Below are 72089 nucleotides of genomic sequence, written 5' to 3' on the forward strand. Positions count from 1 at the left end.
AGACATATCTCTCATATTTTAAAATATGTAATTGAGATAATACAGTGTAGACTTTTCTTCAGCAATATAACTTTCTGGTATTTTCGAATAGACAAAGTTATAATTCTTCTCTGGTAGAGCTTGAATTATTATACAATAATTCCTCCACCCCCAAAGTAAGCACCATCTCAAGGATCTCTAAATTAGATGGTAAGATACAAGGACAACTGATACATAGTTCCTTAATATCTAACATATAGATCACTTTCATAAATCTTTCTTGAAGATCTTCTAATGTTCCCTATTTGATTACATCTCAGATAGCTCCCACTCAATAGCAGATGTCTGGTTAAATAATACTTTTAACCTCTGATTGTTTGGAGAGTTATCTAGTTGTGACTTTTGTATTAGTCTGAATCATTAAGTTAAGACTAAGTCATCAACATAGCAGACTAGTACTTGAAGTGAAAAATACATGCCAGAGATAAAGTAATCAAAATTAAGATACCATAAAATTTTATGAGGATTAAGAATTCTGGGTTCAAGTCATTCGAATGGACTGAACTAGAGTTCTTTATCTTATTCTCATAATTCTGATAAGTTATTCCTATCCATGTGAATGGATAGATTTGCTTTTCAGTAGTGTTCTTAAGTACCTATCACAAGTATCAACCTAATGAAGATGGGTATAGAACTTTAAAATTCTCCCACTCAATTAAAGTAGTGTGAAACTTTAACAAAGAACTTTCAAAGGCATCAAACTTTTACTTACAATAGTAAAATCGAAGTGGAACATACAATCAAGATCAAGCATTTATATTGACAATAGCTGACTCATTATATTATTTCCATGTTTAAAGAAAATATGTGTCACATAGGGAATAGTGGAATAGACTCCACCCCTAAGAATATACATATAGGGTACTTGTGGATAACCTCCACCCCTAAGTATATAGAGATTATGATCCACCCCTAAAGGTTGTAAAGATCATGATTTTCTTAGTATGATAGAGTTTATGTGGAGTTGAATACTATCCAGAGTTCATTAGATATAAAAGATCGTTGAACTGCATAGTTTTCTTAACTTTTCTCCACCCCTATCAGATCAAAAGATCCTTTTATTAAACAAATTCTTAATAATTGTATTAGAATTAACAATTATTAATAAACATAGAAATAATTTCTAGTGTTTATTTAATATAACTCTATGAAGAGTTGTAAATATTATAGAATTTGCATCAATAATAAAAATACTTACACATACAAACATATAAATATAATGTGGTAATAGTTGATGAAGATAAAATAAATGAAGCTCAATCTCAAAAATTGCAATGGTGAATTTCGAAAAATAAAGAAACTTTATTAATAAAATAAAAATAAAAAATGTATTGCAACAATATGTGAAAAATAGGGATAAATATCCCTAACTAAAATTTGAAATCCAAATTGTCTTTAAAGTAAAACAATTAATTCAAAAATAAATTGAAGAGCTTCATCTTCATCTGGACGATTTCACCCTTGGTCCAGCTTTCTGATCCAACTCATCTGAGTTCAAGTAGCTTGGCCTATAAGAAGAAGAAAACAAATAAACAAAGTTAGTCCAGAATCATAAATCGAGTTGGATAATAATTCACTAAAACTCTTAAAAAGTTTATAAATAGAAATACCTTGTTTCTTTGCAAGAAGTTTAGGACACTGGGGTTTCCAATGACCTTTTTCATTGCAGTAGAAACACTTCCTTTAAGTGTAGCATCACCAGAAGGAACAACCTTTTTATTCTTCATGGCTTTTGTTCGCTTCTTGGTGTTCTTCCACTTCTTCTTCGATTTGGGCTTCGAAGCAGAGGCAACATTTGCTTCAGGTTTCATCGTCCCATTACCATTCCCAGGATTATGAGGTTTACTCCCTTTCTTCTTGGGTCCTCCAATCAAATTTTCATAAGTTTGAAGGTCATTGACTAATTCATGAAAGTCAATTTGCTTCTTATTCATGACATAATTTGAAGTGTATGGTAGAAATGTTGGATTCAGGCTATTCAAGATAAGACTTACTTGAGTAGCACTGTCCATTTCAGCACCATGATCCTGGGCTTCTTGGAAATAACTTGACATTAGGAGAACATGGTCACGCACATTTTGATGAGGTTCCATCCGTGCATTAATGTACTTCTTAGTCGCGTCAAAGCGTGACTGAAGTGATGCCTTACCGAATAGCTCATTTAACTTCGTCATAACTTCAGCAGCCTTTTCGGTTTTAGAAAACCGAGTTTTGAGGGTGTCAACCATGCTAGAAAGCATAAAATATAGAGCTTTGTCATTTGCTTTCTGCCAACGCTCATACTTTTCTTTCACAGCTTTGGATGCATTGTCCCCAGGCACTTCAGGTGACGGCTCAGTTAAAACAAACAAGACACTTTCTCCTATGAGAGCAATATTAATGTTCTCATTCCACTTATTAAAGTTAGATCCATTCACCTAATTTTCAGTCAACAGTGACAACATGGGATTAATTTTGATAATACAGGATACTACAAAATAATAGAAATCAGCAATGGTTTAACACAAAATCAATTCAAAAATTATAAGCACATAGCAAGTAGGAATGATATGAGAAAATACTTAAAAATTCAATCCTAAATAATTTCCAAGGTTTTCAATAAACTGATATCAGTGTCCCGTTTAAGCGAGAGTCAAAGTTAACATCTATTGAATAGAGTTGTCAGCTCATCTAAAATGTTAAACATTCTAGCAACCTTTTATTCGATCAAGATTGGAATCAAGCGTTGTCCCCTTTAGGCGAGAGTCAAGGCTATTCTATCTTATGAGCTACTACCATTGTTTCACAATTTGCAAGTCAAATATGGTCGCCACCATTAGGGTGATCTATACCATATAAAACACTTACAAACTACTTATCATTCGAGATTAAACGATGCGAAATTGCTAATGAACGTTCCTCCATTAGGGAGGATTACTCACTAAAACAAACGCGGTGTAAAACCCACAATGGAGATCGAATATCTTAATAATAATAAAGCTCATTCTTTAAAAATGTATTTTCTTTATTATTCTAATAAATAAATTCTCATTAAATTCGAATTTTAGAATTTAAATTCAAAATAAGAATTTAATATAATATTTATAAAATTATACTTAGATGGTGATTGAAATAAAATTAATTATTTCCATCTTAGTAATAATCTTAAATATAAATATTAAGGAAATTAATTTAAGTTGAATTAAATTATATTAATTAGCAACTTAAAAATTTCCTTTGAGAATATATTTATTGAATTCAAAAATTAAAGTATAAAAATTATACAATTTTCAAAAAAATAATAAAAATAGAAAAGAAATACTTCAAGCAAAAATATCACCTATCTAGATTTTCTTTTGACTAATTAATTCAATTTCTAATAATATATATTTTAAATTTCTTTTATTATAAATTAATCAATATATGAAAAAATCATTGATTTAAAATTAAAATAAATAATTAATTTACAACTCAATCTATTTTTCAAGAAAAAATAAATTCGAAAAATATTGCATAATTAAAATGCAAATTTCGAAATTGATTAAGAAAATAAAGGAAAAATATATGTTGAAAATTATTTAAATTTAAGTTGAAAAATTAAATTTCAACCTAAAAATAATTTTCTATTTAATTAAGTGTCATGAAAAATAAATAAATATTAAGTATCATGATGAAAATCAGCTTAAATATTTAAATTTTTCAAGTTAATTAAATGTAATAAATTCAAGAAATAAATAATTAAGTGTAGTGAAGGCTTAATTATTAATTTCTAGTTTAATACTAGGAAAAATATACTTAATTAAAATTGTACCAAAATTAATTATTTAAATAATTAATTTCACAAAGTATAATATTTTCCTATTAAATATTAGTAATAATAAGTAGTCTAGAAATTACTATCTAGAAAATATCTTATTTGACTAAGTATCTTTTCAACAAAAATTTGAAAAATATCTAATTTAAGTTATATAGAAAAAATCTAAAACTTAAATAATTTCAAATTTAGATTTAATTAAATATCAAAAATTAAGTTATAACCACTTAATTTGTAGATATCTTTTAAGTTAATATTCGAAAAGATATTAACCTAAAAAATATCTAAAATATTCCATTTTAAGTTAATATTCGAAAAGATATTAACTTAAAAAATATTTAAGAATCTTTAATAACTAATGCCTAGGATTCCTCAACTTAATTTAAAATTTAAATCAAATATTCAAATTTAAGTTAGATAAGAAAAATCAGTTGATACAACTAATTTATAACTTAAATAGAAATATTTAATTAAATAAGCTCCAGAAAGAATCTAGTTAGTTAAAATTCTATATTTAATTAAATACAAGAAAAATACAAATAGTTTGTCTAGAAATAATATCTAAAACTAAAAGTGTTTTTCTTAAAAATTAACTTAAAAATATTAAAATGAAAATAAATTTCATATATTTTAAAAGTTAATTATGTTGCTAATTCAATTTTATTAGGTCAAACTAATATAATTAACCTAGTACAGTTATTCAAATCAGGCAAATGGGCCTTCACAATTGGGGTAGTTCATGTGAGGGGGTGCTGGGTTCAGTATGTCGTACCCACTTCTATGGCTCCCAACTCTCACACAAGGCCCAAAAGAGATGAATTTAACCTTAAAATAAATAACTGTTATTAATTGAATAGGTCCAATAACTAAATGAACCTAAATAAAATCTATCATAATGTGACATTTTATTTAGCAACAACCTATATGCATCTATATAATAAAATAAACACATAGGCTCACATAGGTACACACTTGGATGGATCCTATCATGTTGCTAGGTCATACACAGATGAAAGAAGATTGTAAATTTTACCTGTTACAAATTATTAACTTGACCAAGGGAGCCATCATACCATTAGATCTGGCAAAAAGTAACCATGGCTATTTGCAATCAATTTTGAAAACTTACAAACAAGCTAAAACCACATACTCCTGCAACAAGGTTAGCTAGATAGTTGGAAGTAGGATTTATTTAATTTTAAATAAATAAATTTCGAATTAAATTAAATAAATAAATATTTAATTTTGAAAAATAAAATAAATAATAATATTAATTTATTTTTCGAAAAAAATAAAATAAAATTAAAAATTAAAAAAAATTATTTAAATTTCGAAACTATAAAAAAAAAATTAAAATTAAACCTACAATTTTGAAAAATTAGGTTTCAACTAACCTAAATATCATTTGCTAACTACTTTTAAAAATTAAATGTTATTTTATAATAAAATTAAATAAAAATTAGAAAAGATAAATAAAATATCTTTTTCAGATTTTAAAATTAATTTAAATAAATAAAAAAACAAAATTTAAAAGTTAGCAAAATATCTTACATCTATTTAAAATTACATGATTATAGTTATTTATTTTAAATTTAAATAAGGTCAAAATATTTTAAAAAAGATTTAATTTAAAAAAGTTTAATATCTGACCTTAAATTTAAAAATAAGATAAGATATAATCAAATTTAAAAATAAGATAATTAAGCAAAAAGATAGATATTTACTAATTTCAAATTCAAATTATACTAATATCATGAATTAAATTAAAAAATATTAAATTAATTCATTATGATAATTAGAGTTGAATTAGGAATAGTAAATCTATAAATACAAAACTACACAAAAAATCGAAAGTTAATTCCATGAAAAAGCATGAAAAAACGAAGAAAAACGAAAAAATTGCGAGTTGTACGGACAGTTTTCGCGCGCGCATGAAAATTTCAGCACAACTCGGATTTTTTCGAATCTTCAAAAAATCATAACTAATTCAAATTAAATCGAAATTGAGTTCTGTAAAAAAGTAACTTGCTTAATTTTTTTCATACTATCCAATAAAAATAATTCCAGAAACAGATATTCAATTATTTTTAACGAAAATTCAGAAACACCAATCAATCATCAAATAATACTCAATACAACATGATACCATCTAAAAACAAACAAACAATCGTTTTAAAGTCCAAAATTTCTTGCAAGTAAATCAATTACCATGGCTCTGAGGCCAGTTGTTGGAATTTATTTTACCAGGATCTTAGATCTACTCACAAGTATGTTGTTTAAACACCCTAAATATGAACTTTCTAAAACGATAAATTAAACACATATAAAGTTAAGAAAACCTTACATTGATGCAGCGGAATTAATGTCTCCTTCCGCTCAGATCTCTAACCCTTGTATCCTTTCGTAGAAACAGTATAATCAAGATCTGAGCCCGAATGTCCTTCTTCTTCAAGTTTGATCCTTCACAGTCTTCCAATCTATGATTGAGTTACTGCTTGCTGTGTGTGGGCACTTACTCTCTCACTAGGGTTCGAAATTGATGAAGGGAAAAAGAGATGAGGGATTTCGGCGAGGTATAGAAAGTGGGGAAGGCTCAGTTTTTCAGAAGAGAGAAATTTCTGTCAGAAAGGCTTGTGAAAACTTGTGATTTGACTGAGCCATCACTTTCTATTTATAGGCAACTACTAGGTTTAGGTTAAGAATTATTTGGCATTAAAATAATGAAAAAAATCAATTTGAAAAACCTCATTAAGTGGCCGGCCAAGGTGTAGTAGTGGGCCCCACTTGATTTTGCAGTTTTATCAAATTTAATTCTCTATTTTCTCAAAAATGCCAATTTTCCAATTCTAACATTTTAAATGCCAAAACTAATTATTTAATAACTAAAATAGATTATTAAATAATATTGTCATTTAATTTAATTATTAATTAGACATATAAAGTCCATTAATAAATAAATAAACCTAGAAACTCTTTTCTTTACAATTTCACCCCTGCTTAGTGAAAATTCATAAAATTAGACATAGTTTAACTTTAGAATTATAATTGATCAATTACGAATCAATTAATGAGTCTTACAAGCAGAATATTCTCAACTAGAATGGGGACCATGGATCTATATGCTGAGCTTCCAATAAGTGAACCAAATTTACCAAGTAAATTTCTACTTATTAATTCTTTGTTGAATCCACTCTTAGAACTTAGAATTGCACTCTCAGACTTATATAGAGCATATTATATGTTTCACGATATCAATATGCTATATAGATGATCTACATCGAGATGGGATTTCTTTACCGTTCTCACCCCTCAATGTATTTTGCCCCTTAAAACACTTAGCTACCTGTAAATGGTGTTTAGTGATCTAATAATTAGTCAGTTAAACAAGAGCTCATCAATTTACTTCTACTTGCTAAGCTCGAAGGGAATCATCACTTGACTTCTATACACTAGTAGAAGCTATAGATTCCATATTTATGTTCAGCACTCCCACTCAATCATACTATCATGTTCCCAAAATATACGTATCACCCTGACCTAAAAGTAGGCTTAACTAATAAATCAAAGAACATGAATAGCACTCCTGAGTTGAGCCTAAGCATATCAGGATTTAGATTCTTTTAATCTTAAGATCAACTACTGATATTGACTTGGAAAGATATATATGACGGTAAGTTTGTAATATCTTAACTTAGTTGCAATATCGGTCCAGTCCAATGTATACTCCATACATTCGAAACTAGTATACTTTACTAATGTCCTGGAAAGAACATAACACTTACTCCAAGTGTAAGTACATATCTTCGCTGATTATCACATTAGTGTAAACCCAATAACACTGATGAAACAGGGACCAAGTCTTTTGATTCATATGATCACAATCACATTCCACTGTGCTGACGATACTATAATTGTGAATAAACATATGATCTGGATTTAACTGATTTTGTGTGTAAACATAATAAACATATTAAACCATTAGCATGTAGAATTCATGCAAACATCAATCACTTCAAATTTTTTATATTGATAACTAATCAGATTGTAAAGAGTTTTATTTAGGACATAAAACCCAACAAAAACAACATTTAAAAAACAACTCCAATATGCTCATCCTAAAAGATGAGCAACTTCAAAGCAATATATTAACAACAATATGCAGAAAATGAAATTAAAATAGTAATTGTCAACTAAGAAATTAAATTAAACAACCTAAAAATAACTGAAAACAAACAGTTAAGCAAATGTTCATAACAAGGCCATAAGGTACTGAAAAGCTAATAATGCTATAAACTGTTTAATAGCAGCAAAAAAAACCAAAAAACACAAAAGAACAATACAAAAACAACATCAACAAAAAACACATAAAAGAAATACAAAAAAAAAAAATGAGACAAAACATAAAATCGTCATTATAAACAGGTAAAACATTGACAAAAAGAAAACAAAAGGTGATTAAAAATTTTAAACTTAAGAAAATGAGAAAATTCAAGGTAACAATACCTTGGATTTAACTTTAGGCTTCACTTCCCCATCATGGACTTCATCCTCAAAATCAAAATAAGATATAACCTAAAACAAGAAGGGGGAAAATTTAAAACACAAAATATCATATGAAAAAACACAACAACCAGAAAAAAACTAAACAAAAATTGAAAAACAACATAACCCAACTTACATCCTTGGCAGATTTCGAAGATTTTGCTCTCTTTGTCTTACGAGACTCAATCTTATTTGGAATAGGTCTTTTCTTAGAACCAGATGGCTCTGCAACATCACTCATTACTTTCTTCACAATGCGCTTCAAACTCATCTTAGGATCTGTTGGGTTTTATGCCCTAAATAAAACTCATTTCAATATAATCAGATTTACTTATTAATATAGATCAGAAATAACATTTAATGTTGCATGGTTCACATGATTTATTTCATGATTATATGTACATAATGTATAAATTCATCTGAAACCCTTTTCACATACTTGATCCTGTTTATTGTGCCGTCAACACATTGGAAAGTAAACATGACTATGTGAATAAAGTTTCCTAGATTTATCAGACATAGGGTTTTACTGATATGATAATCTACAACAGAGTTTACTTGCATTTGGAGAAGTGCTATGTTCTTTCCAGAGCATTGGTTAAAGTACAGCTCAGGTTGGATGCATGGAGTATGCATCGGAAGGGACCGATATTGAACTTTGACTTAGATTTATTAAACTTACCGTAATATCTATTCAAGTCAATATCGCCTAGTTGATCCTAGATCAAATGATCTTAATCCTGTTATGATTAGGCTCAATCTCAGGAGGCTATTCGTGTTCTTTGATTTGTTAGTTAAGCCTACTTTTAGGTCAGGGTGATACGTACATTTTGGGAACACGGTAGTGCAATTGAGTGGGAGCGCTAGCATAAACATGGAATCTATAGCTTCTATCTGGCGAATAGTAAGCAAAGGATGATCTCCTTCGAGCTTGACCAAACGAACCTAAATGGTGGGGTACTCATTTCACATAAGCTGAAATATCATTTATACGGGGTCAAGTGTTTTAAGGAATAAATACATTGTAGGGTGTAACGATAATTTAATCCCTTTACAGTGTAGATCATTCATATAGAGGATCATTGATCACATTAAGATTATAACAATGGATAACTAATGATGTGTCTATATGGTGGAACATATAGAGCATTCTATATACTGAGAGTGCAATTCTAAGTTCTATGCGTGGATTCAACGAAGAATTAATAAGTCAGTGAATTTTAGTGCTAAATTCTTGATCTACTTATTGGAAGCTCGGTTATATAGACCCATGGTCCCCCCACTAGTTGAGATAATATTGCTTGTAAGACTCATATAATCGGTTTTGATTAATCAATTATAATTCTCAAATTAGACTATGTCTATTTGTGAATTTTTCACTAAGTAAGGGCGAAATTGTAAAGAAAGAGTTTTAGGGGCATATTTGTTAATTATGATACTTTGTATGGTTCAATTAATAAATATGATAAATGACAATATTATTTAATAATTATTTATAGTTATTAAATAGTTAGAATTGACATTTAAATGGTTGAATTAGAAAATTGGCGTTTTTGAGAAAATCAGATGCAGAAAAGGTAAAACTGCAAAATTGCAAAAAGTGAGGCCCAAATCCACTAGTATAGGGCCAGCCACTTTTGTAGGAAATTTAAACTGATATTTTTATTATTTTAATGCCAAATAATTCAAACCTAACCCTAGTGGAATGCTATAAATAGATAGTGAAGGCTTCAGGAAAATAACACTTAAATTTTCTATTTTTCCTTCAGAGAAAAACCTGAGCCTTCTCTCTCCCTATCTTTGGCTGAACCCACTCTCTCTCTCTTCCTCATTGAGATTTCGAAATTCTTAGTGTAAGAGTAGTGCCCACACACAGCAAGTGATACCTCAATCATAGTGAGGAAGATCGTGAAGAAAGACTTTCAGCAAGAAGGAGGTTTCAGCATCAAAGATTCAGAGAAAGAGATCCAGGTTCAGATATTGATAATGCTCTGCTACAGAAAGGAATCAAGGGCTAGATATCTGAACGGAAGGAGTCATATTATTCCGCTGCACCCAATGTAAGGTTTCCTAAACTTTATATGTGTTTATTTCATCGTTTTAGAAAGTTCATATTTAGGGTGTTAATAAACATACTTGTGAGTAGATCTAAGGTCCTGGTAAAATAATTTCCAACAGGATCAACTTTAGATGAATTTGTAGAAGTTTCTTAGAAATTTTAGAAATTTTTTTAGCTGGGGAAGGTGACTTCGAACTCGACCTAGTGTGGCCATTTATAGAAGAAGAGAAGACAATGTGGGAGGAACAACTTACAGAGCTTATGGAAGATAATGGAGATGGTGACATAGATGGGAGGTTGAAAAATCGTGGGTTAGGGCTTTGGACGGGATGATCGTGGGTTGTGGTAATGAAGAACCAAGGAAAGAGAAACAAAAAATAAAAAAAAAAAGAAAGGAGGAGTTATGGAAGTGGTGGAGTGTAAGAAGAGAGAAAACCATGACATAAGCATGGGGATAGGTATATTTGTAATTATGAAACTTTTGAAAATATAAAATTGAAAAATAAAACTTGTATAAAAGTTTAAATAACCCAGTATTGACAAAAAAGTAAAAAAAAAAAGATAAAAAAGGACACCAAGTGTAAAAATCTCTACATTTATTGGGTTAAAATTAAGGCTAATTAGTAATTTTTCCTCCTGAACTTTGACATGTACTAAATTGTGCCCCCTGAACTTTTTTGGCCGTTAAAAATTCCCCTCAAACTATTGAGATTGTTAAATTTAAGGACTTTTGTCTAATTTTAGTAAAAAATTCTAACATGGATGAAAATTCAAGGGGCGTGATTTAGTACATATCAAAGTTTGAGGGGCATGATTTGGTAGATATCAAAGTCTGGGTAGCATGATTTAGTACATAAACAATTACTGAAACAGTAAAATTAAATGAAATTAGACAAAAGTCCTTAAATTTAACAATCTCAATAGTTCGAGGGGAATTTTTAACGGCCAAAAAAGTTCAGGGGGCACGATTTAATACATGTCAAAGTTCAGGGGGAAAAATTACTAATTAGCCTAAAATTAATTTCCTAAACCTAAATATATCTAAAGTGGTAGAGTAGGTTAATATTTTATAAAACCCAATACTACCCCTTCTATAACAACTCCCGACCCTCTCTCTTTCTCCCTTCTCTCTCGCTCTCTGAATAGACCCAACGACAACAACAACTCAGCTTCTCCATCAGCAATGTCGTCAAAGGTAAGAATCCTTTTCCCACTGTCTATTCATTTAAATATACCATTTTTTTTTAATGATTTTAAGGTTAAATGTATGAAATTATTAATATCTTTATTTATATATAGAGTTAAACATCTGTGATTTTTGAGTTTGGAATAGATTTAGGGTTGGAATAGTCGGATATGTGTTTTGGAGAAGAACCTGGGTTTTTGTCCTGCCTCGATGCAAGCCCGGCATATTTTGTTGTTGGAAAGAGCTAAAGGTTGAAGGTGATAGCTCGATGTAGGTTCGATGTAGGGGCCCGATATTGTGTTTAAGTTATATGCTTTTTGTAAGGCCTGATAAAAATAATGTATGGTTTGATGTGGGTCCGATAGTGTGTATTATAAATTCCTACAACACAAACTCAACACAGACAAACATGCATAACAATTGCATATAACCCAGATATCAAACTAAGATCAAAACCAGACAAGTAAAAGGCATAATTAAAGCATAAAAACAGAGAAAAATTAAAAGCGTGAGACAAGGAATTTATCCTGGTTCGGATCTCAATGCGAGTCCTACTCCAGCTCTCCCCCAAGGAGTTTCTTCACTATGAAATATTGTTTACACACACCAATTGAGAGTTGTCGAGACACACACCAAGAGATATAAGCTCTCAAACCACCGTGATCGAGCAGCTTAAGACACCATTAGTACCATGATTCTTCACCTTCAAGAGTTTCATACTTTGACTCTCATTCACTCAATTCTTTCTCTCGCTCTCTTGAACTCTCTTGATCTTAAAATAAGATTACAATGGTTTTAATATAGGCTAGTTATCTGCTCACAAAACCGAGCTACTAACCACTAGGAGAAGTCTAACTAACTTTAACAATAATAACTAACTTCCTAACCAGCTTGCCAAGAATAGAAAGTTAGTTTTAAAAGCTGGTTTTCTGTGAATTACTGATCACAAACTCCACCTTAATTCATAGAAAATTAGTGAAAACATAAGCTTCGGGGAGTGAACCTAAAAGTCTAAACAAGTCCAAGATTGAGCAAGTCCATGAAATAACTGAACTTACTCACTGGCAACACCTTTGTTCCTGCATCAGCAGGATTCTCATCTGAGGGTACCTTCTCCAATTCAATCTCTCTAAATTCTATCTTGTCCCTAATCCAAAACATTCTTATATCAATGTGTTTGGATCTTTCATGATATACAAGGTTCTTGCTCAAATGTATTGCTGATTGACTATCTGAAAATACAGAGACCTTTCCCTTCAACATGCTGATTTCTTATAGAATACCTTTGATCCATGTTGCTTCTTAGAAAGCTTCTGTGATGGCCATGAACTCAACTTATGTAGAGGATAAAGCAACCACATGTTGTAGCTGTGATTTCTAGTTTATGCAGCAGGAATTCAATTGGAAGCAATAGCTAGTAATCGATTTTCTGGTGTCCTTGTTGGATGCGTAATCAACATCAACAAAACCTTCCAACTTCAGTGTGTTGCCAGTTTTTTCAAACTTCAGACCATAGTTTGAGGTTATCTTTAGGTACCTTAGAAGCCATTTTAATCCTGTCCAATGATCTTCACGAGGATTGGGCATAAATCTGCTCAAAGTGCTGACAGTATAGGTAATGTATGGCCTTGTGCTTATCATTGCATACATAACACTTCCAATGGCTTTTGCATAAGGAATTTCTTCCATCTTTTTCTTTGATTTGTTATCTTTTGGGGATTGATCAATTGTGAACACAAAATGACCAGCTAAAGGAACTTGAGTCTCTTTTCCATCCTCCATATTGAACCTCTTAATAACCTTTTCAATGTATGACTGTTGTGTAAGTAGCAGCTTCTTCTCTTTTTTGTCTCTCTTAATTTCAGTACCTAGCATTTTCCTAGCAACTCCCATGTATTTCATCTCAAACTCATTGTTTAGGACATACTTTAGTTTTCTTATTTGGTTCTGATCTTTTCCCATAATAAGCAAGTCATCAAAATAGATCAGTAGGAAAGTTGCTACTTGTGAATTTAGATTTGTGAAGTACAAACATGTGTCAAATTTAGATCTGATGTAACCAACATTAGTAACCACTGAATCTATCTTCTTGTACCATTGCCTTGGAGATTGCTTCAGACCATATAGCGACCTTTTTAGTAGAAAACCAATTCTCCTTCTTTAAATTCCACCTTGAACCCTTCAGGCTGCTCCATGTATATAGTTTCTTCAAGCTTTCCATTTAAAAATGTTGTTTTTACATCCATTTGTTGTATGTCCCAGTCAAGTTGAATAGCTATAGCAATAATCATTCTTATTGTCTTCATTTTAACAACTTGAGAGAAAATTTCTAGGTAGTCTACTCCTTCAACTTGTGTGAATCATTTTGTAACTAATCTGGCCTTGTGTACCTTAGGTTTATCATCCATCTTTCACTCTAAAAATCCATTTGCATCCTATAACTTTCTATCCTTCTAGTTTCAATACTACTATCCAGGTTTTATTCTTCTTCAGAGAAGTGATTTCTCCATTCATTGTTGAATTCCATCTCTTGGGGTGTTTGTTGTTGATAGCTTCTTGATAGTTCTTAGGCACAACTTCCTTTGATTCTTTAGCTACTGCAAGGGCATAAGCAATGATGTCTGCTTCTCCATATCTGGCAGGGGGTCTTATTTCTCTTCTTGTCCTGTCTCTAGCCAGTTGGTAATTCTCAAGATCATCATATTGGCTATCTTCCTCAATGTCCTGACCAATTCCACCTTGATTTTGTAAGTCTAGACTTGCATGCTGTAGTGGCTCCACCTCAATTTGTACTTTAGGTTGAGAGATGTCACCTGAAACATCAGATAGAGTACCTTTCTCATTTCTTTTAAATGGAAAGTCATTCTCATTAAAAATAACATCACCACTAATCAAAATTTTGTTAGTTTCAATTGATAGTAGTCTATAACCCTTGACACCAATTTGGTAGCCAAGAAAGACACATTTAATGGACCTCTTACCTAGCTTGTCTTCCACTGTGTGTGCATATGCAACACAACCAAAAGTTCTCAAATGCATTAGAAAAGGAGGCTTACCATTCCATAATTCTTCTGGAGTTTTGAGGTCAATAGCTCTACTAGGACTTCTATTTATTAATTAAAATGAAGTGTACAAAGTTTCTCCCCAATATTTTTTGGACAAACCAGAATCAAGCAGTACGCATCTTACTTTATTTAGAAGTGTTCTATTCATCCTTTCAGTAACCCCATTCTGTTGAGGGTTTTTGACAATAGTCCTAGGCCTTCTAATGCCTATTTCTACACATAGCTCATCAAACTCATCATTAATAAACTCAAGTCCATTATCAGCTCTTACAGATTTTACCCTTTTGTCAGTTTGGTTTTCAACAAATATTTTCCAACTTCTAAACATATTAAGACAATCAGTTTTTTTGTTTCAATAGAAAAACCCATACCTTTATGTTATAATCATCTACAACAAATAGAAAATATTGATTACAACCAGGTGTCTTGACCCTACTTGCACCCCAAAGATCAGCATGTAGGTAGTCCAGCACCTGTTTTGCTCTATAATTGCTCCTTGAAAACTTGATCTTTTGTTGTTTTCTCTGCACACAGATCTCACAGAAAGGTAAGTTTGCAGGAGTATAGTTCAAAAGTAAACCTTATTTAGACAGCTCCACTAATCCTTGCTCACTGATGTGGCCCAATCTAGCATGCCAGAGCTTGGAATCAATTTTGCGCTTGGTGACTGTTGTAGCTTGTGCAGGGTCATTGTTTTTCCATCCAGAAAGTATAAGCCATGTTTCTTAATGGCTCACATGACTAGTAATGAATCCTTAGTGATCCCCATAGTTCCCTTACCAATTTTGTAATCCTTCATCATCAAGAGTGCCAAGAGATGTCAAATTTCTCTTTAAGTCAAGAATGTGTCTAACATTCCTGAGAGTTTTGATAGTGCCATCATAGCTTCTGATGGAAATGGTGCCAATACCAACAACTTGGCACTTGTGATCATTTCCCATCACGACATTTCCACCATCAATCTTGGAGTAGTTAATAAACCAATCCTTGTATGGACTCATGTGGTAAGTACAACAACTGTCAAGAATCCATTCATCGTGATCTTTGTGATCTGAACTAGTACATGCATCCCCTGACTTTGAAGATTCATCTTGAGCCTTGATTATTACGAAAACATCTCCATCTGAAGTGTAATGATCATCAACTGCAGCATTTGAATCACTGCATTTCTCCTCTTCATCTTTGTTTTGCTTTTGCTTTTTCTTATCTCTAAGTTCCTAACAATTTCTGATCAAATGACCTATCTTGCCACAGTGATGGCATTTTCTGGTTTCTTTTGGTCTTAATTTTGATCTTGTCTTCCCCCTTGGTCTTGAATTGTTCCTGAACTTAGACTGATCTCTGAACCTTTAATTTCTTCTCCCTGGTTGTCTTCCTCGAATTATTAGGGCTTCATCAGTTTTGGTTTCTTGTTTTGCAACCTTCTGCCAGTTGAGTTTTGCATCCCTTGATCTAAGAGTGATTATTACATCTTTAAGAGTGAGATTGTCCCTGCTGTACATTATAACATTTCTCATTTCTTTGAACTAATCTATCAAAGCATTCAATATGATTACAGACCTTCATCTTTAATTGTTTCTCCCATGTTAGTTAGAGACAAAACAATCTTATTAAGATCATCCAGGTTTTGCTCCAATGGAACAGTAGCATTCATCTTAAAGCCATAGAATTTTCCCTTCAAGAAAATCTTGGTAGCTGTTGATATTACCATATACAATTGCTCCAGTCTTTTCCAAATTCCCAAGGCTATATTCTCCCCTATAACTTGTCTCAAAACATTATCAGCAAGATTCATTATGATTGCGGATCGAGCTTGTTTCATTATGGTTTCAGCTTCACCCTTCCTTATTGCATCTCTTTCCTTTTCAAATTTTTCGACCCTTTCTTCTAGTGCAGAATCCAATTTCTGGTAGATCAAGATTGCTATCATCTTCTCTTTCGAAAGACTGAAGTCCACTGATCCATCAAATCTCTCTAGATCAAATCTGGTTGATGAAGAAGCCATTGATCAACCTTTCTTGATTCTTGGCAGCTTCAATATTGAGTCTTGGATCCTCCAAGAATCGTGCTCTGATATCACTCTTGTAAATTCCTACAACACAAAATCAACACACACAAACATGCATAACAATTTCATACAAACCAGATATCAAACTAAGTTTAAAACCAGACAAGTAATAGGCACAATTAAAGCATAAAAACAGAGGAAAATTAAAAGCATGAGACAAGGAATTTATCTTGGTTCGGATCTCAATGTGAGTCCTACTCTAGCTCTCCCCCAATGAGTTTCTTCACTATGAAATATTGTTTACACACACCAATTGAAAGATGTACAAGTTGAGACACACACAATAATATATAAACTCTCAAACCACCTTGATCGAGCAGCTTAAGACACCATCATTTAAAAAGTACCTTTTATTAAAAAAAGAACTTTTTAAGGGGTAATTGTTATACCTAAAATTCGGCTACACTTCAGAGTGTGACACGTGTCAATTAAGTGGAATATAAACTACTCGATAAAATAACGATTATATCATTTACTGCAAAAAGGAATAACTTATTAAATACATAATTAATAGAGTGTATTCATAACTCGCTGTATAGTCTTAGGCGAGACAAGGATACAAGATTATTAATGTCTGTATTGACGAGACATCAACCTACTTTGGAATACGCAATCTCGAGAACAAGATTCATTTATAAGTAAAGTCATTCGAATCAAACACAGACAATGTATAGCGAGACATCTATCTCGCTATAAAATAGAGAATATTGACGAAGCGAATCGGTTGTTAAACACTTAGCGTATTTTTCACATTATAATAACTAAAGTGTATTAACTTGGAAATATGTAGGACATGATTGTCCAGTTTGTGAGGCCATATGGTCAAAGAGCAGTTCTTAAGTTTTCTTAGTACACTGGTGCTCATGCTATTATACTGGAAGGCATGTGATTAGCCAAGTCATCATTGATCATCTATAGCCAAGGCGAGATGCCACTACCCACGTCAGCGTCAACCGCCTTGAAGATAAGAATGATAAGTGGTTATGCAGTTCTCAATTGTTATCTACACGTGTTTAAATGAAATGTGATCAAATCCCACGTTTCATGAAACGGTTATGTAGTTCAAATTTAAATGTAAATAACTGTCAACCTATACTCCTATAAATAGGGGCAGATTCTACAGAAAAAGAGATGGCAAATCTTTGAGAGAAAAAGATCACTAATTGTAATATTGTATCAAATACTCAGAAATATCTTGAATAAGATAGACTCGTGGAGTATACAGATCTAACTACAAAACCACATAAAATATTTGGTGTTATTATAATTATTATACCTATTAATTTTCCTACATATATCTGTGTTAAATTTATTACGAAAAAGGCTCATTATTAGTTAACGAAAATCTGCGTTAACAGTTAGTATAGTATACATATATGTATATCGGTAATATATATTTTTATTATTATTATTATTGTTAGTATATATATTTTGGTGAATAGTATATGTATTTTTTGTTATACGCCATATCATTTTTTAAAGGGTAAATACCATTTTGGACCCTCTGTTTTACAAAAGTTACCAATTGGACCCTGTGTTTTGTTAAATGACAAAATGGACCCTGTATTTTCTAAAATAGTACAAATAGGACCCTGAATTGATTTTTTGTCAAAATAAAGTTTAATTATAATCCGATCTAAAAGTGCTATATGACAAAACTGTTTACATTTTTTGTATCTGTTCGTATTAAGCATTGTCTTCAAGTTAGTTGTATTAAAAAAAAGTTATCAAAAATTAAGCTCAGGGTCCTATTTTTACTATTTTAGAAAATACAGGGTCCATTTTGTCATTTAACAAAACACAGGGTCCAATCTGTAACTTTTGCAAAATACAGGGTCCAAAATGGTATTTACCCTTTTTTAAAATGATATTTAAGTTCTATTTTCTATTATATTTTTCTTGACATGGTATATAATTTTATGATCATCCTATATATATATATTTATTTTTATTTGTTGTTATTCTATATATATATATATGGAATACCTTTCAATGGATATTACCCATTAATGGGTACTAAATAAATTTAACTATAAATATTAATTTTAAAAATATTAAACCATTAAATTTTAATAAGGTATATATTTTTTGTTATATGGTATATAAGTTTTATTGTATAGTATATCATTTTATTTTAGCTTATGAATGTTTAATTTTTATTTTATTATATATAAAGGTGATATATAATTTTGTAAATATGGTGTGATTATTTTATAGTTGTATATAATTTTATTAATATGGTAGATACAATTTTTTTAATAATATTATATTATTTTTTTATTTTTAATTGTAGGTATATATATTTTTATGTATGGTATATAGTTTTTGTTCTCTATTGTATATCATTTATTTAAGATGATATTTAGTTTTTATTTTATTATATATAAATCTTTTGGTATGTATACATATTTTAATAGTGGTATATATAATTTTATTAGCATGATATATATTTTTTGAGTATAAATTTAGTATTGTTATAATTTTTTTGTGTTATAATTTTATTAGTATGATATATCAATTTTCAGTGATACGATATGTCAAATAATATTATTTATATTTAATGATCTAATATATTTATTCGTTTTTGTTGCAATATAATAATATGCAATACTAAAAAATTATGTAACTTAATTTAATTATAATATATATTTTTTTAAAAAAAAAAGTATGTAGTTAATGTATTTTTGATTAATTTTTATTAGCTAATTTATTATATTTTTCTTAATTTTTTTTTAAAAAAATTATTTACTAACTTAGTTTTGGGTCATTTAGTAGAGTGCGATTATGATGGGCTCGACTATGAGACCAGCCCAAGTAATATTGCTGGACCTCAAGGGGTGATAAAAAGTGCAGTTATGAGCTCTGAAGCAACATGACAAGGCTGTAAGGGTGTGAGGCCCAAACATGACCTTAGTCGACCGTTTTAGTTGAAAAACTACTAAATGTTCATTTTCAACGCCCCAATGGGCTTTTTTTTTGTAAGATGTCGTAATGGTAAGTGATAGAGAAAATAATCAAAGGTAATGAATATTTGAACATACGACATGTAAATAACTAAATATATCAATCTCTACATAATACAAATTATGAAATTAATGAAATCTTCGCGAGCGGTTGTCTAAATTATTTGTCACAAAAATTAATAAAAATTTAACAAAAACAAAAATTAAAATTGACAATATACATAAATAATAAATTTTAAGTTAATAAATATATATTTAATATTATAACTTTATATTATACACATATTATAATACTGTTAATTAAACTGATTTTATTAATTTTTTTTTCTTCATAATTTAGATATTTCAATTTCAATATTCATTATATTTTTTGAGTTATTTAATTATTAATTTATAAAATATAAAATTAAAAAATAGATTTTAAACTTTAAAATGTCTAATTTACTAACAATATTAATTAAAGTTGGATACAAATTGGTATTACGAAATTAGAATGTATCAATCATTTAAATTCAAATATATTTTAAGTGTGTATAAATTATTTTGATATTTTTAATTAATATTTATTATAAAATTCAAATTGTATATCATAGATATTATCTATTAAATTTATTTAACTCAAATAAAGTTATTTTTCTTACGTTAATATTTACTGTATTACACTTGTAGTTATATTTAAAATATTTGTTATTACTATATCTTATTTGTAGTCACCATTAATATTTAAATTCATTATTATTATGATATCTCCACTACTACAAATATTAAAATTCGCGACGATCCTAAAAATGATTTTTTTAGGATCGTCGCTAAAAAAATTAAGTAACTATTTTAAACCGTTGGAAAAAATTTAGTATTCCCGACAGTTTGAAATTGTAGTAAACAAAATAGGCGACATTTTTTTAATAAAATACAATTATTTAGGAGAGCCCTATTCCTGGCGGTTTAAAACTGTCACCTACTTCTCACCACATTTCCCACGTGCCCACACCTACTTCTTTTCTATTTCCGACATGCCCACATATTTCTTCTCTATTTCCTACACCTTAAAACGAAAATCTTAATAACTCTCCAAAACCCCACCCACGCCTCCGCACCATCGCCCACCTCTCTCGCCGTCTTCCTCCCTCTCTCGATCTCCCTTTCTTCTCGTTTCTCTCATCCATCGATCTCCACCCACCCTAATTGTTCCCTGTCAAGTCACATATATTTTCCTCACTTGATCGCTTAATCTCTTGTTTTGTAATTATGATATATATATATATATATAACTAGCAAAAAATTATGTGCGAGGCACGTATATTAAATTTTATGCTAATTTTTTTCTATGTTATTTGAAAGTGATACAATTAAAAATTAAAGAAAAAATATTATTAGTTATTAGGTGAGATAATTATTATGTGTATCTAAATATTATAATTTATAATGTTTTCAATTAAAAGGGAACACCGAATGCAATATATTAGTGTTTAAGAAAGCATGACAATAGTGTAGTTTTTGTATTTTGCATTTTTCATTCTAGCCGAGTGCGCATATATCTGGATTGTCAATTTTTTCATTGATAAATTGAATATGGTAGTATCGACAAAGCGGCGGTGTTCCTGCAAACAGTGATGTATTTTCATTTAAGATGATTACACATGGTGTGCATAGCTTATTTAATTAAAAAAATCAACTTATGAAAGGCATGTAAAACTATTTTATTTTTTTAAAACTACACCTCTGCAGTATCTGCGAACATAAAATATTTTTTTCCAAAAACTACACCTCTGCAATATCTGCGAACATAAAATATTTTTTTCACAATATTTGCGAACATAAAATGTGGATATATAACAGAATTCTTGGTTGATGAGAAATTATTGGGTGACTTTTTTTTTAAGTTTTCTATTCAAAAATAATCTATACGTTAAATTTCCGTTTAGTTATATGATTAATTTTTTATAAATAATAAAATAACAAAATTGCTTCTATTCGCTTCTCTTGTTAGCAGATCTGGATCTCGTTAACAAAATTGTCGTATCACACTTTAAACGTTCAGAATCGTAGCCATTTGTCTTTCCCAGTTCACCACTCATAAAACTATTTCGACTTCATTTCCTCTGTGGAAACGATGTTGTTTTCCGAAGCTCTTGCTGATTGGTTGGGATTGAGTTTTGACTCTGGGTGTGATTTTAAACGGGTCTCTGAGTGTTTCGCTATCTTTGTTTGAAATTTAATATGTATAATAGCGTTAAACTTTTAGACATTTATATGTATAAACTGAAATATATGTATGTATATATAAAATGCGGAATAAACAAATATATACACTATATAACTTAAGGATCGAAATACCTCCAGCCACTGAATCTTGAGCTAATAACCCACATAAGCTTTGATCTGCAAAGGAAATTGACTACCATGGGTAATCGGGCTTCCTCGCTCTCTCAACTCTCTTTAGATGGAATTTGCTGTTATGAACAGAATGAGTGAGGAGCTCGGGGACCGAGACCCTATATTTATAGGTGAGATACTCCATCAGTATCTGTGCCACATTAATTGTCAGAATATTTTGACAATTAATTCAGGAAATCAAATCAGGTAATGAATATAGAAATCTGACCATATATAGAATATTACGTAATTGATTCTGTCCAGATTCAATGAATATAAAATATTTATTTATCAGAATCAATAATATTATTTTATTTCCTTAATTAGAAATATTCTAATATTCTCCCACTTGGTCAGCATTTAAACTAAAACATTCAAACCCAAACGTTCCTCATTATATAATAAACATACGAATCATAGCGACATGTCCTCATTATAAGTCGAGTATTATCTTCCATGTATTACGATATATTAATTATATAACAATGTACTTTATGTGGCAATGTACTTAAGTGAATAAACCCTAACCCTTATGTTTATTCAGGTCCTCTTACAATAATTTTCTCAGATGAAATTAAGGTGCACATAAATATGAGAAAATATCGAAATTAGAGTTTCATTAAATAATTTTTGGTTGTACAAATAAAAAAAAAAAACTGCATATGGGTTAACTGAATCTCATATTTACTTTATGATCCTTGAATTTGTGTTGCGGCATGCCTTTAGTCAAGGATCTATGCGATCACCCAATTCAGTTTGCGTGATTAATGACCACTTATCACGCATTTTTATGGCTAAATACTTAATGTCGATATGCTAGCTTCGACTAGTACTCTTATAGTTATTAGCCATAAATATTGTAGCTGAATTTATCGCAAAATTTTCTTAATGGCCTAATGAAACTGTAATTCTGAACTCTAGGCCTACTATGAAACTCTATAATACATCAAACGAGATGTATCCTCAAAACAATAACAATCAAGATTCTCTACAATATAACTTACTGGTAATCTTAAGGTTGTAATAAAATATTGATTTACTTGGATCAATACAACCAGTGAAGTACGTTAGAATCTGATTGGTTAACTATATTTCCAGATGGTCAATTCATCTTAACAAAATATGTATGAATATAATTTTTAGTATCTTTAAGACACATCATCACTTTGTATGAAGAATAAAGTGGTCTTAACTTTAGTTATTCTGATACTACTTAACGATCCTGAAAGAAATGTAATGCAAAGTCTTATTCAGACTCTTAGGCATACATTAGGCTTGTAAAATAGAAGCAAATGAATGTTCTTAATTTATTCTCACTCCAGATCATTTTTCAGATGCTGGTTCGAGTTGAATTTATCACACTTAAAGATAAAAGTTATATCAAATGAATAATACATAATTTTATTTAATCAGAGATGCTGTGGCTACTCTCTAATTAATTAAAATTATACATGTTATTTATATTCATTATCTCAAAATAATAATTTGAGATATGAATTATTTCACCTCATATAGAAAACTTTTATCATCATTTGCAAGTAACATATTGTGTACGTATAAAACAAATATTACTCCCACTAACCTTCTGGTATATAATTATTTCCATAATTCTCTTTTCAAGTCTAAATGAAAAGATGATATAATACCAATTTGTGAGATGTTTGTTTTAATCTATAGGTAGACACCTTAAGCTTGCATATGTTCACCACTATTAGAGGAAAATCTTTATGGCAATCTGTATATTCTCCTCTAGTTCACTGTTTGGAACTGATTAATGAATTGAAACGAGCAACAAATGCCGAGGTCTATAATAGAATCATTTATAAAAACAAGTGAGAATGTAAATCTCTTTTGTTATTGATTCTTAGTTCAAAATGAACTTCTTAGCAATGAATATTTTTTTATATCTTTATGTTTCTCAATGTTGTCTAATGAATATTATTGGTGAAAAAACTTATGCTTTATTAATGTTCTCCACCCCATTAGGCAACTTTACTAAAGATAAACTTTATTGCTCTTTAAGATATTCATTTCTTCATTCATGGCATGTTGTACTACAACTTCAATTCTTTATCATTCTATAATTTAATTTGTGTCTCAAATTAATATTGTAGTTGAACTCTTATTGTACAAAATGTAATCACTAGAAAACATTGATCTTACTGTTCTAATAAGTCATCTTAAGGATGGACCAACAAACTCTTAAAAGAGCAAATGGTTCAATAACATGTTATTTTAGAAATTGTAAGCAATTACTAAATAACATAACTTATTAGAATTTTACCAATGACTTGTATATTATTAATGATTAGTTATGAATTCTCAATAACCATTAATCTTAAGGGTTGTTGTGAATCATAATTAATCTAACACTTGAGGTGGAAGTTGAGAAAATATGAATGATCTTTCTCGGAAACTAGGTTCCTAGATTGATCACTCCCACTGATCAAGTCAATTCTTAATTCCACAATTCTAGTGTTGTGAGATGGATAATAAAATATGGAACCCTTAAACCTTATAGCTTTTACGATGAAATGCTTATTTATGGTATTTGGGCCCAGATCTTTTCTTTGACAATTGTACTCTAACTGTATATGGGTATTTATAAAAATGTGTACATGTCATCAAGTCGGTTTTCAACCTTATCACAACTCAAAATATGTTTGAGAAACAACTTTAGTTAGAACACGATTCGATATGTACACCCCATTGAAGAGTATCAATAGAGAAAGATTTAGGAAAGTTCGGAGTTTGCTATGTAGGCTCCACCCCATGTCCAAAAAAAATGGTTAGTTTCTTAAATCTGTTACACACTATAATTTAGGTGTACCAAGCATATGTATCGGGCAATGAACCCATGCTTTTAAAGAAACTTTGCAAATAGACTGGGAGTTTATCCATACTCACGAATTTTAATGTAGTATTCTCCATTTTATATTTGATCTCACTATCTTAATATGCAAAATGCACAATTTCTCTACTTAAGATTTAAATGTCTTTGAAACATATAAATCTATACTTTTGTAGAAAAATTATTTATGTGAGTAATCGTTAAAAAAGAGATGCAAAATTTGAGTCCATGTCTTCAAAATTAATTGACTTGTATGATTTCTAATATGATAGAATTCTAATGTGCACCGATTTTGACTTGTTGGAATACATATTCTTAATAAAATTCACACAAGTTCTAAATAAAGTTAGTAAAATAAAGTGTAATGAATATCCCCACCATTTACTAACATTTATTCTATTCATGGATATAAGTTCCATAATTTTTGGTGCTATAATGTAGAAGAATTCTTATTAATAACACATTTCTTATTGTCAGATTGAACTTGCATATCTTTATGAGTGACATCATTTTTGTAGTAAAGACCTCTAAATGTGTCTAAATCAAGTTTCAATAGAATCTTGGAACATAAAGATCTTTGCTAATTTTAAAACAAAGTCACTACTATATTGCTTGTTCCTTAAACTTCTAAATGTGAGAACTTATCTTGTCTGTGGATAAGATTTGCTCACAGTTACTGACTTTTTTAGGTTTATTCGTAAACCTTGGAAGAAATTATGAATGTGGAATAACAATCTAAAATAATCCACTATGTGTTAATAATCACATTAACTATATTAGAATGAATTCATACACAATAAATTAAAATTTATTGGTGATAATAAAGTGTGATTTATTTTTCTTAATTATACAGTAAAAATTGTACATTTTAGATTAAGTTATCAGAATAAATTTTTGGAAATTTCTACTGGTATGGAAGAAATTTATGAATAGTGATGTAATAAAATTACATATAAAGTTTTGAGGTTTAAATGAATCATGTTTTTACCAATGAATAAACATGCTTAAATATGAAATCTTATTAAACAAAAATTGTCTGTGAGCTAAATTTTTAATTTAATAAGATTAGATTTAGATGTAGATTATGATAGATTTACACAATTTATGAAAAACTTAAAGTTTAATATTTCTATCTCAATGAAAGGTATGAAACACTTAATTATTTATAAATGTTTCAAAATTTTATACTTTATGATAAAATTATTAAATTAAATCTACATAATTTCCTGTGGGATAAATTAAGAGAATTTAATTTAACATATTAATCATGTGAATATAATAAAATTCCTGTAGGGTAAGATTATTATGTTCACATAATTCATGTCCATTATGTGATCTTAATCCACTTAATATATATAATTTTATATAATTAAGGATGCTGTGGCTACTCCCTAATTATTTAAAATTATGTGGTTCACTAGACACCAAAGTATAAACTGAAGATTAAAATTTTACTAAATCCAAAATTGCCTGTGGGCTAAATTTTAAATTTAATAAAATTAGATGAACTTTATGATAGATTTAATTAAACAATTAGTTTTGGAAAATGAAGGTTTATTATCTATCTTTAATTAAATTTGTGATAACACTATTAAATTAAATCCCCATAACTCCCTGTGGGGTAAATTAAGAAAACTTAATTTAACATATTATCCTAATTAATTATACAAATATAATAAAATCCCTGTGGGGTAAAATTATCATACTTATATAATTAATTACAAGTTATGTCCATTGAGGTGAATTTTAATTAATATATAATTTTATACAAATAAGGATGCTGTGGCTACTCCCTAATTATATAAAATTATATTTTCACTTTGACATTAGGTATTGGGCTCTACCTAAAAGTAATTTTGTTATTAACATAGTAGACAATCACTGAGATTAATGCTCCTAGTGTGGTCGTCCGAAGATCATTAAAAACCGTTCTAGATATGAGCATTTGTCCCAAATTCATGTTTTCTTATGTCAAACCACAAAATTACTTACATTTTATTCATATTTTATTCATTTTAGGAAGTTTTATGAATATTTTATGAATAATTTTATGAAGTTTTATGAAACTTAATGTGCTATATAAAATATTCAACCTATCTTAATGTTTGAATATTTCTAAATATATCTAGCACTATAAAAGGAATTTATGTATAGCATTTAAATCATACAAATCAAAATTAATTGTATTAAAAATAAATTTTCCAAATAAATACAAATTAAAACAATTATTGTATGATAATATATTAAATGCTTAATTCCATGATATGTAATTAATTATGCATTTATAACCATATAATATCTTAATTATTTGTACTAATAATTAATTTGTATAAATAAGGTAAATATACAAATTAGTACAATTAATTATATAAAATCAATTAAATGCAAAATTAAAGAATATACTTAATGGCAGATTATCAATTAATTTAATCAATAAATTACTTAATTGGTAAATAAATATAATAATTGCGCACTTAATTGTAGAATAATTAAATATTTACATTCTTAAAATATCACAATTATTGTAATTACATGTAAAAATAAAGCATGTAATTAATTTACCAAATTAAAAACTTTCCATAATAATTTATTACTAAATAACATATAATATATGAAATTATATATGTTAAATAAGAATGGAAAGTTAAACAAATGTAATTTAATTGACTAAATCAACAAAATTAAGGAAATAAATAAAATTCCAAAAATAAATCAAAGTAACAAAATTTTGGAATTTTCTTAAATTCTTCTTAATTTTCCTTTTTTTTTTTTGAAAAACTGCCATGAAAAACAACACCGATGACCAAAATTCATGAAACCAATTCCAAAATGATCTAAATGAATAAATTAAGAGATCCATATTGATTTCAAGCATCGAAAACACGTAAAATGTAGACTTTAATTTCATAATCGTGTTCTTAAGAGAATTTTTTCAGTTTTCAGATGGGTTTTAAATCCTTTTCATTCAAAAATCGATCTAAAATATTATATGAATATAGTAATGAATAGAGGATTTAAAATAAATACCGAAAATGACAACGGAAAAATTATAGACCGAAAAATAAAACTTTCATGTATATATATATACTCGTATACAATGTATATATACTGCATAAAATCATCATTAATGTATGAAAGAGAGTATTACATACAATTTTATGCAACAAAAATATGAAAGCATTGAGTATTATACATAAACATATATACATGAAAATTATATGTATACACACAGTATATGAATATAAATATGAATGTGCATATATATATATATGAACATATAGATTATGAAATATTAATATAAAAGTATATATATAAATATGAATATATATACGTAAATGAAAAGAAAATGTATATAAAATATATATACAAACAAAAACCAATACTGGATATGTATATATATACATGGGACACTTCTTAATGGGTAATACCCATTGATGGGAACTACAAAAAATTAATAAGGTAACAATCTAATAACTTTTTATGGCAAGTTTCTAACAATTATTTAAAAAAAAATTATATTTATTTTTTTTATAAAATTGGAAATAATAATTACAACTAATAGTTTGAAATTACTACTTTATTATTTTATGAAATTGTGAGTTTATTAATAATTTATTATTGTAAAACTAAAAATCATTTACATGTATATTAATGTGTTTTTTTTATTAGGAGAATAAGAGCTTTATTGTGGAATCCAATTGTCTTAATATTATTCATACTCTTAAAAATAAAACGCTACAATACTTCTTAGTTCTTACTTAGGCTATCATTGTTAGAGAAATATTATTATCATCCAATGATTTTTTGATATTACCATACATCATTCTCCTAGAATAACTAATGAGGTATTGTTCATTATTTATATTTTTAGGATTGGAAGATGATAATCTTGTTTAGGGGTCAAATATAATTTTTTGTGCTGAAATTCTTGTGTTGGCAATTGCTATTATTCAATAATGTTTATGACACTTTTTTCTTCCTTCATTTTTTTTTTTGTTAAATTTTTTTTTATTGCTTTTGTTCTTATAGATTTTGGTAAGCTCAAGTATTTTTTTTTGAAAAATAAAAACATATAAATAATTGTTAATTATTATGAAATTAAAGATTTTAGTTTTAGAAAAAATCTTATACATTTTATATGTATTACAGTTTAAAGCTTAAAATTATTATTTTTTTTGTTTTCAGTAATGCAATTTAGAATTCTAGTTTAGATAAATATACATTTTTTTTCTTCTTAATCTTTAGAATGATTTTTATTAAAAAAAATAGTTTGTTAGTTTTTTTTAATGTGTTTTATTTTTTAAATAACAATTCCATTTATAAATTTTTTATTTCTATTAATAGTTTTATCTATTTTAGGAATATAGAGAATAACAAAATAGGAAATATTAATTTTTTAATATTTAATTAATGATTATAAATATCAACCATTAGATATTTGATCCAATGGTCAAGAATAAAATACCCATGCATGGGTAATACCCATTAAGAGCATACCCATATATACATATATACTTATATATACACATTAAACCATATAAAATATCATAAAGATATATAAAAGAATATGATAATCAATTATATGGAAAGAAATCAATGAATATAATATGAAAGTGTATACTCAGAAACATATATATATTATACAGTATAAATGAATGTATATAATATATATATATATATAAACGTAAATATGAAGATGAATATATATATATATATGTATATATAAAAAATTGAGTATATGAATACATATAATCGGGAATTATATAATATGAAAGTATATATATAAAATATATATTATATTATAAATGAAGAACCCCGTAAATGTATGTATATATATATATATGAAACTCAAAATAAATCAAGGCAGAGATATATAATCCGCTCTGATACCAACTGTTAGACATTTATATGTATAAACTGAAATATATGTATGTATATATAAAATGCGGAATAAACAAATATATACACTATATAACTTAAGGATCGAAATACCTCCAGCCATTGAATCTTGAGCTTCAAACCCACATAAGCTTTGATCTGCAAAGGAAATTGACTACCATGGGTAATCGGGCTTCCTCGCTCTCTCAACTCTCTTTAGATGGAATTTGCTGTTATGAACAGAATGAGTGAGGAGCTCGGGGACCGAGACCCTATATTTATAGGTGAGATACTCCATCAGTATCTGTGCCACATTAATTGTCAGAATATTTTGACAATTAATTCAGGAAATCAAATCAGGTAATGAATATAGAAATCTGACCATATATAGAATATTACGTAATTGATTCTGTCCAGATTCAATGAATATAAAATATTTATTTATCAGAATCAATAATATTATTTTATTTCCTTAATTAGAAATATTCTAATATAAACTGCATTTGATTTTGTACAGATCGATGCCACGTCTACGGTAGCTCTATGCTTTGACGGGCGATGCTGTGATTGGTCCAAGAACAAAATTTTTTGCATCTTGATAGGAATCTGAGGATCATATTTTTTTATTGATCTACGAAGTCGTTTTGTGCGATTACATCTTCGTACACTTCAATTATATATATTGATTTTTGAACAAAAAAAGTTATCAATTTTATGAGGCCGATGATAATTAGTTTACAATTGGAATTACCATCTGAAATTCTTTGATGTGAATTTACTGACTTTCCTCAGGCTTCAACATTTATCTATTTTATATTATTCAAAAGAAATTTTAACATTTAATTTAAAGTTAATTGAATTTTATTAAAAATTCATTGAAAAAAATTATTGAAAGTTAAGTGGGAACGGAAATAATTTGTTTGTCTCTATTTTTTTTTCTTTTGTGTGGACCAATGCCACGTCGATGGTAGCTCTTGAAGACTTTTGACCGGCGAGTTACGATTGGTCTGAGAAAAACTATTTTAGTTTAGTTGAGACTGATATTCTACAATGCTTATTTCACTCATGCATGTTGTAGTTTCATTACTGATCATATTAGTTTACTAATCTGTTCTTTCGATATGTAAAAACAACTGGTATGGACCAAATTACAAGAAAACATGTATGGGATATTTTAGAGAATGCTAAGAGAGGGCGTGCGATCGTCCTAACAACACATCTAATGGAAGAAGCTGACATTTTAAGTGATCAGATTAGAATTATGGCGAAGATAAGCTACGCTGCATTGGAACCTCAATTAGACTGAAATCACGTTTTGGGACGGGCTTTATTGCTAATGTGAGCCAAACACAGCAAACCAAATCAAGACTCTAAATATTGGTGGCAATCGGATGTAAGGTAATGTCAATCGTATATATTTTTTGAATTTAACCTCAGCCAAAAATATCTTTTTTGAATTTAACCTCAGGCAAAAAGATTGTTATTTTTGAATAAAAAATTTTAAAAAAAGTTTTCACCCACTAATTTCTCATAAAATTTCTCATAAACCAAAAATTCAGTTATATAGCCACATTTTATATAGAATAGATGTTGTAAACAAAACTTTTATTTAATCCTTTAAAATAAAAGATAATATTTAATTTAATTCAAATTCAATATAAATATCATATAACTGATTAACTGAAATTTGTTATATCATTTTATTTAACATAATCTTTTTATTAAGTACATTACTTTATAATATATTTAATTAAATAATTAAAAGATAATACTTAATTTCATTTGATTTATTTTCATAATAAAATAATCAAACAAAATTAACATGAGCCTTTATATGACACCCTACACGTGTAGGTCCTATTTTAAGGTCCAAAATTAGTTTTTTAATTTTACTACAAATAAGATTTATTATTTATTTGCCAATAAAATAATTGATTAATTTTCATTAATCTCTTATTGTACAAGGATTAAAATAAATATTATATTCAGTAAAATAATATATTTTTCTCAATTATACTATTTAAGAATAATATTATATTTAACTGCTAATTAATATAGTTTTATCAAAGAAAATAAAATAGTTAAATACTATTTAATTACACAATTCATAATTGTTATAATTATTTAAAATTATAATTTTCATAAATTACTATTTTCCCTTAAGAATTATTTCTCATAGAAATTAATTCTTACTTGAATTTTCTCATCATATTAAACCTTGGGCATTTTACAATTTTCTATACATTATTTTAATTAATTACAAAATATGTGCAAAAAAACTTATTATCATTTTCTCATACACTTTTATATATAATTAAAAACTTTTTTTCAATTTTTTTTATAATATATATATATATGGTAATAATTATTGATTAGTATATATATGGTAATATTGGTTATGTTTATTTTTATGTTTACAATAATAATAAACATACTAATAATATAAAACATTTTATATGTGTGTTTATTGGCTATGTTTATTTTTATGTTTACAATTATAATTATATATTTTTTATATGTGTTTATTTTATTTTCTATTAATTAAACATACTAATTTAATAAGCAAAATAATAATATTCACATAAGTTTATTATATCACTCTACGTGTATTATGTTTATTTTTTTAATAATTTTTTAGAAAATAAATAATAATATATATATATAAAAAAAATTGTTTATCTTTATCTTTTTCTTTGTTTATTAATTGTGTCGTGTTTATTTTTTTTTAATTAAATAATTTTTGGAATTTATAAAGTTATGTTTGTTTATTTATTTTTTGATGTAAGAATTATACTTCAATAGAAAACTCGTTTACTAACTCATTAGAAAATAATCAATGTATAGAAACAATAGAAAGAAAATATACTTATTTTAGTATAGTATAAATTGACTATGTCTATTTTTATGTTTACAATTATAATAAACATACTAATAATATAAAATACTTTGTATATATATGTTTATTTTGTTTTCTATTTATTAAACATACTACTTTAATAAACAAAATAATAATATTCACATATGTTTATTATATCACTCTACGTGTCATGTTTATTTTTAGTAATTTTAAGTATTGATTTATATTTTATATAAATTAATGTTTATAATTTTGATATTGTATTTTATTAAAAAAAATCTTATTAAATTATAATAATTCATACTAAAATAGATAATAAACATTTATCTTTTAATAAAAAAATATTTAACTTGTTTATTTTTATAAATCTGTTTAATTAATTTTACGAAATTGTTTATTTTGAGGTTTAATAAACATAGTAAAAATGTATGGTTTCATGTAATAAGTTTTCAAAATGTATAAATTTTTAAAATAATTTTTTTTTGCACATTTTTTGTAATTATTTTATTTTTGTTGTACATTTATGAAAAAAGCCCTTAAACCTTCCCTTGTACAATGTTGTATAAAGGTGACTTAGAGACTATGTACCTATATTTTGAAGCTCCAAAAATACTTGATTATTATTGATTTGATTAATAGAATAATCTTGTTTATTAATTCTATTATTACTCCACTATAAATATAAAATTACACTCTTTGACAATATAGAATTAAATTTATAGAATTCTTACTAGTAGTCTATTGATATAATCAATATAAGTTGTTCTCCCTCCAATTATTAGTTCATAATTAGAGTTGGTCTAAATTACCATTTTACTCTTCTAATTATCTCTTGACTCCTTATGTATCATTAATGCAAAGTGAACAGTTAATCTATAATCTAATAATATATTTGGATCCAACTGTTAGCACTCCTAAAATTAACACTATATGGGAACTAATATTCGATCCTTTCGGAAAGTTTGAATTCTATTATTGTATAACATGTTTTCACCAACTCAAGTCATTAAGATCCCAAAACAGAAATTGTAAGAGTCATCTTCTTTGAGAAACTTTAACGAGTGAATCAAAGAACTCAATGAACACAAATAGGAGTTTATGTATACCCATGATTCAGACATATCTACTAATGATCATCATTGTGATATGAATAATTCTTTCATAATAAACGACATATTGATGAAAGATATTATTACATATCGGTGCCGTCATGTATAGTTAAATAATACACAACACCTTTGCTACATGTTTATCCACATATGTGATGATCTGAATCAAAATCACATACTAAAGTATAGTGTATAGTAAATTGTACTTAGTAGTTATGTATTAAAGATTCTTTTACTTGAATACACTACCGACTAGTTTTATTCATATTGTATAATCTTAATTCTCTTGTACGACCTTACAAGATTATACCTTCTCCATATGAATAAGAAATTTTCAGATATTTATATATTATACTTTTATAATTAATATATAAATATAATATCTTATATAATTGTATTTCATGTATTCTATAATATATTATCCATTAATTACTTACTTTTAGGGTATAAATTCCAACAATAAACTCTACATTTCAATTGAAATATCTTGCCTTACGTTTTTCTTGGGCTTGAAAATAGGTCACGCATCTGTAGGCATTTCTATTTCTCAACGATCATTGACATTACAATTGTTAAATGATACAGGTTTTTTGGGAACCAAAGTGCCTTTCACACCCATAGAACCCCATATCAAACTTGGTAAAGATGTTGGTAATCCTCTCCCTCATCCAACTATGTATAGACGACTTATTGGTAAGCTCATTTACTTATCTATTATTCGTCTGAATATAATGTAAATACTCTCAATCAATACTTATATGATCCTAAAACTTTCCATCTTCATGTTGTGCATCTTATATTACAATATAGGCACTTCAGGTCAAGGTGTCTTTTTTTATTCAAATTCTCAAACTATCTTAATTAAGTGCCTTTCCTGATTCTAATTTCAAAGATGTAGAAGTACATCTTAATTTTTTTTTTTTTATGCAAATTGGGGTTTTTGCATTGATACTCACAGGTCAATTAGTGGATATCGATATTGCTTCTTTTTTTGTCAATTTGTCATCCCTTGGAAGTCCAAGAAGCCCACAGTCTCCAAATCTTCTGTTGAAGCCCAGTACAGAGCAATGGTTATTGCCACATATGAGATAGCATAGCTTCTAGCATTATTAAAAGATTTTGGTATCAATCACACTAGTCCACCCATTATTTACTGTGACAATACAACAACTATACACATCTTCAAAAACTCAGTTTTTTTTTTTTTTTTTTTTTTTTTATGAGCGGACAAAGCACATTAACATTGATTATCACATTTTTTGGGAGAAGATAGATCCAACAAGGGTGCCTCAAATTCTTCATGTCTCTACAAAGAATAATATTGTAGACCTATTAACCAAACCTCTCTTTCCCAATCAATTCAAAACTGTTGTATCCATGAATGTTCATAATTTATACACTTTATCTTGAGGGAGGTGTATTAAATTGGACTATTTTGTGTAATGGGCCTAAGTTATTGGGCTTTTCTCTTTGGTTTGCCGTATATCTATATTTATTTGTATAGACTTTTTCAATTAGGAGAATAATATAAAATACATTTTGTACTCTAATAAAAATAGAATGATTTGTATCATAGTGTTTTAAATTAATATTCCTTACCAGGACTTGTAGTTTTTCTTTTATTGATCGCATTCTCAGCAATATTAAACCCTTTTTTATTTGAATGTATTGGTTGGTACTATAATTCAACAACAATAAAAGGAAATAATTAGGTGGAATAATATATATTTAATAAGATCAAATAAGAACCGAACTCGAATATATAGTATAGTGCAAAATGCAAATGAATATGCATGCAGTTTTTATTTTGATTTAAACCAAACAACTGAACATTGAACAATGTACAATACATAAAGCAAACAGTATTGTGTTGTCACGCACTACTTGTCTGTACTATATAGTATAGAATCACATTGTTCACAACAAGCCAAGAAATAGCCTATATATGGAACGAGAGAGAGCAGAGCCTAACTACGCAACAATCAAAACACACCATCAATTCATAAAATATATATAATATATAGATAGAGATAGAGTAGAGTAGAGTAGACTTAGGGTCGCATCGCATCATATGTCACTTGCATTATTTTTTTATTAGCTTTGTCATGAACATATTGTAATATTACTCGTTCATGTTATTGATAGTGGCTAACTAACGGCGGAAGCTGACGGGTCGAACTTCACGTTGGAGAGCGTCAACCTCATCGTCACGGAGCTTAACGGCGGTGTAGGTAGCAGCACCTGCCAAGGCCCCAAGTGTTGGTGCCACCAAGAATACCCACAGTGCTTTGTAGTTACCTGCAGCCACAGCAGGGCCTAGTGTCCGAACTGGGTTCATTGAACCTCCACTTGCCGGCCTGCATCCATGAATCTCATTATATATTTATATTATTCCAAATTAACTACTAATTAGCTCTAATTAATAATAACTCTCCATTATTGTAGAGAGACTTGAAAAACAATTACGTACGTGAGTACTACTTTAAATTTGTATTTTCACCTCCAAATTTGTACTACTTTAAATTATTGTACCAATAATAGAGTTAATATATGTATTCTATCTGACAAGTCAGATATTTTGACTTAACAGTTTTCTTTTCTTCATATCTAGCTGATTGACTGATTTGATTCTTTTAATCCCACCACTCATAGCTAGTCTCAGGGACTCAGATACAACGACATGCCAAAAGTTCTTTATTGCTTGTATTAAAAAATAAGTTAATTATTATTCTTTTCTAAAGTATCATTATTATATTTTTAATGCAACAAGACTTTTGATTCCTTAATTTTTCTTAATTTTTCTTAGAGTTGTACATCAAACCGCTCAAACCGTCCGCACTGCAAAAAAAATGTGGTTTGAAATTCTTCGCGCTGCGGTAGCGGTTTGAATTTTTCCCAAACCGCGCGGTGCGGTGCGGTTTGCGGTTTTGAATTATTAAACCGCGATTCAAACCGCACCGCACCGCATCTTTTAAAATTTCAATTTTTATATTTATTTTATTAAGCCCATATATATGAGCCCAACCCAAGCCTATAAATCTTAGGGCAAAATCCATAACTCTTCTCAAACCCTCTCTTCGTAGCAACAAATTAACCCAAGCCCATACATGTGTATTAAAATTTGGAGTTGGAAGTTTGTGTTTGTTTTATTTTTAATCTATTGATGTAAGTATGTTAGTTGTACATTTATATTGTTGTTGGAACTTAATTAGTTTCAAGTTTGTTATTTTGATTTAGGTGTGTTGTTTAAACTTTAAAAAGATTATTGACTTATTGTTGTTGTTATAATTTTTATTAGTCTCAAGTTTGTTGTATTTTTTTAAGTGTTTTGGAATAATTATATTAATGATAGTTTAATTATTTTATGATGGTTTAAAAAAAAAAAATTGTGATAGTTCAAACCGCAAAAACCGCACCGCACCGCATCATTTTTTGGGGTGCGGTTTTTGCGGTTTTTTAGCGGGTGCGGTTTGGAAAATTAAAAAACTGCATGTGCGGGTTGGTTTGAAAAAATGGTTAAAAACTGCACCACCCGCACCGCGAACACTCCTAATTTTTCGTGATAATATGCTGTCATCAGTATCATTACTCCATACTGATTCCAACCAACATTTACTTTTTTTTGTTTTAACAACCATTCGAGCTTTTAGTAATAATGTCACCTAAAATCTATTTACTTAACAAATAAGTTTTAGTGTCAAAAGAAGAAAATAAAGAATGTTACCCTGCAATAAGAATGTTTAGCATAACTGTAGCACCAACTGCAATACCGGCCAACTCTCCCACCTATTAAAACATACGCACATTCTTATTAATTTGATAAGATTAATTAACCAAAGAAGTAGTTAAATGAGTATATATATATATATGTACCGCGCGCGTGTCGGTAGCAACAGCAGTAACAACGAACAAGAGATTAAAGGTAATAACAAACTCGAGCACAAAAGCCTGGCCGAGGCTGGTGGAAGGAACAGTAACGCCACCGGACATGAAAGGATGGAACACAGCTTTGAGAAGAAAGGAAGCACAGATTGAACCAGACACTTGGGCCAAGATGTAACCGGGCACATGGGCCCAAGGGAAGTGGCGCAGAGCTGCGAAAGCTAAGGTCAGAGACGGGTTCAAATGGGCCCCCGAGATGTGGCCCGTCGACAGTATCACTATCATCACCGCAAGCCCAGCGCAGGCTGCGTTACCAATCAGAGTCTCTGCACCGTTGTACTTTTGGTTCACTATTGGCCCTGCTGTTGCTGCGAATATCAGTATGAACGTTCCCACAAACTCTGCTCCTAGCTGCATATACACATATTCTTATAAATAATGTAACAATCATAGTCCATCCATGGCCCTGTAAAATTAATCTGTTTCTATAAATATATTAATTTAATTTAAGTGTACCTTGCGAGTGAGCGAGACATTAGGAGTGGGGAAATCGGTGAGGCAAGAGTGAGGCTCACCCCAGGTTGGGGCGCTCACTGGCAAGCACTTGCATCTCGGCATCGATTTCCGATCATATGATAATGAGTCTATTCTGTATGATGATATTAATGGAGCTGGAGTCCCTGGAGTTGCCGGAGCCGACGCTGCCGTTGGTGATCCTATCTCTGTTTCTGGCATTTTTTTTTTCTAATGTTTTGATATCTTTGATGAGACTATTTTTTTTTTTTTTGGGGATTTTTTTATTAATAAATAAAAAGGGTAGAAATTTATGAATTGAAAGGACAGACTTTACATGTTTTTAAAGATTTTTTTAAAGGTTTTCTCTAAGGAATTGAATTAACTACCGCCAGTGTGTTGGGTAGTATAACTATATACTGAATTTAATTATAGCTAATTACTTAGAGAATTGTAAATATAAATTTCAAACATGTAAACATCAAAACTTTTTTTTTTTTTGGTTTTATAGAAAGAAGAGATAATAAGAGATATTACTACATGCTTTGAAGGCTTTTATAAATGTTTTGGTTAAGGAATAGGTAAAATATTGAGGAAGTGAGCCAGGCTTTTCACAGACTAGATAAATATGATTTCGTATGAGTTTTTGATGAAGATCATGGAGTGGAAGAACGAATTAGAAATATGCAGAAGAAAAGTGAATCATAAACAAAAGATGTAAAGAAATGAAGATGAAGACGAAGAAAGTATAATAATAATTGAAGCAAGGTAGAACAGAACGAGTGTGATGAAAAGAGAGGCAACGGAAGCTATTCTTATAGAGTGTAGGCTTATAGCAGTATATCAGTATATGATACTTTTCTTCACCAAAATATTATCAATAATAATTGTTCAAAAAAAAAAATTATATAATTATAAGAAAGTCTTTTTATACCATAATCTCCCCACTTTACTTTGACTAAATTACACAACTCAGCAATAATTTTACTATGTAACTAGAATTTCTAAAAGCTATCAAAATTTAGACAAACAGACATGATTTTTTTTAAAAAAAAAAAAATCACAAGCACACATAATTAAACTACTCAAAACTATTATTAATTATAAAAAAAAAAAAAAATGTAAACGGTAAAAGTTGTATTAAAAAAAAAATTGGGTGAAGAATTTTATTTTTATTGTTATTTTATTAAAATATTGATTTGAAAATATCACTTTTAATGCTCTTAATTCTTTGTTAGTATGAGACTATATAATTATAAATATGGGCCGGACTTTTTGACCACATGATCAAACACGAGACATGAGCACGACCTGATACAAAAATATGAGTTTGAGTATGATAAGACATAATATTACAAAATGGCACGACATAATTAATATGCAAAATATATGTGTAAGTATGACACGATAAATCTAAAAATACAACATATAAACACAAATAAACTAATTATAATTTAAAAAATAATCAAATATACGACACTTTAAAAAATTTGATAATTTAATAATAATATTAAATATTTTTTATAAATTATAATCAATTAAAATAATAGTAAAAATTCCAATTTTATTATTAATTATAATTATTTTTTTTATATGATTGTGTATAATTAAAATTATATAAAATGAAAATAAACAAATATATATAATTTAGTAATTAGATCATTAATATTAATTTTAATAAAAATGTGGAACACAAATTTGAGCCTCTATAAAAAAATGAGATTGTCTGTTTAAGAAAAAGGGTTGGCACGAGTCTGAGCACGACATAAAAATACTAAATTATATCCTATAAAATTTTCGGCACGGTACAACAGGATTCATATTTTTATGGCCTAGCATGACACAATCATATTATTACAAACTCATCAAAATACCAATTAAGTCCGGCACGACACACATGAATTGATAGCTCTACTTGATACTAGTAATTTTTTCCTCACGAGTCTCTTAGATGTTAATTTTACTATTTTTTTTATTATTATTTAAAAAAATTTACATAATAGACCGAAAAATTATGAAACCACGTTCACACAGAAAAACTTTTTAGTTTTATTCTTTGAACATTTTTATTTACAAAAATATTTCTCCAGTAAAAATTATATACCGTTTATTTATAGTTGTATTATTATAGTATCATGAGGTTGTTTTATGGTTGGTTTTAGTTGTTTTATAATTTATTTATAGTTGTAATGAGGTTGATTTTTTGTTATTTTTTAGTTTTTCTTTCACTTTTTGCTAAACAAAGTATATTTTTGTAATTAAAAAAATTAGACCGTAACATTGTAAATAAAACATAAAAGAAAAATATTTTTTAAAAAAATTTCCTATTATTTACAAAGAGTTGACTTAATGATGATATATTTAGTTATATATAGAAATTTATAACATTCCCATTTCAAATAATAATAATAATAATAATAATAAGGAATATGAGGAGAAAATTTATAAGTTGACCCGAAGTACCAACACAATGGAATGGCAACAGCTACAGGAATTGGAACGCAAACAAAACATTTTGCTTGACAAAGAAGAGAAATTTTGGAGTCAAAGGAGTAGAGCAATATGGATGAAAGTGGGAGATAAAAATACTAAGTTTTTCTACCACAAGGCTAGCAATCGAAAGGCAAAAAATACAATCAAAGGGCTGGTAGATGACAACTTTAATTGGGTAACAGGGAACCGAAGCATGGGGAAAGTGGCTTGTGACTATTTTATGAATCTATACACATCAAGTCCAGCTACTAATGAGTAATTGCAAGAATTTCAGTGTCTCATTCCTAACCGCATCTCCAGAACTACCAATGAATACCTATTAGAGCCTTTCACAACCGAGGATGTCTTCCAAGCAATGCGTGCCATACACCCCCAAAAAGCTCCCGGTAGTGACGGTTTGCCTGGTTTATTCTATAGGAAGTATTGGTCTCTCATTGGTCCCGAAGTCACTAAAGTTTATTTGGGAATCCTCAATGAAGGGATGCAGGTGAAGGACATCAATGACACACTCCTATGCCTCATTCCAAAAGTTCCTAAACCAACTCGCATGACTGAATTTAGACCAATAAGCCTATGCAATGTGATCTATAAGATAGTGGCAAAATGCCTAGCTGGCCGAATGAAACAAAGTCTCCACTAAGCAATCTCGGAGGAACAAAGTGCATTTATAGGGGGAAGACTCATTCAAGATAATGCCATAGTTGGGTTTGAAAGTCTCCATTGTATGAAAACTAAGAGATCTGGCAATGGGAATAAAATGGCTCTGAAGTTGGATATGTCCAAGGCGTACGATAGAGTTGAATGGAACTTCTTGGTCACAATGATGAGGGGTCTCGGATATGAGGAGCAATGGATTGAGAAAATAATGAGGTGTGTAAAAAGTGTGTCCTTCTCGGTTCTTATTAATGGGGAGAAGAACAGGAATTTCCAACCTACACGGGGTCTTCGCCAAGGGGACTCACTCTCCCCATACCTTTTCCTACTATGCTCCGAGGGTCTTTCTTGCCTTATCCATGATGCCGAAAGGGCTGGGAGCATAAATGGGGTGCAATTTGGGAGGGATAGAGTCAAAGTTTCTCACCTTTTCTTCGCCGATGACAGCTTTGTATTCCTTAATGCAAAGGAAGAGGAGTGTGACACCATGAAGCATATCCTTCAACGTTATTCCAAACTCTCGGGTCAACAAATAAACCTTAAAAAATCAAAAGTCTGTATGGGGAAAAGAATCTCCTCCTCTCACGGTCAAAATCTTGCTACTAGATTGGGGGTGCGCCTTGTCTCACATCATGCTAAGTATTTGGGGCTACATAGTTTTGTGGGAAGAAGGAAAAAAGAGGTGTTTGAGATCATAAAGGACAAAGTGTGGAATAAACTTAAAGGTTGGAAGGCTTCTATGTTCTCCCAAGCCGGCCGTGAGGTTCTAATTAAGGTGGTGGTTCAGGCAATCCCGAGCTATGCAATGAGTTGCTTCCGTCTTCCCAAGAAACTAATAAGGGTCTCCATAGCCTTGCTGCCAATTTTTGGTGGGGGGATACAAAAGATAATAAAAAGCTTCATTGGGGTTCTTGGGACAAACTCTGCAAACCCAAAGAGGAAGGAGGCCTTGGATTTCGAAGCCTCAATGAATTTAACCAAGCTCTTTTGGCAAAACAAGGGTGGAGACTTATCCATAGTCCTCAATCTTTACTAGCTCGGGTGTTAAAGAACAGCTACTATCCAAATGTATCCTTCATGGAAGCTGGTTGTCCTCCGGGGGCATCGTGTGTTTGGAAAGGAATTTGTTGGGGTAGGAAAATTTTGCAAGAGGGGGCTCGGTGGAGAGTGGGGAATGGTAGAGAGATTCGGGTTTAGGAAGATAAATGGATACCAAGGCCCTCGGGGGCCATGCTTTTACAAAGGCCTGGGATTGAACCACACACTAAACTTCACCACTTCATCAATACAGACGGCCTATGGAAACTGGAGGAAATTAAAAAACACTTCCATGAGGAGGACATCTCTTAGATTCATGGAATTCCTATAGACTTATACATGGAGGATACTTTGATATGGCCGTTTACCCCAAATGGAAATTACATTGTGTCAAGAGTGGTTATCGCATTGGTAGAGAAATCAATATACATCCCACTAGATGCTCTAATATGGAAGACATTCACAAATGGTGGAAGATGATGTGGAGCATGCAACTACCTCCTCAGATGAAGCTTTTTGGGTGGCGGGTTTGTCATAATTGGCTGCCAGCAAAAACAAACTTGTCCCATAGAGGTATGACTGTTCATCCTAGCTGTGATTTATGTGGTAACCAAGCTGAAACTCTTACTCATGCACTATGGTCTTGTGCTAAAGTTAAACCAATTTGGAAACTTGTCCCTTGGTATAAAAAATGTGAACATATTAACAAAGGGTCTATGTTTGATATATTGGTGACTTTAAAGGCACAACTAAACATGAGTGAGTTTGAAGATGCCATTAAAATTATGTGGGCCATTTGGGAGAACCGGAACAGGAAATGGAACAATCTACAGGTCATGAATGGTGTCCAGTTGATCGAATGGGTCTTCTCAGCTTACCCAGGATCGAGTCCCTTGGTGCAGAATGACAGTAAGCATACTCTGGAATCCCCTCACCTGAAGCAATGGAACCGGCCTCCTTCTGGACACATCGTCGTCAACTGTGACGCTGCCATGCAAATGGGAGCTGCTGGTGTAGGTACTGGATTTATCTGGCGCAACTAGGAAGGTATAATTTTGCTTGCTGGTATGGTCTACTGTCATAGGTGCTGTTCGATTGAAATGGCAGAGGCTTGGGCCATCTTGGAAGCTCTCAAAAATCAACCGGACACAGCAGCCAGCCCCATCGAGATTCAGTCGGATTGCAAGCAAATTGTGGATGCTGTTAAGAACCAAGACACTCATTTACGTGCTGTCAACACTATACTTCACCAAATCAAGTTGCGAAGGGAGAGTTTAAATTGTAATACCATTGTTCATGTTCATAGAAACAATAATGAGTGTGCTAATATGTTAGCAAGGAAATGCCTTGCAACTAAAACCACTAAAAATTTTACTCATTCTTTTCCTAGGTGGTTAGCTAATTTTTGTACAGCTGATCTTCCTAACTTGGTGTAGTTCCTAGTTTTTTTGTTAATAAGACTTTTCTTTCAAAAAAAAAACAAAAAAAATAATAATAATAATAATAATAATAATAATAAGAAAATTCTGTTAGGGGAAGTTTTTGTAATTTCTAAACAAATTAGAATAAATTTGTGTAATTTAATAAAAAAAAATATTGAGACACGTAATAGTGAAAAAAAGTAAAGATAGAGATTTTTTTTTTTTGGAGAAATAAAGATGGAAATATCTTAACATATATAATGGTTGAAATGGTAGCAAAGCTAAAGAAAGAAATAACAGGCCGGGTGTACAGTTTACACTTTAGAGGGTTTGTTTTTTTTTTAAAAAAAAAAAAGTTTTTAATTACTTATTTAATAAAATAGGAAGTTAAATCAATAATTTAATTAAATACACAATAAAAATAATATTTACAAAAAAAAAAAAAAATACAAAATATTATAAAAATTGAAGAAGAGAAAAGATAAAGGGGGCCACATCCATCCACCCACATGCCCCTCCTTCCTAACCAGATCTAGCATATATGTCGTATTCTGGAATGTTAGAAAGTCAAATGAACAAGTTCCATCATCTTTATTACAATCTATTCATTCATTCCATATACTTGTTAATTAGTTTCATATTCCAATTTCACATTAATATGAATTATTATGCATCCTTGACTCACAATCCCATTATTTATTATTATAAATTTTGTTAATTTATTGTTCTATGTTTAATCACATACATTAATTCAGGCATGTTAAAGGAGAATTACTAAAAATATTAAGTGAAACATAATTTAATTTAATAACTAAAAAACTGTTAATAACTCATAAAATAATAGTATTAAATATCGTCAATGCTTAATATTATAATGATGCTATTGTCACAAGAGCGCCAATAATATAATTTTATTATTATTATTTTTACTTTTGATATTATAAATTAATATAAGAATAGCTAAAAACATTAGTGGTGGCAACACTATCATGAAGTGTACTCATGCTGGGGCGTAGGTACTTGCCACCCATCCCAAATATATATAATATATACAATTAATTATGGACATTCATCTATATACTAGGTTTTTTTATATTCTTTTTTAAAAAACAATATTTAAAGTTTTAAAAATTTGAGAAACAAAATATAAAATTTAAAAATATTAAAATTGAACATACTCTCATTATTAAAAATTACAATAATAAAATACATATAAAGTTTTAAGAATATTTAAATTGAACATATCACAATATTAAAAATAAAAATACAAAAAATAAATATAAAATTTAAGAATATTAAAATTGAACATATCACAATATTAAAAATAATAATAAAAAATAAATATAAAGTTCAAGAATATTAAAATTGAACATACTCCCAATATTAAAAATAATAATGTTACAAATAATATATTAATATATATGCAAGTCCTAATTACTACAAGTTCTAATTGATGATTCTTGACAGAGTAATTCTATGTTATGAACTGAACTTAAAAACAATGAACACAGAATTTACAAGCTTCCTCTGCATTGGAAACGCATTCCAACCGAGTAGTGCTTGGGTTCCCTTGAACCGGGTACAGTAACTTTCACTAAACAATCAATTCAATTACAATTTCTAGTTCTGATTCTTCAAATCAAACAATGTAATCTAAATTGACTTTTGTATAAAGTTTACCTAATGCTTGAACAACCTCAAGCTTTGAGATCTAAACACATTTAGATCTCAGTACACAAGAAACACACAGCTGAACCACCTTCAGCAAAGTAATCTGAACTCCTTTCAGATCCAGCAGATTCAAACTCCATCTTCAACCTCAGGAAGATCTCTAGAATCTCACTCTGCAAACTACAAAACAGAAAACAAAAAGAAGTTGTGCCCTAGCAGAGCAAGAATCAAGAAAATGATTCTAACTGAAGAGAGTTAGTTAGAACAACAGTCACAACAGAATTTATATCCTAAAGATAATAAAATCTGACTAACTAACCAACCAGCAAAGTACAGCTGGCACAAACTAACAAACACGCAGAAAGCTGACATGGCACTAAAATGCACTTAGTGAAATCAGATGCAACTAACTACAGAAAAGATGTTTAGACAAACAAATATTGATGCAGATATACTGAACAAAAGCAATTTCTAATTTGCCACACAAAACATGACACTTACAATCTCCCCCTTGGCAAATTATGATCAACGAAAATTCATATTAAAACAACCAAAAGTTTAGACAAACCAAAAACAAAAAGATACACAGGCACTATCCAAAATATTAACACAAACCCAAAAAAAACTGTGTACAAAGTTTATATCAAAAGGTAAAATAACTCCCCCTCGATGATCATAATCAATCACTGCTAGAATAAGAGACCAGAGGAGCACAGGAACCAAGAATCCTTGAGTCACCACCATCAGGAGCAGATGATGGAGCCACAGTGGAAATCTCCCCCTGAACAGCTGCCACATTTGAAGGCTCCCCCTGGACTACAATAGTGTGTGAAGACTCCCCCTGAATACCAGCCCCAATATCCTCTCATTATGGAAACCAGGAATCAATCTCTTTGTCAAGACCAGCTGATGGAGAAATAACCTGAGCACTTTGAACATCAGCAGATAAAGGTACTGGAAGGGCTGCAGACATCTGTGGCTGACTTTGTTCAGCAGATGGATCTATGGCTGCATGAGATGGAGAGAGACCAGGAGAGACCTTATGCTGGTCAGACTCATCAGCAGAGGAGCTAGACACAATCCTCTGAGAGTGAACAGCTGGAGAAGCTTCAGATTCCTTGAGGACATTGGCCATAGCAATGAGAACATCAATGACCGATTTTTCAAAGCCGACGTTGCCTGAGTTGATCACGAGCATAGGAGGTGATGGAGAAATAACCTGAGCACCTTGAACATCAGCAGATAAAGGTACTGGAAGGGCTGCAGACATCTGTGGCTGACTTTGTTCAGCAGATGGATCTATGGCTGCATGAGATGGAGAGAGACCAGGAGAGACCTTATGCTGGTCAGACTCATCAGCAGAGGAGCTAGACACAATCCTCTGAGAGTGAACAGCTGGAGAAGCTTCAGATTCCTTGAGGACATTGGCCATAGCAATGAGAACATCAATGACTGATTTTTCAAAGCGACGTTGCCTGAGTTGATCACGAGCATAGGAGGTGATGGAGAAATAACCTGAGCACCTTGAACATCAGCAGATAAAGGTACTGGAAGGGCTGCAGACATCTGTGGCTGACTTTGTTCAGCAGATGGATCTATGGCTGCATGAGATGGAGAGAGACCAGGAGAGACCTTATGCTGGTCAGACTCATCAGCAGAGGAGCTAGACACAATCCTCTGAGAGTGAACAGCTGGAGAAGCTTCAGATTCCTTGAGGACATTGGCCATAGCAATGAGAACATCAATGACTGATTTTTCAAAGCGACGTTACCTGAGTTGATCACGAGCATAGGAGGTGGCCAGATCAGTAACTGTGGTGATCAACTGAGATTGCCAAGGAGTGGAAGCAGCCCCATCTCGAGAGGATGAAGGAGCAGTTGGTGCAGAAGGTAAATCTTCCATTAGAGAAGCCCAACAGCAGAGACATCCATGACTGACAGTGGAAGTGGTTTGCTATGCACAGGATTAAATGATTTACCAATGGATGGGACTGGCAGAATTTTGTCTTGCTCATAAACAACTGGAGAACCTCGTTTAACCACTCTGTTGATCAAGCTGGGATAAGGCAGGGTATGCTTGATACTCTTGGCAGAGGCAGAACTCATAATCCGATCATACATGAGTGTTGGAAGATCAATGCTTACACCAGTGCCTAAGGCATACAGAAATCGAGCTGTATTGTAGTTGATCGTGGAAATATGTGAATTTGCCCACCAGTTGGACATAGCAATTTTATGGAGGATCCTGTAGAACTCTGAGAGAACCGTGACAGGTAACTCCTTCCCATTCCAAACAAAATTAGGATTGCCAGTAATCTCAGCACCTACATCCTTAAACTCTGGTTTATACTCATCATTAAATGTGGGATGGGTGATGGTTTTGATTTTCAGGACACAACTAATGGTGGAGGGGGCAAACCGAAACCTATTACCTCTAATATAAGCAAGATAAAGGAACTGACTCTTCCTATTGAGAATGCTTTCATCTAGGTTGGCATAAAACTCCCTGACCAGATTCTCATTTGGGGGTTGGAGATGAGTAACAGACAGAGACCACCCACGATTTTCAATTAACTCCTTAATCCTAGGAAAATGCTTGAGCTTAACACGATATTCAGGCCACAATGGGCGACGACATACATTCTCTTGAAATCTAAGCAATTCATCATTAGAGTAAAACAGTGCATTAGACTTGTTTGGCTCAGACACACTAGGTTCAGGGATTTTGATTTTTTTAGCCACTGAGGAAGGAGTAGCATCAGAGGAGACATGTTTCCTTTTTGGGTGAGGCTTCGACAGAGGGGGCTGAGACGAGTCAGACTCAGTGGGAGGGAGGGGTGAAGTGGTGGATGGGGGTGGATGAGCCTTAGTCGAGGCAAAAGGAATCGACATGGACCGAGTAAACCTTCTAGGAAGACTTACAGAGGAAGAAGTCTTACCTGGGATTGGTGTGCATGGAGGCGATTCAGACCTAGTGGGGGACGAGTGGGGTTCCACATTTGGTGAGAGTGACGACGAGCCATCACCAGTTAATGCAAATGTTTTCACGAGACGCCCAGCCTTTTTGCCCACTGTTGCACAGCCACCACACCCCAGAAACAGTATATACCACAACGAAGTCGAACTGAGCTTAAGAAGATGAATAGTTTGACTGACAAGTTTGGTGAAATCAAATGATGGTAAAAACAGATATTTATTACCAATTATTGAAAAAGTCCAAAATGCCCTTATCGTTATATAGAATGAAGCCCAAGCCCATTAACAATAGTAAAAACACAACAGCCCAAACCCGAGATAGACAATACGTAAAAAAAAACGACTGAGAATTAAAATTTTGAAAATTATTACATGGAAAAACATACACTCAATTTGGAAAAAAATAGCTCATCAGAAACGAACACCAATGCTTTGAAAAACAATCTGTAGAAGGACACCTACACAGGACAACAACACTTAAAGCACAGGTAAGCCAGTCAATAAGATTTGAGAACATACAGGGATCAATATCATATGCATGAAAGGATAACAATTGACACATGATCAAGGATGAATCACCAAGCTACCATTTGTGTGTGAAGTGACCTCATGTGAAGCACCAAGAAGTTAACCAAGGCACTTCACTCATCTCAAACGAGACACTCAAAAGAGAAGATAGATGACTTCCCCCAGTTTTTAAATTTTCTCTCTCTTTTTCTTATAATTAATAAACAGGCACTCTTTGGGTTTTGCCAACCAGTTGAGGCTTTCACTCTTTCAGGGAGATGGAGCCGTCATCCTTTAAATTTTTCTCTGAGAGTGACTCGAAAAAGAGCAAACTTTCCTAGGCACTCAAAGGTACAAGGATAGCTCTTCCCATTTCATCCAAGAAAGGTAGCCTTTACAACTGGGGTAGCGAATGATTCATCCCTAAACACAGCCAATTAATAATCCAAACACCATGTGAACTCCCTAGACATATAGTATTGACCAACTTACCACAGCCAGAGGCAGTTGACCCATGTAAGATGCAACTTCCACAAGATCAGATAGTGCAAACTCCAATGGAGTTGCGAAGATGGGCGAAGGTGTGAGCATCCAGAGCCTTGGTGAATAAATCAGCAAGTTGAGCACCTGTAGACACATGAGTAATAGTCAACAATTTAGATTCAACCATATGTCTAATGAAATGATAACGTATGTCTATATGTTTGGTACGTGAATGTTGAACTGGGTTTTTGGAAATGTTAATGGCACTTGTACTATCACAATATAGGACCAATGAGTTTTGTGGAAACCCATAATCAGTAACCATCTTATTAAGCCAGATCAGTTGAGTACAACAGCTTCCAGCTGCTATATACTCAGCTTCTGCAGTGGAAAGGGAAATTGAATTTTGTTTTTTGCTTAACCATGACACAAGATTATTTCCCAAGTAAAAACACCCTCCCGAGGTACTTTTCCTATCATCTAAGCTCCCAGCCCAATCGGAGTCACTGTATCCAACAATGGACATGTTGGTATCTCTTGAATACCACAAGCCAAACTCTGAAGTTCCAGATAGGTATTTAAAAATACGCTTAACAGCAGACAGGTGAGACTGTTTGGGATTAGCTTGATATCGAGCACACAAGCCTACACTAAAGCAAATATCAGGTCTACTGGCTGTCAAGTAAAGAAGACTACCTATCATCCCTCTATATAGGGTGGGATCAACAGACTCACCAGACTCGTCTCTGCTAAGTTTGGTAGTAGTACTTAAAGGAGTAGGGGGCATGTTTAGTGTGATCTAAGCCAAACTTCTCAAGCATTTTTCTAACATATTTGGATTGTGAGATAAAAATACCCTGATCAGTTTGCTTAATTTGTAAACCTAGAAAGAAACTCGGATCCCCTATAAGACTCATTTCAAATTCACTAGTCATGAGATCAACAAATTTGACAACTTCCTTTTCACAAGTAGACCCAAAAATGATGTCATCTACATAAATTTGAGCTACAAAGATACCTGGTTGCACGAGTTTAATAAAGATAGTGTTATCAGCAGTACCTCTGGCAAACCCATTTGCTAGAAGGAATGAGGTTAACCTGTCATACCATGCTATAGGAACTTGTTTAAGCCCATATAGAGCTTTCTTGAGTTTATAGACATGCTCTGGGAACTTCGGGTCCTCAAATCCTTTGGGTTGTTTCACATATACCTCGTCCTGTAGAACTCCATTGAGAAAGGCACTTTTGACATCCATTTGGTGAAGCTTGAATTTCAGAAAACATGCCACAGCCAACAATAACCGAATAGACTCAAGCCTAGCCACGGGGGAAAAAGTTTCTTCAAAATCGACCCCTTCCACTTGATTGTAGCCTTGTGCAACTAGCCTGGCCTTATTTCGAACCACTGTCCCGAACTCATCTGATTTCTTCTTGAAGAGCCATTTGGTTCCTATAATGTTTACTCCATCAGGTTTAGGAACTAAGATCCACACTCTGTTTCTTTTGAACTAACCCATTTCATCCTGCATTGCATTATTCCAGAATTCATCCAGAAGAGCCTCAGTTACATTTTGAGGTTCTACTAGAGACACATAGCAAGCAAATGCAATCACATTTAACACTTTGCGACGAGTGACCATAGTTGCACTCGGGTCCCCAATGACAATTGTGGGAGGATGAGCTTTTTGTTTCCAAGACGGTGGACCTTTCTTATATAATCGAGAGTGAGGAGAAGACACTGTATCCTTGCTGTTAGGCTGAGGTGCTGAGATGGCTTCATCTCCCATAGAATCAACAGATGAGGTACCACCATTTTCAGATGAGACTGGTTGGCTTTCAGATGGTGTTATCTCTGGTGTTTCTTGATTAAGTGGAACCAGAGGGAGTGATGGGATACATGGGTCATGGGAATCTTCCTCTCCAGATCCAGACCCATTGTCTGACACCTCCAAATCATCAAACTTTACATTCATTGATTCCATGACTGTGAAAGTTCGTTTGTTGTACACCCTATATGCACGACTGTTAGTTGAGTATCCAAGAAAAATTCCTTCATCACTCCGAGCATCAAATTTTCCAAGATGATCACGATCATTCAGTATGTAACAGGTACACCCAAATATATGTACATGGCTCAGATTAGGAGTCTTGCCTTTCCACAGTTCGTAAGGAGTTTGAGATGCACCAGTTCTCAAATGTACTCGATTGCAAATATAACATGCAGTATTCACAGCTTCGGCCCAAAACCGGATAGCCACTCCCTTTGCACACAACATAACCCGAGCCATCTCCTGAAGAGTTCTATTTTTTCTTTCCACTATCCCATTCTGCTGTGGAGTCTTAGGTGCAGAGAACTCATGGCTAATACCCATTTTATTACAGAATTGAGCAAATATGTCATTTTCAAATTCCTTCCCATGATCGCTTCTAACCCGATAAATCTTGCCAATGGTGACACCCTTTTCATTTTGAAGCTGCAGACAAAGAGAGGAGAAGGCTCCAAAGGTGCCTGATTTTTCTTTAAGGAAGTTTACCCAAGTATATCTTGAGAAGTCATCCACACACACCATCACATATCTTTTCCCCGCAATGCTTGCAGTTTGCATTGGGCCCATCAGATGAACATGAACTAATTCCAGTACTTTGGAAGTAAGTAGGGCATTTATAGGAGGATGAGAAGACTTAATTTGTTTACCTTGTTGGCAGGGACCACACACACGATCTCTTCCCAATCTGAATTCAGGAATCCCTCGGACAGCTTTGATGGAGACAATTTTCTTCAGGTCTCTGTAGTTTAGATGTCCAAGTCTGTAGTGCCATAAGTCAGGTTTATCCAAGAACACCCTGTGGCATTTCACTTGATTGGATAAGACATAGCAGTGATCTGCCGTTCTGTTCCCTGTGAGAATTGTTTTCCCTCCAAATGAGACTAAGCATTGTGTCTTGGTGAAGTTCACATCATAGTTAGCATCACATAGTTGGTTGATGCTAATTAGGTTTGCTTTCAGTCCTTTTACAAATAGCACTCCAGTCAGAGGGAAGACATCTGAGAGATCTAGATCACCCTGCCCCATTATCTCCCCTTTATTTCCATCACCAAAGGTGACAAAACCTTCTTTGGATGAATGAAAGTTATGAAGATCATTGCAGGAACCTGTCATGTGTCGTGAGCATCCACTATCAAAATACCAGCAGTTATCTTTCATAGCTGACAAGGAGGTATGGGCAACAAGAGCCAAATTTTCACGTTTGGATTTCCTCTTCTTCTTAGGTCCATGTTGAGGGGCAAAAGTGAAGTTACCTTGGCCAGATTTCCTATTGATAATGTTTGTCAAGTAAGTTCGGAGCTTGTAACATCTTGGCCTGATGTGGCCTCTTTTATTGCAGAAGTGACACGTTGGAACAAATCGATCAGCCTGTTTGACCCTTGATTTTTCACTAACAGGACCTCTTTTGACAGAGTTGGGCTTAGATTCATCAGGTATTATCTCCGGTTGATCATCCTTGATATTAGGAGAGGCAGACACAAACTTTATTTTATCACCAGAGGATGAAGCTGAGTTATCTTCAATAGTCAATAATGCCCTTGATTGTATAACAGTTTGTATCCAATAGAGGTTCTGTCTCCATACGGCTTCTGATTTTGGAGAGCTTGATTCAGGGCAGCAGTGCCCGAGGGAACATGAGAAAGAGATTGCTTAGCTCTCACAAGTTCAGAAGTCAATTTGTATATCTCACTATCTTTGGAACACAACTCCAATGTCATCTTCTTGAGTTTATCTTCTAGTTCACATTTACTATCATCAAGAGCTTTGTTCAAATCCTGTAGTTCCTTCACTCTCTTAGCCATATAGCTCCATTGTGCAAACATTTCCTCATAAGCCTTATTCTTCTCATCAACTGTTGATTCAGAATCAGACAAGGTGTCATCTCCCTCAACTTCTTCAGGGACAGATTCCCTGACCATAAATGCCATTACAGACTTATCATCCTTAGATTCATCACTAGCCTCTTCTTCTTCACTATCACTCCATGTGACAGCCAAGGCCTTCTTTTTCTTAAGAGTATTTGCACATTCTGCCTGTATGTGGCCAAAACCTGAACATTCGTGACACTGAATCCCTTTTCCTTTCTTTTCTGATTGTTGAGACTGTCTGTTAGGACCAGGGAAGTTCCTTCCAGAAGTATTTTCCTTATTACCAGGATTAGTTTTCTTGAAGTTCTTCTTTAAGAATCGAGCATAATTCTTCGCCAGAAGGGCCAGATTAGCATCTGTAAAAGATTCAGACAAATCAACTTCTTTAGAGTTCTCTTCCTTATGGATAAAAGCAACTCCCATTTCGGTCTTCTCCTTCTCAGAACTCTTGGTTTTCTTCCCTTTCTCCCATCTCTCAAGAGTTAACTCATAATTTTGGAGTGACCCAATCAATTCATCTAGATCAAGGGTTTCAATATCCCGGCTTTCTTCAATAAACGTTACTTTAGACATGAATCTTTTTGGAAGAACACCAAGTAGCTTTCTCACCAATTTCTTGTTGGAGTAAGTCTTGCCAAGAGCATAGGATTCATTAGAAATGTCACACAGCTTAGCATGAAATTCTGAGACGGATTCATCTTCCTCCATTGACAGATTCTCAAAGGATTTTGCTAGAGATCGAAGTCGAGCCTTTTTAACAGCATCGGTTCCCTCATTCTTGATTTTCAGCTTTTCCCAAGCATCTTTGGCAACTTCACAGTTCGAGATAACTTTCAGTTGATTAGTCGAGACAGCATTGAAGAGGGCATGTAGAGCTTTGGAATTGAAATTAGCTCGTTCCATTTCGTCAGTAGTCCATTCACTGGATTTTTTGATCTTGTCTCCTTCCTCGTCAGTAACAATAGGAGGTGACCAGCCTTCGGCAACTGCCATCCAGAATTGTTCATCCACATCCTTCAAGAAAGCTCTCATCTTCGTCTTCCAATAGGGATAGTTAGAACCTTCCAACATGGGGGGTCTGGAAGTTGATCCTCCTTCTCTGAACATTTCCATTTCAGGTAGATCTGCACACACTTAGTAAAGAACTTTGTTGCACAACGAGATGAGACTCATGGTGGGTCAGTTTTCCAGAAAATTACAAAATAAAGATTGACAGAGAAACTTAAAGGATGTGCAGAAAATAGGACAAATCCAAGATAACAATTTCTTTACATGAAAAAGTTGGCTTTGATACCAATTGCAAGTCCTAATTACTACAAGTTCTAATTGATGATTCTTAACAGAGTAATTCTATGTTATGAACTGAACTTAAAAACAATGAACACAGAATTTACAAGCTTCCTCTGCATTGGAAACGCATTCCAACCGAGTAGTGCTTGGGTTCCCTTGAACTGGGTACAGTAACTTTCACTAAACAATCAATTCAATTACAATTTCCAGTTCTGATTCTTCAAATCAAACAATGTAATCTAAATTGACTTTTGTACAAAGTTACCTAATGCTTGAACAACCTCAAGCTTTGAGATCTAAACACATTTAGATCTCAGTACACAAGAAACACACAGCTGAACCACCTTCAGCAAAGTAATCTGAACTCCCTTCAGATTAAGCAGATTCGAACTCCATCTTCAACCTCAGGAAGATCTCTGGAATCTCACTCTGCAAACTACAAAACAGAAAACAAAAAGAAGTTGTGCCCTAGCAGAGCAAGAATCAAGAAAATGATTCTAACCGAAGAGAGTTAGTTAGAACAACAGTCACAACAGAATTTATATCCTAAAGATAATAAAATCTGACTAACTAACCAACCAGCAAAGTACAGCTGGCACAAACTAACAAACACGCAGAAAGCTGACATGGCACTAAAATGCACTTAGTGAAATCAGATGCAACTAACTACAGAAAAGATGTTTAGACAAACAAATACAGATGCAGATATACTGAACAAAAGTAATATCTAATTTGCCACACAAAACATGACTCTTACAATATATATATTTAAATTAATTAAAAATAAATAATATTTATATTTATATTTATTTATAAAACTAACTTTACTAACACCGTTAAATTTAACGGGATATTCTTATATTCTAAATATTATGTTAAACAAAAAAATTCTTTTAGATAACCACTTATAATGACTGTATGATTAGAATATAGATTAGTAAGACGATTAGCATTAATTATTGATATTTTATGATTATGTATGATTTTATTTGTTGTGGGTCCCATTTTTAGAATATAGGCATTAGAGTTATAATTTCTCAATTCTGAAAATTTTATTAAGCTCTAAGGATCCATTTAGTACGCATGATTGGACTGGATTGGACTAAAAAAGATTGGACTGAACTGGACAAGATTGAATTATGCTGAAAGTAATCCTATGTTTGGTTTAAGAACAGACTGGACTATTTTATTTATTTTCTTTTAGAAAAAAAAAACTTAAATTAAAATAAACATATATAATATTAAATTAAAATTAAAATATATAATAATAAATAAATAAAAATTAATGATTGGCCGTAAAAAAAATAAAAATAAAAAATAATTAAATTATTAAATAAAATAAAATAAAATATCTTATATAATTAAGTATATATCATACATATAATAAAATAGTTTATCATATTTTTTAATTTAATAAATAATTAAAATAGTAAAATAAAAATATTTGAATAATATAAATTTTTTTATGTTAAACACTAATTTAATATAAATATTAATTTTTTAAAATATTTATATAAATTTTCTAGTAATTTAAAAATAATATGAATTTTTTTTGTCATATTATTTCTCTTAGAATCAATTTAAATAATTATTGTTCAATTAATAATATTTTAAATTTTGAAAACTTATGTATAATAATTTAAAATTATACATTTTCACTAATTTTAATGAATAAGATTTTGATAGAAAAATTATAAAATAAATGTGTGATAATTCTTTCATTTAAATTCTTATTAAATTTAAAATATATTAATAAAGTCAAAATTTAAAAAACGATAAAAAAAATCTCACCTACATGGGATTATTTATCCCACCTTACTAAATGGGATAAATAATTCCAGACAAATGAGATTAGTTGGATTAGTTATCCAGACTTCTAACATGTTCAAACACTGGATTGGACAAATTAGTCTATCTAATCCAATCCAGCCATGCGTACCAAACGGGCCCTAAGGGTATTATTTATGTTATATGCAAAATTTATAATTTTTATGATTTTTGCTCGGTTACGATGAAAAATGCGACGGATGATCAATAGAGTCACATGGGTGAGTTTAGAACCTTTTATTTAGTAAGGTATTCACATATTGATATTTAGAGTATTAGGGTTAGGCAAGGTTATAGTTTTGGACCAATTTACCCCTAGACGTATAGGTTACTTAAGTGTGAAGCAAGGGGCAAAATTAGAATTTGCCATTTATTGAAATTTTGTCTTGTGGTGAAATTAGTAGAAACTCCTAAGTTTTGATTTATGTTGATTGTATGATTTAGTTCATTAAGAAAATAGATAAGGGAAATTACGAGAAAAAGTAAAGTTCTCTCTCTCTCTCTCTCTCTCTCTCTCTCTCTCTCTCTCTCTCTCTCTCTCTCTCTCTCTCTCTCTCTCTCTCTCTCTCTCTCTCTCTCTCTCTCTCTCTCTCTCTCTCTCTCTCTCTCTCTCTCAATCTTTGAACCTATAAGAACCAAGGAAAAATCAAGGATAGGATAGGAATATTGAGGAGAAACCTTAAGCCAAGATCAAAGATAAGCTCTAGATACTTTATTTCTTGTTGTTTTTGACGTTTTAAGCTTGGTTCTTTTTTGTGATTTTTGAGAATTTAGGAGTTTAGTTTTATTTGAGGTTGAATTATGTTAGAGACTATTTTAAAGCTTGATTTTAGTTATTTATGGCTTGTTTTTGGAAGTAGTAGCAGCTGTAGCAGATTTGAGGAAGTTCGGATTTTGTGAACTCAAGCTTTGCTCATCCATGATGAATTTCATTGGATGTTGTTTTAGATGCTTTTGAATTGTGGGTTATGTTTAGAGTACCCCAAATTGCTATTCTGAAAAGTTTGGTAGCTTTTGGTTTGGTTGGGAGATAATTTTGGGGCCTAAAAATTGGGAATTTTTGAGCCCTTACTGCCCAAGAGAAGCTTCCATGATCGGAGAGCTTCCACGATCGGAGGAGCTTTCACGGTCGGAGGAGCTTCCACGATCAGAGGAGCTTCCACGATCAGAGTAGCTTCCATGATTGGGGAGCTTTTAGAATGGGACTTTATCAAGGAAATTAGTCTTTGTATTTTTGCCATAACTTTTCACTTGGATGTCTATTTTGAACGTTCTATACATAATCCAGGTAATCTTCCTTACCTTAGTGATACCACTACTAGACACACTACTTAGAAACGGTAGTTCCTAGGAATTATTCGTTCTAGACTCTAAACCCAAAATAATGTAAGAAGGGAGACGACCCCAATGGGTTATTGACCCAAAACCATAAGGACCTTAAGCGAAAAATTGGCTAGCATATTTGATGAAATTCTTAAATGCAAAATTTGAAGAAGTAAAGCATTCTATGACTCTTAAATCTGCCTACGGTGGTGTTCGCACAGATGAAAAAACCCTAATTTCATCCTCAAACAGTGCATGCATATATAAATTAAAGTGATAAATTCGTAAAAGTTAAAACACGAGCAAAAATGATGTACTTGATGAGGAAAAAGGGAGATTTAAGGTGATTGTTGCTGGGTTTAGTTTAGGAAGATGATCGCACCTCTCCTGAAGACAAGAAATGGAGGCCATCAACGACTCAATTTCCTTCCCAAAGTCTAGGCTTGTGATTTCTTCTGCAGTAGTTGTCCTGATCACTGGCGATGGAAGATGGGGATATTCTCGAGCCCTAATTCTCAGCAACAGGCGAAGGCAGTAGTTTACTGTGTTTTTTTCTTTTTTGGATGATTCTCCTTGAATGCAATTCGAAGCTCTAAGGATGGTGGGGAATCTTGTGCAATTAGAGAGTGTGAAAATTTAAAAGAGAAAGCAAAAGTGGTGACTGAAGGATTACCAAGGGTATTTATATCCCAAGGCAACGATCCACGTGAGGAACGAGTAGATTATCACGATCTTTTCAGAATAAGGCATGATCTCCATCCAACGGCTAAGGAGACCGAAGATCTATGAGTATCTCCACATTTAATGCCTTTTTAACTCAAGGTGTGAAGTAATGATAAAAATGCTCTTTTTTATTTTTGTGCAGTTAGTGAGCAACCGCCAAAATATAGTTGTTCCTAGAAGACGACTCCTTGATAGTTACGTTTTGACTCATGCTTGACTACCACGTGGACGCACCAATATCAATATCATAGCCAGAATTAATTAGCTTCCATGGTCGAGTAACTTGGGAAGAATCATTATTTTCTTCCTCTAATATATGCGCTTCCAAATCAAGGGATCAGAGCAAACTTCCATCATGAGCAGCATCCTAAAAGCTTAGGGGTAAATATTGGTATTGGTCTAACTAAGTATCGGGTCCTAGTGGTGGCTAGCACCCTCCTATGTGTCAATATTGGTATGAGTCCAACTAAGTATCAGGTCCAATATAGTTTAATATAATAGCTTTTAAGGAATATCACTAGCCAATCACAACGTGACATGTCGAGAATGTGCTAGGCACCAATAGTACCTAATAGCAATGCTCACTTTAGTGCCACATACTCACATAGTAATGCAAGTAAATTAATGAAGGCTTTAACATGAGTGGGTATGGTTGGTTGCCATGCCACCATTATCAATTAAAAAAATAAATAAATTAGAAATGCAATTTGTAATTAATAATATTCCGTTCCCACTCGGCCAGGCCAATATTGATCATAATGTGGGGTTTTGGTACTTGCATTAGTATAATCAACAGAATACTTCACTACAAAGTTCTTAATCACGTGTAATCACAAGCAATTAAGTAATAAGTATGTATGTAATTTACTCTTAATTATTAATTAAGTAATAAGTATGTATGTAATTTACTCTTAATTATTAATTAAGTACTATACAGTATAGCATATACATATACTTGCCATCTCAAACAAGTATATTTTGGTTTACTCATAATTAATCCCTGCTTTATATACTTTATCGACGATCTTTTCACCTACAATTTTGCATCGTTCTCTACCAATCTGATTTTTTCCAAATATTATAACAAAAATGATCCTCAACTAGCTAGCTAGCTAACTTCATTTGTCCCCACACGACACTTCTATAATATTATTAGTGTTTATTAATTTAAAAATCAATATTAAGGTTGTTGAGAATAATGGTATTGGTGTTAGGAGAATCATTCTTTTCACAAATATTGTCATGTATGTATAATTACACATATCAATGTTTCACTTTTTTATTACTATATATTATTTTCTTCTTTCTTTTTTTCTCCTATGTAGACTGAAAATGTGGTTTAGTTTAGGAGATTTATTTAGTACAATCTCTTAAAGGGATCATCTGGTAGACCCTGTTTTCGTATTTAAAAAAGTTTTTTAGTTTAATTTTTTTTGATTGTTGTGTATATTGTGGTTAAGTACTATTTTACAGTTTAGCATATTTAAGTTATAACCAACATGCAATATCTCAGTCGAAGGGCAAAGTGCTACTTTTAATTTTATTCCTCTGTAATGATTGCATGTGAGAAAGGTTGGGGTGGGTTGACCACTTACGTAACGATTCCCCTTATTCATATTATATATATATATTTAATTGTTTAATTAGCTTTTCGTGGTTGTTGATGAGTATAAGAGACTCTTTTATGAATATCAAATGTAACAATTAAAAAAAATAATGAAGATCCAATATTCTTCAGTCTCTCTCTCTTTTTATTTTAATTAAAAAAAATATTCTTCACTTTCATTAGTTAGTGTTAATGCAATCTTTATTTACATGTTTTATTTATAAAACAAAAAATTCATCATTATTATTTCTTTATGTGTAGTGCCAACCACACAATCATGTATCATGACAAAGCCAGAAAACACAAACTTCACTAGAAGTTTCCTTTCATTTCCGAAAATTAATAAACCTATAATTAATGATCGCTTCATATTCTTTTCCTTCTTTTTGATGTACTCAAAACACATAAACGCCACAACTTTTTCTGGAGAGAGAGAGACAAACATATTATTTGATACATCAACCACACCACTCCTTTTAAAAGAGGAAAAAAAAAAAAAAACATTGTAAATGCTAATTATATGAGAGGGATAATACAAATTTGGTATCATATAATTTAAGTAAATAGTAATTTGAACCCTCAGTTATCATTGATACCTAAAATTAAGACTATTATAATTATTAAAATAGTGAAAAAAAGACCCCTAAGTATAGATTTAGCAAAATATAAATTTGAAAAAGTTGAAATACTTTGATTTTATTCATTTAACAAAAAAATATTTATTAGGTTTTTTTTTTTTTTTAAAAAAAAATATTGGATAATTAATTAAATATATAATAATTAAAATATTATTTCAAAAGAATTTGAAAAGTCTCGATATCATCTCACCAACAGAAGAAAAGACACAACATAAATAAACTTAGATAGATCAGCAGACTTAATGAATCCTTGTTTTAGATTTATAAAAATAACAAACTATAATCTCTCATAAGTAAATGATACTTGTAATTAATCATCTAATAGTTTTTTTTTTTGAAAAAAAAAAAAGAAATCTAAATAAATAAATTAAAAATTGAAAAAAAATAAATAAATAAAATTAGGTTTTCAATCTTTCTAAAATTATATTTAAATAAAATCATAATAAGGTTTTTTTTTTGTTTACTATTTTAATAATTTGAGGATGCTTTTAAGCATCTATGAGAGCTAGGTCCTGTTTACACAAAAATTTGACGAGATGGCATGAACACCACTTTTAATATGTGGTAAGAAGGAAACAACCTTGGGCCCAACCACTAGAACTAAAGGTGGCTGACCATTGGAAATGGTGTCGATGCCCTAGTTGACAATAGTGGGCGCCCAAATATGCACTGAGATCCAGCGAAGACATTCTTACGTGCCATCTTTTGATAAAGTTCAAGTAAACAGACCTTAGTGACTCTAATTTAAGCGATGAACCATAAAGCTGAGGATGTCGTATGTGGACATCCCAGGGCTCAACCTAGGTCCAACATCAAGAAATGGGCACCCTGTTGACATCCTGTTGTTTCGCATCAATTTTGGTTCCTATTAACTACTTAGCCATTGTCCTAAGATACATGAGAGTCATGTCCCAACCAAGATTTAGACTTTGGAGATAAGTCTACAAAAAATGGCGCTCGGGCACTAAGAAGCCCTAATGGACAGCCAAGTTAACATATAGTCGATTTGAGCGCACTATGAATACGGTTTAGGTTTCTGGGGACATACTTGGATTCCATTTCCTCAAATCCTTCAAGGGGCAATGCTAGGACATGATATTTCATCAACAACATCCATAAAAGGTTCATCCACAACCAGCAAAGTTATGAGAAGAAAGTACATATGAATCTGGTCATTCTTTGTTTTGGTGAAGATCCTTATAAATTTTTGTAAAAGGAACTTAAAATCGATTCAGGCAGTTCAATGATCATATATATTTACAGAGAAATGCTAAAGGGCACCACTGGTGCCTAGCACCCTCCTACGTGTCAATATCGCTATTGGTGCAATTAAGTATCGGGTCTCATATAGTTTAATATAATAATTTTTATAGAGTATCGCTAGCCAATTGCAAGTCGACACATTTAGAAGGTGCTAGGCACCACTGGTGCCCAATAGCAATGCTCATATTTACATCATTATCTTAGGTGATGTTACAGGCAAAGGGCCTAGTACATTAATTATATATAGTTTTCTCCAAATTAATGTCCATGGTTTGAGAAGCTAAGCTTTACCTATAGCCTAGGATCTATAAAAATTAACTATAGGCTTAGAAATCAAATCAGTATTCGTAATTTTTTTAATTCTAAACCTATATAAGGATAATAAATGGAATAAATTTTGTGAAGCTAGCTACTAAACTTCTGTATATTAGTATCTTCATTATTTTGATTTAAAATATATATATCTTCATTATTTAGCTTTCACAAATGAAATATGGCTGAGAACTCCATTAAGTTCTAGCTTGGGCCCATGTAAGCCCACGATCAATGGTGATTATAGCTTCTGTGTACTCATTTAAATGTAACATACATATCATATGGCCCATATATATACTCTGTGGTCCATATAGATAATTAATGAAAGTTTTATATATCGGGCTCATCATCATAGTCTAAAAGTATTATATCAATATATTTAATTAAGATCCCTATAATTATTATGAATTAATAAAGTTCTATATTTTATTCAAAAAAAAAGTCCCTATAATAATTATGAATTGCAACCCGCCAAAAGATTGTGTTTAGAGGTAATAAGTAAAAAAGAATCATGAAGTAAACGAAAAAAGAAAATATGTTTATAGGCCTGGCCTTATAATTGTGGTTGGGCCATTTAAAAAATTGTATGGTTGGTATGTGATCGAACGAGAACTTATTAATTTATATATATAAAAAATGAGTGAGTGGATTCATCATATCGAATAATCGATCTCTTCTTTTTTGGTGTGTTGATCGCATCTTACTTTACGTGTGTTTTTATATACATGATTTTTTGTTCAAGTGAATGATGGCAGTGACCAAGAAAAGGGAAAATAATTAAAGTCATGATGAAAGGAATCAGATCGAATTTTTAGAACGTAACCTTAATTTATATAAATTATTATATTAGAAATATATATTACTTTATGCATAAGCAATCTCTATATAGCTAGCTTGGTGGTTTTTGATTTATCTTTTATCTCATCAGAAAACTTGGTTGGGATGTTTTGTCGAGTTCTGAAATGATACACTGTGAATAATAATCGAACAGTGTATCCCACTACCACTAGCTTGTATATAATATTGATCGATCACTACCGATTGACTATAAAAATGTGTTTGTCATATTCATATATATAACATCATAAATTGCTATACAGCTTGTAAGATTACAATGATGATGTTTTGCTATGACAACGCCATCTCAACACTCTGCAATAATATAATTTCTGTTCAGCCATTTTTGGTCCTCAACCTCATCGTAAGGTTATGGTTACACACACTTTCAACCTATATTGTTCATTAATCATAGCTAGGTTTTCACTTTTGATGACTTTATATATATGTATATATAGACATTGTTGAGAATTATGGGTTTCTATCTCAAAACCAATTGGCAATGAGTGGAGTAGCCGTTCTTATATATGGCTCAATTCTCTACCATTTATTCCATGATACCATATTGAGAATCAGGGGTTCCATCTCAAAACCAATTGGTAATGAGTAGAGTAGCCCACATTCTTATATATGGCTCAATTCTCTACCATTTATTCCATGTGGGACATTGTCCACAATAGACATATATAAATGAAGAGAAATGTAAAAAAGTGTTGGTGGTGTTTAACATTTTCTTATGTGTTAATATCACTATATTAGTTCAACTAAATATTTAATCTTATATAATTTAATGAAATAGCTATTAAAAAGTATCGCTAATTAATTATGCGACACATTTAGAAAATACTAAAAATAAAGTAAAATTAGAATACTAAAAAAAAATATAGAAAACAACAACAACAAATTAAAATTAAAACTTACTAAAAAAATACTTCCATAAATAATGATTTCAGCAAATTATTACCTAACAGTTTTTGTATAAATATTATGTGGCTAAAAATAATGATAATACAGCAAACAACACATTCAAATTAATAACTACAAATGTCAATCAATCTTAAGTACTATTTAAATATTTTTAAATAAGAAATATCACTATAATTTTTAGATTCCGTTTAATTTAATTAAATTACTCTACAAAAACTTTACCATTGAATATCTTTCTAAAATTATTTTCTGAATTATTAAAAAATTTGTTTGATAAAAGATTACCAAGTAATTTGTTATAAAATTACATAGTGCGAGTTAAACTTTTTGATTCGTCACAAGTTTGAGTGGCACAAGCATGACAAGACATGAGATTGAATGAAGCAACTAACAATTACACATAATTGAGTGCTCAAGTTACGAGTTTAAATGAACCAGCTGGAACAGTTTATGTTTTCTAAGCGGTTGATGGAACAGAATATATAAGTATTCTTAAGATTAATTGTAATGCTGCACTTTTCTTTTATCTAATTTTATTTTAGTTTTTTGTCAAAACGTACTGAGAATTAGAAGGCTAATTATTTGACTCTCCATTAATAGAGTGATAGATTGCAGAATATTATTTTAGTTAATTTCATTAATAAGATTTCATTATTTATTAAAAAATAATAAAAAAAAAAACTCTTACTAATTATCAATTTCATGGGAAATAAAGTTTCGTGCATTAATAATAATACTTCCAATCTATATGTAAAATTCAGATGTCAAATTACCGGTGTTTACGAATTATGTTATTTTGTCAGAATTTTTAATTTTTTCAATTAAATGATCAAATGAAACTAATCTACTCAAAATTAAATTAGTTTGGTTTAAAATGATGATTTATATTTCATAGTTTTTCAAATATTTTTTATAGTAATTATTCATTTTTTCGATATTTTGTTTAGGTTTTGAACCGCTACCGAAATTATTAAAACTATGACCGAATTAGAAAATTTTAAACAGTCCAGATTGACTAAATTATTCAAACCAAATTCATTTAATTCGGTCTCAAATAATTATCAGGATGCATGCATCCATTAACGTTGATTATATGTGGCTTTTTTTTTGGTAATTATTTACTTCTGAATTTATTTATGCGCTAGCTCTTTTTTTGTAATATAACAGACTATGTAACTAAAATATTTAAAAGATAGTAATTAGTTATATTTGCAAATTGCAATATTGGTGTGCATTATCGTAGCTAGACGAGGTTAAGTATAAAGAAAACCTTATTATATATCTCCGTAGTGCAAATTTGGTTTTCTCTTTCACATAGTCCAATTTGTCTGTCTTGTCTCTCTTATTATGATTATTTAGTGCAATGAATGAGTTTTTGGTCTATAAGTAAAGTATATATAAATAAAATACATACATCAAATCATAAATTAAACATAACAATAATTCCATCAGCTTCAATTATTTGATGCTTTTCATTATTTGATAGTGATCAAAGAAACAAATATTGTTGTCCGTCCACGTTTATTTTTTTTCTTTCCTTCTCTAATCGCACATAATTCTATCTATATGTATAACTAATTTATGATTTTAAGTAAAAATCATTTTCGTTCCATTGGTTGAGATTAATTATGTGAAAAAATATGTTATTTAAATACATTACAATTATTATTATAATTTTATTTAACGCTCTAATATATTTCTATAATATTTTTTTTTTTGGGAACCACCTATCTTGCAAAGCTCTATAATAACATGTTATTGATACTATTTGCTTAACTTAACTAAATTTGTATCGTCTTCTGAAGTGTAGACCAAAAAAAAAATGGCATACGAGAAAATTGCATAATTTTGTAGGAGCATGCAAACAGCTGGAAATAACTATATTAGACCTGAAATATAATTTTTATATATGGTCAACGAATGAGTCACATCGATCTTTTTATCTAGAACCATCAGTTTCAGATTGTGTGAAGTGTGATGGGTACTGTAAAGCAGCGTTTACTTTTTGAGCAATTATATATTTACAAAATTTGGATGCACTTTTGTCCAAAATAAAAATAAAAACTAAAAAATTATATTTGGATGCACTGAATTATAAAGAAAGACAAAGATTCTGACATCATTATTAGACAGGGTGAAAATATAGCTTTGAAGGTCTATATATGTAGTGAAGCATACATAACAAACATGAATAAACTCATCATCATAAATAGAACAAATATTCACCATACATTTCTGTCGCATGTGATCATTATCCTTATAATAATGTAATTCAATTCATTTCATTCTACCGATCACTCTTGGTCTTAATAAAAATTGTAATATTATTGGTTTGAAAAAGATTAGTTTGTTTCCACTACATAGCTAGAAAATTATTACTTTTTTCTTTTCTTTTCTCACACGACACTATCAAAAACTTCTCTTTATTTTGTTTCACTTTGATCTACACCAAGTGCAATATATGATCTTGTCATGTCTAAATCAATGTTATTTACGAAAGTTGTTTTTAGCAAATTTTATACATAAATATTGTTTTATTTAAAAAACACTAATTGGGTACTTGTATATAGTTCTATATTATACGCCAATTGTCTCTAAATATTGTAAGCATGTTTTTAATTCAAACCACGTGTTAATGGAATCATATACGTATAGTATCCAGATTCTTTCGGTCAATCAACCATAAAAATACTGAAAGTACACATATAAAAGAGAAATGCTAAAACTACACATAGTAAGGTAGACCAATCCCATACGACCCATTAAAAGAGTGGGGGAAACTTACAAAAATATTGAGTTTTGGCTTAGGTTACAGATGTCTTATGGGGAAGCAGTATGTATCTTTGTGGGAAAAAGCATTTAGAAGCGTGGAAAAAAGTAGAAATTTGAGTGTTTGGTAAATTATAATTTTTAAAGTGCTGTGAGTTGTTAAGATTCTATTACAATAATGATAATATTTTAATCTAGTTCATTATAATTACAAATATATATATAAAAATATGTTATATAAATTTTTTATTTTTTTATATATTTTTAATTATTTTTTTCTATAGTATAAATTTATATGCATTTGATAAAAATAATTTTTAATATTTTTAAATTATATATTTATCACTTGCAAGAGATAAAATTGTAGTTTATAAGAAACATAAATTGATATTATTTATTAATAATAAAAATATAAATATAAAATATTTTTTAAAATAAAATAAAAAATTAGAAATTTAAATATTATTTATTTTTAAATATTTTTTCATTTAAAAAATATTTTTATTTTTTATAATATATAATAAATAATTAAATAAATTTTTAGTAAAAATAATTTATTATAAAGTCTTTTAATCAAAACAGCTTTTTCTAAAAGTTGGGTTGTACCAGCTTTAGCTTTTAGCTGTAGCTTTTCCATAATTTCTTCAATAAGCTGTTTTTTAACTGCTTACCAAACACTTTTTTGTCACATTTTTTTTGAAAAGCAGCTTTTAGCTTTTCCAAAAGTTGTGCCAAACGGGTCATTAATCTTTACAAAAATACTGTCACACGGTAGAAATTACTTTTATACTGCCTTGACCAATTTTTTTTTTCTTTTATATTGTCTTGGCTAATTTTCTTTTTTTAAACACAAAAAAAAAAAAAAATGCGGCCTCCATCTTTCACATCCACGGACAGAACCACTACAGGAACACCAGAACAATCAAAAAATAACCATTAATTTCGGTGAGATTGAGAGAAAAAAAAGTGACATCGACGTCAAATAAATAATCATGGCAAAACAACTATTAAACAACAATAAAACAAATCAAACAAAAGAAAGTAAAACATGATTAAAAAAAACTAAAAAATATTCTGCACAGCCTCGATGCCCAATGCAATAACAGTTATATTTGCAAGTCCAATCTTAAAAAATCAGAACAAATTAAAAAATTACTAAAATAACACAAAAACAAATGTAAAACAATAAGCAGATATAACTACTTAGGAAAACATAAAAGAATCACACACCTCAATTTTTTTTTTCTAGTGAGCTTGTCAAAGGAGAACAAAAATAAAAAAAAAAAATAACCACAGAAACCATAGAAAAGGAAGAAAAAAATATATTTTATGGCCTCTATCTTCCACTCCCACGGATAGAACCACCACAGCACCAAGAGAACACCCAGAAAACAATCATCAATTCCAGCAAGATGGAGCGAGAACAGTGAAATCGACGTTAAAAAATAAATTATGGAAAAAAAATCGTAAAATAATACTAAAACAAATAAAAACAAACTAAAAAAAAATAAACACAGTATACTGCAGTATAAAACTTATAAAAATACACAGTAAAAAGTAAAACATACCGACTGACAGTATTTTTGTAAAAAAATAGCGAAAATTAGTATATAAATTTCCCAAGGAGTTGTCTAGCCTAACTGCATTCAAAAGAAGGGATTATTTAACAAATACATAAAAACAACAAAAAAAATTACAAAAATACGGTTTCACGGAATATTAAATATTTTTACGATTTTTTTTTTATTTTATTTACAGAAAATACGGTCTTTTTATGTTGTACTCTTGTTAATTTATTGTCGATTTTTTGTTATCTGCATGTTATTTTTTGTTGTTGTTTTTATATTATTTAGATGTTATTTTCATGTTACTTTTATGTAGTTTTCGTATTGTTTCTATGGAAAACCGTAAAAATGTAAAATAAAATCTTTAAATGTAAAAATGTAATTTTTTTTATAAAAAAATCGTGCCTTATGTAATTATCCCGTCAAAGAACGAATATCTCAACCTACACGAGGTTTCTCCAATCATGGCGGAATAATGAGGTAGCCTCTTTGACGTCATCGATGTTCCAAAACGGGAAACATGTGAAACTGTGTCATTAGTTTGTGCGATCAATCTGTTAGGGCATGGATAAAATTCAAGACCCAATTTAAAATAATAGTTAAGTTGGACAATATTCGCTTAATAAAAATAGCATGTGTTCTCTAGTTAAATTTTCATTCTTAACAATTGGCGCTGTCTGTGAAAAATTTCTTCGATCATATCTAGAGATAAGTCTTGTCGAGTCGTCCGGTCACTAAGACTAGAGATTGACAAATTTCTTGGATTCAAACAGAAAAGCAATGCCAGCTAAATTAGCGAATAGTGCGACCAATTTCACAAAAACTATAGCTGAAATGTAGAGATGTGTGTTGTATGTCGTACCAAATTTACGGATTAAGTTTCTTTCAATAGTTTCAATTACTTCAATATAAGAGCAAGTATAAATCGATCCCACGACAACCATGTTTAATTTATTATTCAATGTCGCATAATTAAAAGAGGGAATTGTTTTTAAAGAGATAACTAAAAAATCATAAACGAAGAAACACAATAGAACTTATATTACAATTTAAAGAATAATTAAGAATAACTTGCAAACCTTACAATCATTCGAGATAAATACTGATGAATATTATATTGATTCCCAATTAAATTATTAACGCCACAAATAAGGCTTAATGATCAATAATTAAATCTATTTACTAAGCAATAAGTCACTAGTACAAAAAGTAGCATTAACGACGATTCTAAAAATATTTTTTCGTAGACCGCCGCTAATAAATTTAAATGACTAGTTTAAATCATCAAAATTGGGGTATTCTCGAAGGTTTAGCACTCGTGAGGGAAATTCGCAACGATTTTAAGAGTATAACACGACTTTTAATAGGGGGTATACACAACGATTTAAAAATGTTGCCTATATTATAGGTGACAGTTTTAAACCATCGCATATACCCCGAGCATAATAAAACCCCCCAACAGTTACTTCTTCATCATTTCACACAACAGAAACCCTAACCCACCCCAACTACTCTCCCTCATCGCTGAAAACCCCAAATCCTGAACCCTAAGCTCAAGTGAGAAGTTATCTTGGGAGTTGCATAATAATTCTCAAGGTATATTTCCAAGTGATATGCGAAATGTGTGGCTAGACGGCGAAGAAATTACTTGGAAAAACAACGAAGATTTTGAGAAGTGTGAGGAAACCTTTGAGCATCAAATGGAGCCTACTTCAATCTAAAATGATGAAGAAAAAGGAGAGAAAATAATAAATTCAAATTTGTTGAATTCTATCTCTACCCAAGGTGTTGAGAAATTATTTGAGCAAAAAGAAATGCTAATTCTACCACCATCGCTCATACACAAGTATTTGGGTATCAATATAGTGAGAAAATAGTCATGGATAAGTACACATATCAAGATTCGTATTTTCTACCACACAATCCACCTCTATCAGCGTCATTCCTTGGCTTCCATTAATCATTTAAGAAGAGTCAAGTTGAACATTGGAGCTCGCAAATTTCACATCTCGCCAAGCTTGAGGGCGTCCAAAATAATTACCCCATATGTGAGGGAATATGTCACTCTCTATGGGCGGAAGCCGTTCTTTGATAATCACTTCTCCAAAAGTCAAGCTAGCTAGTGACTTTAAATCAAGCACTTCTTGGGAGGCAACCTAAGTTTCTCAACTTTGTTTTTAATCTTATAACTCTAGTTGATTTTCTTTGAAAAAAAAAATAATTATGTTTAATTTCTGTTGTCAATTTCTAGTTTTTATTTTTATTTTTAATTGGATTTTACACTTTGGGTTGTATTTTAGGTGCTCCAAGAAACAAAATTTAGTGGCTTGGGCAAGTTTTGAAGTCTAGTGGTTTTGCTGGAATTTCATTACAATTTTGCTGCAGCAAAAAGTGAACTTACAATTTAAGAGGCTTAGTGGACAGTCACATATGATTTTGCAAAAACTTTGCAAAATTATTGCTGCAGCAGGCGTGATTGGAATTTTCTTACGTCAACCAACTATTTTCAATTAAAAAAAAGAGAGAGAAATTAGAAAGTCCATTAAAAAAATTGAAATGAAAAAAATCCCTAATTTCTAGCAAAGCCCAACTATTTGGTGCTTCAAGATGGTAGGCTCAAATTTTGTAGTCACTGGGCGACACTTTTTGCTTATAATGTATCTTGAAATGTTTAAAATTTTAAATACAAGATCCCAAAAATTGTAAGAGATATTTTTATTTAAGTAAATTTTATTTTATATATAAAAGTTTTAATTATTCACGTTTTCACTAACTCTTTGATTAACAAAGGTTGGAAAAATAATTAAGAAATTACTGTAACGCGCCTAAACAAGCAGGCCAAATGGATCCTTATTTTAATTGTTTGAACCATAACAGAGCTGATTCTATTATGGTTTTAGAGAATGCCTTGCACCGGATTGTTGGATTGCTTGTCTCCAACACCGTCTTTTGTTCAAATTGGAGCACATGTTCAAATGAATCTTGTTCGCCATTGAATAATGCAAAAGTCGGCATAGTAAATCATTTTGGCTTTGGCTCATCGATGATTCATTTAGCAAAACGAGATTTAGCTACATTCCTCATGGCTGCTCTGTTAGGGTCATCTAATTATTTGATCCATCCACCTCACTTTCTTGCCACAATTTCTAATTTTTCCGTTTGTTCTTTCACTATTGACAGATCTTCTCTAAGTTTATCAAAGTGCAAAGGCTGCATTTGAGTATTTATTATCGACACTCTTTGTTGTATTATTGATGGAGCTATATTACACTCTATCCTTATTTGTTGAATTCTACCTTCTCGATTAAAGTATTTTTGGAATGCCTACTAATTTTGGCACAAAATTATGATTTTTATTTACTTTATTTATTCGTTTTACTTCGTTAATGGTTTTATTTCCTTTTAATACTTTTGCTTGTTGATTTCTCATCTCCGTTTCAGAGTTCTGAGGTATCATAATAGGCTGCACTTAATCAGTTGTAGTTGTCTGCTGAGGATCTTACCCATTTATTTGCCCAAGCTCATAATGAATTTGAGTTCTATCCATTTTGTTTCGCATGTCGGCTATTTTAGCCATGAATTTTTGTATTGTGCGATGAACAACTTCTTGATAATGTATGTTTTCATCTTGATCTTGTTTTGAAATTTTTCTTTGGTTTCACATTGT

At 30.9% G+C, this 72089-nt stretch overlaps 2 protein-coding genes and 3 non-coding genes across 5 annotated transcripts; 4 read left to right on the forward strand and 1 right to left on the reverse strand.

Moving 5' to 3' along the window:
* The first annotated feature begins 30335 nt into the window (after window positions 1–30335).
* LOC115703432 (small nucleolar RNA snoR2/U65) lies at window positions 30336–30480 on the forward strand. Its single transcript, XR_004009197.2, has one exon. It is a non-coding gene; the product is annotated as a small nucleolar RNA snoR2/U65 (small nucleolar RNA).
* A 57-nt stretch (window positions 30481–30537) lies between these two features.
* On the forward strand, window positions 30538–30619 carry LOC115703422 (small nucleolar RNA snoR77Y). Its single transcript, XR_004009187.2, has one exon. It is a non-coding gene; the product is annotated as a small nucleolar RNA snoR77Y (small nucleolar RNA).
* Window positions 30620–30767: 148 nt separating this feature from the next.
* On the forward strand, window positions 30768–30918 carry LOC115703434 (small nucleolar RNA snoR2/U65). Its single transcript, XR_004009199.2, has one exon. It is a non-coding gene; the product is annotated as a small nucleolar RNA snoR2/U65 (small nucleolar RNA).
* Window positions 30919–35554: 4636 nt separating this feature from the next.
* LOC115710810 (probable aquaporin NIP5-1) lies at window positions 35555–39069 on the reverse strand. The gene is made up of 4 exons (XM_061107903.1): window positions 38185–39069; window positions 37660–38079; window positions 37511–37572; window positions 35555–36143 (listed from the first exon to the last, which is right to left on the reverse strand). Exons 1-4 carry the CDS (start codon window positions 38401–38403, stop codon window positions 35939–35941), a joined length of 906 nt encoding a protein of 301 aa, XP_060963886.1. The 5' UTR covers window positions 38404–39069; the 3' UTR covers window positions 35555–35938.
* A 3653-nt stretch (window positions 39070–42722) lies between these two features.
* Window positions 42723–43802, forward strand: LOC115720342 (uncharacterized). Its single transcript, XM_061107962.1, has 2 exons — window positions 42723–43383; window positions 43474–43802. The coding sequence occupies exons 1-2, from the start codon at window positions 42723–42725 to the stop codon at window positions 43800–43802; spliced, it is 990 nt and encodes a 329-aa protein (XP_060963945.1).
* The last annotated feature ends 28287 nt before the right edge of the window (window positions 43803–72089 follow it).

The sequence above is a fragment of the Cannabis sativa genome, unplaced genomic scaffold, assembly GCF_029168945.1.
Source record: "Cannabis sativa cultivar Pink pepper isolate KNU-18-1 unplaced genomic scaffold, ASM2916894v1 Contig3, whole genome shotgun sequence".
NCBI classification, from domain to species: Eukaryota; Viridiplantae; Streptophyta; class Magnoliopsida; order Rosales; family Cannabaceae; genus Cannabis; species Cannabis sativa.

Excerpts from the sequence above, each read along its gene's own strand:
- LOC115710810 (XM_061107903.1), bottom strand. The coding sequence starts at position 38,403 with ATGCCAGAAACAGAGATAGGATCACCAACGGCAGCGTCGGCTCCGGCA. Across the intron at positions 38,080-38,184 it reads ATGTCTCGCTCACTCGCAAG|CTAGGAGCAGAGTTTGTGGG; the intron begins GTACACTTAAAT and ends GTGTATATGCAG. Across the intron at positions 36,144-37,510 it reads CTAAACATTCTTATTGCAGG|GCCGGCAAGTGGAGGTTCAA; the intron begins GTAACATTCTTT and ends TCATGGATGCAG.
- LOC115720342 (XM_061107962.1), top strand. The coding sequence starts at position 42,723 with ATGGCCGTTTACCCCAAATGGAAATTACATTGTGTCAAGAGTGGTTAT. Across the intron at positions 43,384-43,473 it reads AATGGGAGCTGCTGGTGTAG|AGGCTTGGGCCATCTTGGAA; the intron begins GTACTGGATTTA and ends TTGAAATGGCAG.